At 43.6% G+C, this 72,089-nt stretch overlaps 2 protein-coding genes across 2 annotated transcripts in view; one reads left to right on the top strand and one right to left on the bottom strand.

Annotated features, from left to right (window-relative positions):
* MPHOSPH6 (M-phase phosphoprotein 6) overlaps nucleotides 1-4,366 on the top strand; it is a 14,496-nt gene extending 10,130 nt beyond the window's left edge. The window contains exons 4-5 of the mRNA XM_081118232.1: nucleotides 3,168-3,262; nucleotides 3,663-4,366. Of these exons, the coding sequence (XP_080974358.1) occupies nucleotides 3,168-3,262; nucleotides 3,663-3,795 (228 nt within the window). The 3' untranslated portion in view covers nucleotides 3,796-4,366. The remainder of the gene's footprint in view (nucleotides 1-3,167; nucleotides 3,263-3,662) is intronic.
* Nucleotides 4,367-33,139: 28,773 nt separating this feature from the next.
* HSD17B2 (hydroxysteroid 17-beta dehydrogenase 2) lies at nucleotides 33,140-67,743 on the bottom strand. Its single transcript, XM_081118988.1, has 5 exons — nucleotides 67,454-67,743; nucleotides 46,355-46,567; nucleotides 44,002-44,187; nucleotides 38,370-38,507; nucleotides 33,140-33,572 (listed from the first exon to the last, which is right to left on the bottom strand). The coding sequence occupies exons 1-5, from the start codon at nucleotides 67,719-67,721 to the stop codon at nucleotides 33,202-33,204; spliced, it is 1,176 nt and encodes a 391-aa protein (XP_080975114.1). The 5' UTR covers nucleotides 67,722-67,743; the 3' UTR covers nucleotides 33,140-33,201.
* Between the last annotated feature and the right edge of the window lie 4,346 nt (nucleotides 67,744-72,089).

Here is a 72,089-nt window from a genome sequence, read left to right as displayed (position 1 = left end):
TTAGATATTTATATGAAGTGGTCACCTTGGTAAATCTAGCAGTATCCATCTGACACCATACATAGTTGTTACAATATTATTGAATATGTTCTCTGCTGTATTTTACATCTCCGTGACTATTCTGTAATACCAATTTGTCAATCTTTTCACCTTTCACCTATCTCCCCATTCCCCCTGCCATCTGGCAACCATCAGTACGTTTTCTATATCTATGAGTTTATTTTGCTTGTTTGTTTATTTTGTTTTTTAGATTCCACTTATAAGTGAAATCCTCTAGCATTTGTCTTTCACTGCCTGACTTATTTCAGTCAGCACAATGCCCTCATGTTTTTGTAGATGGCAGGATTTCATTCATTTTTTTTTTTAATGGCTCGGTCCTATTTCTTTGTATATATGCACTACTTCTTTAGCCATCATTTACTGATGGACACTTAGGTTGCTACCACATCTTGGCTCTTGTAAATAATGCTGCAATGAATGTACAGATATGTATCTTTTCACATTAGTGTTTTCGGTTTCGTAGGATAAATACCCAGAAGTGGAATTACTGGGTCCTTCTTTGTCTCTTGTTGTAGCCTTTGTTTTAGTCTGTTTTCTCTGGTATAAGTAATGCTGCCCCAGCTTTTTTGTTTGTTTGTTTCCATTTTCATGAACTATCTTTTTCCATCCCTTTACTTTCAGTTTGTGTGTCTTTTGATCTGAAGGGAGTCTCTTATAGACAGCATATGTAAGGGTCTTGTTTTCTTATCCATTCAGCCATTTGGAGCATTTAATCCACTTGCATTTAACAGAATTATTGATAGATATGTATTTATTGCCATTTTATTATTTATGTTTTTTATCTTTTTCCTTCTTTTTCTTGTGATACTGGTTTTGTGGTGATAAACTCCTTTAGCTTTTTCTTGTCTGGGAAGCTCTTTTATCTGTCCTTTGATTCTAAATGATAGCTTTTCTGGGTAAAGTAATTTTGGTTGGAGGACCTTGCTTTTCATCACTTTGAATATTTCATGCCGGTCCCTTCTGGCCTGCAAAGTTTCTGTTGAGAAATCAGCTGACAGTCGTATGGGTGCTCCCTTGTAGGTATCTGACCGCTTTTCCCTTGCTGCTTTTAAGATTCTCTTTTGTCTTTAACCTTTGGCATTTTAATTATAATGTGTCTTGGTGTGGGCCTGTTTAGGTTCATCTTTTTTGGCACTTCCTAGACTTATGTGTCTGTTTCCTTCGCCAGGTAGGGGAAGTTTTCTGTGATTTTTTTCAAATGGGTTTTCAGTTCCTTGCTCGCTTTTCCTGGCACCCCCATGGTGCTAGTGTTGGCATGCTTGAGGTGTCCCAGAGGCTCCTTATCCTGTCCTCACTGTTTTATATTCCCTTCTTTTTGCTGTTCTAGTTGGGTGTTTTCTGCTTCCTTATCGTCCAAGTTGCTGACTTGATCCTCTGCTTCATCTACTCTGCTGTTGCTTCCCTGTAATGTATTCTTCATTTCAGTTAGGGCATTCTCCATTTTTGACTGGTTCTTTTTATGTTTTCTTTTTCCATTTTTATGTTTCCTATCCCTTTGTTGAAGTTGTCACTAAGTTCATCACTTCTCCAAAGTTCATTGATCATCCTTACAACCAGTGTTTTGAATTCCACACCTGGTAGATTGCTCGACTCCATTTTTGGGGTTTTGTTCTATTTGGGACATTTCTTTGTCTCTTCATTTTGGCTTCCTCCCTGTGTTTGTTTCTATATATTAAATAGATCTGCTACATCTCCTAGTATTGGTAGAGTGGCCTTATATGACAGGTGTCCTGTAGGGCCCAATGGGGCAGCCTCCCCAGTCACCCGAGCTGGGCACTATGCCCCCTGTGGGGGCTCTGTGCAGTCCTGTTGTAGTAGAGCCTTGATTGCTGTTGGCACGTCATTTGGAGGTATTTACCCCTTGGTTGATCAACTTCGAGGACTGGCCGAGACCACTGTGGAGGATGTGATGTGCAGGGATTGACTGCACAAAGCAGGTTGCACTTCAGCATGTCCCTGATGCCCACTGAGTTCGCCTCTTGAGTGTGTTCCTCATGGAGGTGGTTGAGTTGTAATCTGGTGTGATCTGAAAGCTGTCCACCAGGTTTGCTGGCTCTGGGGCCTCCCAGGAAGTACAGGACAAGGTCAGCAGCTTCCTGTGCCCTGCCTGGGGCCACAGCATGAACTACAGGCGTCTGCTACAGAGCTGGGCTTGGAGGAGCACAGGAGAGGCCAAGCTGTGAACCGTGGTCGGCTGCTGCTAGTGCCAGGCCACAGGTCATTTAGCAAGAAGTACAGGGCTGAGGCTGGATGCTACTTATTTGAGAGATTTTCTAAAAGTCCACAGCATAAGCCAAGACAGGCCATTTGTATGGAAAAGCCACTGGAAACGGCTTGTGTGGAGCCACAAGTTGGGTGGGGTAGAGTCTCAGAATCACCAGGGCAGGGAGAATAGTGTAAGCCTGGTTGATGGAGATTCAGATAGCATCCCCCGGCCAGCTCTGGGGGGAGGGCTCAGCAAAGGAACAATGGCCTATGCTAGCACTTCTGTCTGGGAGAAAGCTGCCCCTTCAGCCATCACGATGATGCCAGTCATTCATTTCCTCCCTGTGTGTCCCTGGAGCCTTTGGAGCTGCTGCCCCAGAGCTGGAGCTCAGGGCAAGTGAGTCCGAGTAAGTCTGTGTGCAGGTGCTTTAAGAGGAACACCTGGGACTCCAGCAGCAGCCCTCCGTCTTAGTCAGCCACAATCTCCAGTGGTTTTCACAGCCAGAAGTTAGGAGGACTGTTCTTCCCAGCACTGGAACCCTGGGACGGGGGGCCGGGTATGGGGCTGAGACCCTTCACTCCTCAGGAGATATCCCTCCTGATTTTTAACCACCACACGTTGGTATAGCAGTGTGTCTGCTTTAGGTATAAGTAACTAACAATAAGGTTTATGATCTAAAGTACAACTTAATTAATGACAAGTCTAACCTAGTGGGGCTTTGTCTTACTATGTTTTAAATTCAGAACTGCCTTGTGTTAGCACATTGTGGAATAAAGTATTACAGAAAAGTCCTTATAAATTTTGGCTAGTCTTCTGTTTCTCTACCTTCAAATACGTTTGATACCAGTTCTTTTCACAAGCCTTTTTCGGCCCTGATAGCCAGTGTCGGTATATTTTTCAGAAATTAATGCTTCAGATGAATGCTAAGAACAAAACAGAAGAAGTTGAAGATGAAACAGTGGAGCTTGATGTGTCAGATGAAGAAATGGCTAGAAGGTAACCATTACCCTGGGACAGTTTTGTAATCTGGGCCCAGCACTCATTGGCTCTCACATATGCGCTCCTCCTACCCCCTGGTCTACCACAGCGGGAAGTAGTTTCTGCTTTCTCCAGCACAGCCTGGGATGGGTTCATGCTATTGCAGGCTGGCAGTTGCTGTCTCATTTCCAGTGCTGCTTCCAATGCATATTTTGAATATACATTTCAATTCAGGGTAATAAAAAAACAAAACCCGGGGCAGTTTAGTCATTCTTAAAGAAGTTCATAAGTTTTTGAATCAGATGGTTTATTTTAATTATAGTTTTGATTTTTCTTATTCTTTGTTGCATTGTTGACAAGACTTGATTTCTACCTTTTTTATTTGAAATTAAACTTGTGCTATTTATCATCTTAACAGATATGAGACCTTGGTGGGGACAATTGGAAAAAAGTTTGCCAAAAAAAGAGACCGTGCCAATTATGAAGAAGATGAAAATGGAGACATCAAGCCAGTTAAAGTAAAGAAGACATTCTTAAAGCCCCAAGATTAAAGGGGACGCCTTACGATATTGCTCAGGGGTGCCTTGTGAGAGTTAACACATTTTGGAACTCATTCCAGTGGTTTCTCTGTAGTTAATGTGGTAATTTTATTTGTAAAGAAATGCATAATTTTGGGAACGTGCTGTTTTCGAAACAGAACTGTGATGGATGTTGTGCATCCTTTGTGTGATGGTACTCATCAGGAGTGGGGTTTTAGCCCTGGATCTCCAAATGTGCAAAGGTAATGTTTGCTTCCTAAAAGTTTTTTGACCCTAGATTTTATTTTAATGTATCTCTCTAGTCACTGACCTTAGATTGACTCATGAAGTAATACTAGTGTTTAAGTTGTCCTTATGTTTACATTTTTACTTTAAGTTATTAATAATGTCAAGTCATTTTGTACATTTTGGAATCAAATGTCATGAGAATTTATTATATGTAAATTCATCAATAACAAACATGCCTCTCCGACCTACAGTGTTTGCATGCTACCAAGTCAGTGTGTGGAATTGTGGGTTTTTTTGTTTAAAGCTTTTAATTAATTAAAAAAATAATGTTCTATAATAAACATGTTTTCATATACTTTTTCTGTTCTCTTATACTTTCAAATAATGATTTTAATCTAATTCAGTATTGGAATTTTAAAAAACCAGCCACTAATTTAGAATATGGTTGTATATTAGATTGAATCAGAAGTTGATTTCTATGGGTCAAAACCAACCATCAATTTCCTATAGTATAGCTCAGTAGAATTTACCACCCACCAGGTCACCTCCTAGTCTGAACCTTACTCTAAATAGTAAGTACAGAGGCCCATGGGATTTAGTGTATGTATATGTGTGTCTCTGTCTGTCTGGAGATATGTACCTACGACTTCATTTCATTTCATTCTGTTCCTCGCAACTAAATGAAGTGTATGTATGTATTTTCTCTCTCACTCTCTGAATCTCCTTAAGTTTTTTTTATATATATATTTTTATTGATTTTAGAGAGGAAGGGAGAATGATAGAGATAGAAACATCAATGAGAGAGAAACATGGATCGGCTGCCTCCTCCATGCCCCCTACTGTGTATCGAGCCCTCAACCCAGGCATGACCGGGAATCAAGCCAGTGACCTCTTGGTTCATGGGTGGACGCTCAAACACTGAGCCACTCTGGCCGGGCTGAATCTCCTTAAATTTTTATTGCTTTGTGACCTCAGCTCTCCACTGGGTTATGAAGAAAAAATCATGAATTTGAAGTTAATCTGGCTTTTTTTCATTGTGAAGGTGAGCACAGTGTGCCTTCCAGCTCTCTATATCCCAGGGCAGAAGCCAGAAATTCTCAATGCTTTCCCAGCACCATAATCCATTAATTTATGGAATGTCTCATTCACCTTCATTCTGTACAGTGTTACTTTTGATAGATGAACCCATTTCACAGTCAAAGAAGTGCAGCCATGGGCTTGTGCCTCTGGAACTCACTGACCTTAGCCCATACCCCACGTAAAGGAGCAGCTGGTATAATAAAATGGTGAAATAGTCTAAAGACTCTGTTATGGCCCTAGGTGGGGTACAAAACTCCATCTTACAAAATGTAATTTATGCTCTGAATTAGTGACCACTTAATGGGACTGTTGATCTCATTGTAGTCAGAAAATATGGTCTGGAATCAAGCAGAGGTAGAGAGAGGTTCCTCTCGCTGTTAGACCCAGTAACACTCACAAATGTTTCTCTTCCTCTCAATTTTGAGCTCTGGAAGTCTGAGTTAAGGGAGGTGTGTTCCCACTGGGGAACACAACAGTGTTCAGACAAATTGAAACAATCTGGTCATTTTGCCACTAAACCACTAGGCAAAGGAGTTTACTTTCCTGACTGGTGCAGGAGGGCAAACGGGCATTTGTGCTATTCCTGCACAGTGGGTGATGGACAGTGGTACGTGGAACCCAGCGGCATCTTGTAGCACTTCCATGTCCAGTGACAAACTTGAATGGAAAACTACAACCACCTCAAAAAGGCAGGAATGATTTGACCCACTAGGCCAGGGGTGGGGAATATCTGGCCCACGGGCTGTAAAGGGCCCGAGAAGAAATTATTTGGTCTGGCCCTGCCAACGCCTCGCCAAAGAGAAGCAGTTCCAGCCGTCACATAAGGAGTGAGTTAATTAATGTTTGACCAAAGATAGCAGGCTAATTTTTAAGTTGATAATTTTGTATGGCCGAAAATGGTTCCCCACCCCTGCTTTAGGCCATGAAGTTTTGGGTCACCTACGAGGTATAAACCCTGAGCATCAGATCCTGGCCGAGGGATGAGAAAACCTGAAATATAAAGACAGAGAATGAAGCTTACTAACTATAGCCTTGTGACCAATTAGTTACAAGTTACCGAGCAGTTACACATATTTTCTTCCTCAGGGGGGGAGGTGCTAATTTCTTTTCACATTGTTTATGGGATTTAGAGAGTTAACTTTGCTAATAAAGAGTTGTTTTTCTTGTGGGCAGACGAATCATGTTTAGAAGTGCATGCATGTGGATCATGAATGGCCTGAGGAGATGGACTGTCGTAGATGCCAACCTGTTTCTCAGAATCAAGCTCACCCTTCCGTACAGCGTTTGGTGCTGGGCTGTGACTTTGCCAGCTGGCTCCTTGCTGGAATTGGCCGATGCAGGCCCAGAGGGAGATGGCAAGTCCAGAGGAGGAAGGAGAAGCTTGGTCCTTTCTGTCCGCTTCCCCTTTACTTTCCCCAAAACCCCTCTTCACTCCAGCAGAGGATGGTGTTTCAGTAACGGCATTGATACCAACTACTCAGTGCTCCTTCCTCAGATTCTGCCCAGTACTCTGGCCCATAGGACACCCCCATTCAGCTCAGACACCCATTCATCTGCCAGGGGTCTTGGGTTTCAGCTCCCTGGGGCCTCTCCAGCCTTCTAAAATTGAACAATTTCAAGGCTCTTCCCTAAGAGTGGCAGCTTCCTTCTTGATACCTTAAATGTCCTCTTTTTCCTTTTTTAGATCTTTAATACCCAATTAACAATTCTTTATATTGGATTTTCTCTGTTGAAATAGGATGGCTTTTACTTCCTGACTAGATTTTGACTGTTACAGACTCATCCCAAAGCATCTGTGAAACTGTGGGTTTGGTGGGCTCGAAATGCTTCTTTTTCTAACCTGCATTCAAGTTTACTGCTATTCAAGTAAAAATGTTCAGCCATTTACAACTTCCCGGGAGTTTTCTCATGTAGCCAGCAGTTAGTATACCACATTTTGGGAGACACGGCCCCAGCACAGTAACACCCTTTGATTTGGACTGCTGTGCCATTCATGTTCATCTCCTCAGCTGTGAAGCTACTACTGTCCCCTGAGGTAGGAACTGTACCTTTTTCATTTGCCCATGCCCAGCAAGGAATGTGGCCCATATTAAAGCTTTTAGTAAATGTTTCTTCAGTGAACGAATGAATAATAGATGATTTTGAAACCAATTGGCCTACAAAGCCTATTTAACCCACAGTGCTGTGGAAATAAAGACCAACCAAATGAGAAAAAGACTATTCAATACATGCTACGTAGCAAGGGACTCAGCCACCATCATTTGTGCTTTGGCAGACTAAAAGGCAGACAGGAAAGGGAAAGCCCTATTGTGAAAAAAAAATAAAAATAAAACGGAAGGCTTCAGGTATGCCTTGACTGGAGGCTGTTGGCCTGGCGAAGCTGTAGGTGACCAACAGAATCAGAGTATACTCTGTGATTGGTTAGAGATGCTTATTTGACTCGAGTTGGTCCTAAGCTGGAAGCGGGGACAAAAATTAGGGAAGTTGTCAGGTATTAGTAAGTCCTTACCTTTGGGGCTGATTGTTACAGAAATTATTATTTAGCTTCGTAGGTTGTCACTGGAGATACCATCTGGCTTCCTGCAAGGCTGGCTCCCTGAGTTTAGTAGAGAGAAGGGATTGGTTTCTTGAGCAGGTTGCTGCAGGTTATGGGTCAAAGTTTTATTTTTACTTTTTTTTTTTTTAATCCTCACTTGAGGATATTTTTTCCATTGCTTTTCATAGAAAGTGGAAGGGAGAGAGAGAGGAAACAGATTTGAGAGAGACAGCGATTGGTTGCCTCCCACGCACACCCTGACAGGGGCCGGGGATCAAGCCTGCAGTCAGAGTCGAACCCGGGACCCTTCAGTCCATGGGCCAACGATCTAACCACTGAGCCAAACTGGCGAGGGCTAAAGTTATATTATTTTATAAATATATTTTTATTGATTTCGGAGAGAGGATGGGAGAGGGAGAGATAGAGATATCGATGAGAGTCATTGATTGGCTGCCTCCTGCACCCCCCCTGCTGGGGGTCGAGCCCGCAACCCCGGCCTGTGCCCTGACCAGGAATCGAACCACTATCTCCTGGATCCTAGGTCGATGCTCAACAGCTGAGCCATGCCGGCTGGGAAATATTACCTTTTTTATAAATGATGATACGGGTTAAATTCACATCAACAATCACTTTCTGACACAAGTGATTAATATCATAAATAGGATATTCTCAATATTAGTGATCCCATGTTAAAGATTATACAGGCAAATCTATGGTAACAAAAAAATCAGGAAGACAATTATTTGGTGAGTGCTCACTTGGAATATAACTATATGTCATCACAAATTTATTTAGATCATATTCTATAAAATATCCAATTTGAAAGCAAGGATTGTGCCTCAGCTTCTTTTTGTCTGGTTCCAGCCCCAAGGTGTTCACTCAGAGCACTGTAAAAAGTGGGTTAAAAAGTTTTTCTTATTTACCTAACCTCACATAACTTTTTTTGTAACTCTCTTCTGTGAATTTGTTTAATAAATATTGAACTCCTCAAAGATTTTGCATACTTCACTGTTTCGCAAGATAATTCTATCTGCGGGCATGTATTCACAAACTCAAAATCCTTCATTCATGAGCAGTGGGGTAGAATATTAGCGTTTCCTCCAGGAAGTCAGAATGAAATTCTTAGTTTGGGATGTACTTCTTCCTTCTGACTTAATCCAGGTATCTGATTCTGCTCTCCTTTGTCAAGTGGAAGATGCAAAGCATTTAAGGCTAATCCTTCCCAGAATTAACTCCAGGACCTGCTGCATCTGGTAAATCTGGCTGGGGAACTATCCAGGCAGAACATTAAAAGTGACAAATGGTTTTTACTGGCTGCCTGTGGTAAAATACAAACCAGACATAAAGACAAACTACTGAAAGAACAATTCAGTTTTGTAGCAGAATTTGGAGAAAATTGAGGGCCCAGGGTGGTCTTCATGGCAAGCAAAAGGTTCTCAAAGTAAGAAAATACAAAGATCAAGTCTGAAGTGTTGCCAACAAAATTTGATCTCGGTAAATTTTGAGGTAAATCCTCAAAGTCCGGGATGTTGCTATAAAACCATTTCCTCATTTTGAGATGTCAGAAAGATTGAAGGGGGTGCCCCCTGGGCCCCTTTTGTTACGTAAGAGAGATTCCAAGAATCTTAAGGGCACTGTCACTGAGTTTGTGGACAGTTGGTTATGCAACAATATGTAAGAAAAACACCAACTTCAAACACTTGCCAGTCCTATGTGTACGAGGCTTGGCATCTCCATGTTTGTTTCATTTGCATTTTTCTGGCTACTAGTGAGTTTGCGAAGCTCTTTGTGAACCCCTGTGAATCCCCTGTAAATTGATGACACTGTTTGAAAGAGGGGGAAAAGTTTCTCTGAATTAGCAAGAAGAAATCAGCTCTATGGGGTAAACTACAGTGCAGATATTGCTGGAGAGAAATTCCCAGGGAAGAAAATAATCCCAGAACACTGAGTTGGTGATCGGCCCATCCTTACACTGGACTAGTAATGTTGTAGCTGATTCGAGGAGACCTGTTCCACAGATTATGGCCTCTATCCCCTTGATGTCGGGAACGCTGGCATCTGGATTGTTAGAAATGACAATCCAAAGAGCCAAATGTACAATTCTGGGGTTGCTTCTATCATATCTAGCAAAGTGGCAGACGCCCTACTGGGTCAGAAGTCCTGCTGGTTGAAAGAGTGCTTATGTTGAGACAGTGACAGCTGGGTGAGAACAGAAGGTTTCGAAACATCCCCCAGCTCCCATGGGTTGGCAGCAAGCAATTTTCAAATAAGGAATTGGATGTTTCCAATTTTATACCTGGGAGCAGAAGAATTAAACAAACGCCTGAAGACTCTCTGCGTTTACTTCTCAAATGTGAAGAGGTAACAACTAAAGGCCAGTGAGTTCAGAGGTGCGGGGAAGCTAAGAAAGGCTCTCTCGTGAATGGGAATTATGCCCATTGGAAGCTGGCGGGCTTTCCTCCGTGAAGTGTTGTTAGAATTAGTACCGTCTTATTCCAAAAATTCTAATTCATATGAAATCAACTCAGTATAAAAATTCTAATATAAGCTCACTCTTCATTTCCTTGATGAAGGGTAAATAACATTCTTGAAAAAGAAAGGTGTAGGGGAGGAAAATGAAAAACTCTTTACTGAACTTCCCCAAAAAGGGGCCAAGGAAGAGATTAGCTACAAGTTGAAGGTTTTTAAAGTAACTCTTTTAAAAGGTCAGGACCACCTGGCCAGTGTGGCTCAGTTGGATGGAGCAGCATCCCTGTGTACAGAAGGGTGGTGGGCTCAATTCCTGGTCAGGGCACGTGCCCCGGTTGTGGGTTTGATTCCCAGTGGTGGGGGTTGGGGGGCAACCGGTCAATATTTCTCTTCTATTCCTCTCCCTTCCTCTCTTTCTAGAATCAGTGAAAATCTATCCTCGGGTGACGGTTAAAAAAATTACTAAATAACCCGGCCAAGCGTGGCTCAGCCGTTAAGCATCAACCTAGGATCCAGGAGATCACGGTTCGATTCCTGCTCAGGGCACATGCCCGGGTTGAGGGCTCGATCCCCAGCAGGGAGCGCGCAGGAGGCAGCCGATCAATGACTCTCTCATCATTGATGTTTCTATTTCTCTCCCTCTCCCTTCCTCTCTCTGAAATCGATAAAGGTATATATATATTTTTTTTTTTAATTAATAAATAAAAGGTTGGGACCAGATCTTCACCACATAGGTCTCTTTTATTTTGACACTGTTAACTGGTAAAATGAATTGTTGTTGTTAGTCAGCATTGAGGTATAATTTACATGTGATAAGATGCACCTATTTGAAGTCTACAGTTTGATGAATTTTGACAAATGCAGTCACCTGGGTAACCATTACCATGATCAAGACATGGAATGTTTCCATCTGTCCTAGAAATCCCCTCCTGCCTCTCTGTACTCAATTCCCAGCCACTGTCTAAGCCGATCACTGTTCTGTTTCTGTCCCGTTACCTTAGTTCTTCCTGTTCTAACATTTCATATAACTGAACTTTTACAATATTATATCTTGTTCCCAGGTTCTTTTGCTCAGCATAACGTTTTGAGATTCATCATGTTGTTGCATGTTTTGACAGTTCAGTCCTTCTGATTGCTGGCTAGCATTCCATACTGTGACTATACCCAAATCTATTTTATTCATTCATCTCTGGATGGTCTGTGGCTGTCTCCAGTTCTGTTCTTTCACAAATAAAGGTGTTATAGATAATTGTGTATAAGTCTTTGTGAAAATACATTTCCATTTATCTTGGATTAATACCTAGAAGTGCAATTGCTGGTTTTCACAGTGTTTGCTTTTTATAAGAAACAAACTGTTTTTCCAAAGTGAGTAGACCGTTTTACTCTTCAACATATGAGAGTTCCGTTGGCACCTCATCCTTATGAGCACCTGGTATTGCCCATTGCTTTGATGTCAGCTATTTTGTTTTGTTTTGTTTTTGTCCCAAATAACGCAGGTGGAAGATGTGCGCTTTTATGTAACTCCTTCTGTAGTGCTTCTTGGTTTTTTAATAATTTTTTAAAATATGTTTTTATTGATTTCAGAGAGAGGAAGGAAGAGGGAGAGAGAGAGAGAGAGAAATATCAGTGATGAGAGAGAATCACTGATCAGCTGCCTCCTGCACACCCCCTACTGGGGATCCAACCTGAAACCTGGGCATGTGCCCTGACTGGGAATCTAACTGTGACCTCCTGATTTATAGGTCGACGCTCAACCACTGAGCCACACTGACCTGGCTCCTTGGTTTTTAAAAATTATATTTCAAATTTAATTTAAATCTCAAGAGAGTCTGGACAGCTCCTCAGGGAACAAGTACAAAGCATTATGTACATTGATAAATTTAGTCAGCATAGGTGAAGGCAAAGGATTTCATCTGGGGCTTCTAACGGTAATCAAAATGCTCGTTTGCTCTTGAATTTGAAGTTCAATATCTTGACAGGAGATTAGAGAAGTTGGCCTTAGCAGAGTGGCTAGGAGGTAGGAACAGCTGGCTCCGGATGAAAGGCTTTGTGTTTTTCAGGGAACCAGAAACCAACTACAGGAAGACTGTCCTGAATCTGGGCTCATAATCTTTACAGCCAGCATAGCAGGCCAGGGAGAGTCCAAAGGGAATGGTAGGGACTGTGGCAAAGCAGAGAGAAGCAACCTCTATGCAGTTTCACAAGGGGGCAGAAAAGACTCAGACGAGTTTTTGAGAGAAACTCCAACTCTAAACCGGTAAATGCAAATTCCCCTGTTTTAAATGTTGGCAAATAATCCTAGATGTCTCAAACACTGGATAGAGCCAAGCCTGCAGATGTAATGTTTGCAACTTTTGTCCTAAATAGACCTGGTTCTGCGAAACAGTCACAGGGCACATTTCCCCTTCCCTGAGGGCACCCAGAATCACCTTCACCACCCTGACAGAGCCAGACCTGCCCTGTTTTGCAATCCATGCCCCCTTCTGACAAACAAAAATCGCATATTCACATATACCTTCCTACACACCCACACCCTTGAGCTGAGAATCATTGTATCTTCTGGGATTTGTTGAGCTTTGCTTTCTGACGTCTGTCTGATAAAAACTTTCGTTTTTGTGCTTGTTTTCCAAACATGAAACGATCATTTAAAAATGTGCAAGCATCTCAGATGGCTTTACTCTAGGTCTTGTGTGTGAGGCATGCTCAGTCCCCTCCCACGTGGGGGATGGGGGGGTCAGGGCTGCGATTCCAACCAAATTGGGGCATCCTGGCTGACACACCCTCACCCAACCCTAGTCCTCTCCAAGGCTCCCTGCACTCATTCCCTGGGGCAGCCAAAACCAAGTACCCAGACTGGGTGTGTAGCTGAAGCAACAGAAACTTGTCTACTCTCAGTTCTGGAGGAAGAAAGTTGTCTGTGAATGGGCAATTTTACTTATCCATTTGCAATCAATATGTCTTTTATTTCCCTTTCTTGCCATATTAATACTTGTTAGGACTTCCAGTTCAATGTTAAATGCAAGTGGTGAGAGTGAACATCCTTGCCTTATTTTCAGCCTTAGAAACCTTTCTTCTGAAATAGCCAGCACATGTCAGTAATGAGGGATAAAGCAGAGAACAAGTCTTTTCAGAAAGAAATTTCAAGGGGGAAAAAATCATCCCAGAATGTTGGGTCAGTTGCTACATTTGTGCTCAGAACTACAATAGCTCTGTGGTTGGTGTCCAGAGAGGAGCTGACCAACGGAGTATGGCCTTTCCCCCTTGATTATGGGGAAATTGACATCGAGGGTTTTTAGAAAGTATCACCAAAAAATTGCCAAATTTACAATTCTGAGGTTGCTTCTATTATCTTAACCAATGTGACATGGGCACCTGAGGGTCTCCTGCACTAAAATCAGAAGCCTAGTTGGTCCACAGTGAGTGAAAATCTACGCTGGTGGTAGAGGCAGAAACACCTGGGGTGCTAACCATGGCGATGACAAGAGGCTGGGACACACCCTCCAGCGCGCATTGACAGCAGATAGCAACTTTAAAGCCGAAGCTGAATCATTTCCATGTTTTAGACATGGCAGCTGGAGAGCAAAACTGAGAAAAACATGTAGTCGTATTTTTGTGTTTTTTAAAGAGTCATAAGATCCTTACTGATACTGAGGGAAACAAGAAGTTTTTTGAGTTTGATTTTTTGTTAATTCTCCCCAGAAGATATTTTTTCCATTGATTTTTTTTTTTTTTTTTTTTTAATCTCACCTGAGGTTATTTTTTTCCATTGCTTTTCGGAGAGTGGAAAGGAGAGAGAGGAGAGAGAGGGGGAGAGAGAGAGAGAAACATTGATGGGAGAGAGACACATCAATCGTTTGCCTCTCACACACATCCTGGGGCACTGGGATCGAATCTGCAACCCTGGTACATGCCCTCGGCTAGGATTCGAACCTGAGACCCTTTGGTGACCAGACCATTGCTCTGACCACTGAGCACACCAACCAGGGCTGAAGTCTTTATTTATTTATTTATTTATTTATTTATTTATTTATTTATTTATTTATTTATTAAATATATCTTTATTGATTTTAGAGAGAGGAAGGGAAAGGGAGAGAGAGAGAAACATCAATGATGAGAGAGAGTCATTGATCGTCTGCTTCCTGCACACCCCCGACTGGGGATAGCCCACAATCCGGGCATGTGCCCTGACCGGGAATCGAACCTCGATCGCCTGGATGCCTGGATCAATGCTCAACCTCCGAGCCACGCCATCCGGGCTGAAGTCTTTTTTAAAAGAGTCATAAGATCTTTACTGATTGAAGTATTTTCGTCAAAGGTGCATGATATTTTGGTACATAGTTTACCAAAATATTAAAATTTCATTAACTATAGATATGATATACACAGATTTAGATGATATAAATACATTTAATGTCATAACCTACTACTGATTACTCAGTGACCCATGAATTCTTTTAGAATGAAAAAAAATCATTGAAAGCCAATAGTGTAAATATAATTCAATCAGTCACAGATATTATATTTCAGTATATACTATTTCTGGGTACAAGTATATAATATTTCAGGGTCAAGTATTTTCCCAAACATTGCCTCTTAATCAGTTTGAAAATAAAAGAGAGTAACAGGAAAGGAAAAGAAAGATTTGTTGGATATTACCCAGACCCTTCGAGGCTGAGAACATTACCACATAGTTCTCTAGGAACTTCTAGATTGAGGATAGGGAGAGAATGTGGGTGGCTTGTAAAGCTAGTGCCTGCAAGCATATCACACAGAGAGGCCTGCTGAGTGTGACAGCTCAGCAGAAAACTATGGCTCTCGATCATCTACATGAAGTTTTTCAATAGCATCCTTGTACAAACATTTCACATTTGTCATAATAATATCAGCGGGACTTCTAGGACAAGATGGTGCTTATTTTTAAAAAGCTTTTGAATGATGTTACCAAATTGACATCCATTATGTTTTTATCAATATTATGCTTCAAGTCTGCTGTATGAATGTTTGATTTGGCTTACAAAAAAAAAAAAAATCCCTATTGCATTTTATATATTTATTTTTTAAGTTTCAAAGGGCATTGGTGCTTTGTTGGTGTAGGAATTGTGAATGGTTCTGAAATCACCCATGAAGTGGTTGCCTGTTCAGCCTGTATGTGAAACTTGCACATAAAACAAATTATAGCAGCCTTTTTAACTTCTCCTCATAGATAATCAGAGATCCAGAGGTGTGTGTTTTTAAGCATTAAATAGATTCCAGTGGTTTCAAATACAAAAGGAAACAATAATCATAAAGAGAAAAAACAACTTTGAGTATGAATTATGTAGGTCGGAACATACTGATTTAAAACTTAAAGTGTGAGAATTCGTACTGTCTTGATTCAAAAATTCTAATTTATTCTAAATTATTCTCAGTTCAAAGGATCTGATGGGGCCTAGCTTGCGCTTTATTTTCTTGCTGAAAAATAAACAGAAAAAATAAAGGACAAGGTAAGGAGGAAGGCGGGAAGAAAGGAAAAAAGAAGACAGGAAGGGAGAGAAGTTGAGGGGAGGGAGGGAGAAAATAAAGGCAATAAATAAGGCAATAAGAAGAGGGGGAAAGGGAGGAGGGGCCAGCGAGAGAAACAGAGAGGTCTCATTCCTTCTCTTCTCTCTGACACACAGAATCATAAGAAATACTATGAGGTTATTGTTGTGTGCTCCAAGGTTTGGGGCAGTTTGTTATCTGTTGAACTGGAAAATGAGCTCAGAGGGTCTACACTCTTAACTACCCCAACTAGGCTGCTTCAAGATCCTGTGGGATTTGCTTTGAAAAGAACAGCAGATCCTGCTGGAAATTGGGCCCAGGATGTGACTGTGAGAATAACATAGCCAGTCTTGACTCGGAACCTCAGTAAATCCCCTATGTCAAAGGTGGGCCCTGATAAGGAGGGACTGGGATGGGGACATCTGGGTGGCTGCACTCGAGAACATGCCGATTTTCAACGTAAAGTGTTAGAATTTATACTGTCTTTGTTTAGAATTGATTTTATACTAAATCACTCTTAGTTCAAAGAAACTAATGGAACCCAGCTAACTCTTTATTTTCTTGCTAAAGAAGAAACCGAAAAGTAACGAGAGGAGGAAATGCAGTGGTACCCCTGGACTCTCTGAACCTGCACAATTGATCTATTTATTTTTACTAGAACCATCTTTGTCTAGAATCTTCCCCTGCCTTATCCTGATTTCCTCACTCTCCTACAGGCTCCCCTTGCGAGCATCCCTAAGTAAATCACTTGCACTGGAACCCCATCTCAGGCTTGGTTTCCACAGAAACTGACTAATGCTCATGGACCCAAGAATGAAGGGATCAAAGAACAAGAGGAGAGTCCCCCCCACACACCCCACCCCATGCCACCACTCTAGAGACCCGTTTGGAGGATGTGTTCTTCCTGTCCTTCAGCTGTAGGCTTTCCTGGGCTAGAAGTTCTGGTTCTCAGGTAGAAGATTTCTAGTAGAGGACACAGTAAGTGTTCCACTAAGCCTGGGGTTACAGCTGCTGACCTTTCCAAGCTCAGCACGCTGTAGACCAGTAGGCAAAGGAAAGAGTTACTGTACCAGCAGGAGAAACTCACATGGATGATCCCATGAGAAGGGAAGGGTGCTGTTACATAGCCAGGGCAGAGAGGAGTATGTGTGGTACTCCAGGAACTCACTGGGGCTCCTGCTGGTACCTCCATGTCCAGGGAAAACAAGAAATGGAAATTTACATGAACCACCACCTAACAAGAGCTTGGTAACCAGAGTCTCACAATTTTCAGAGATGAAGCTCTGAGTTACCTCAATGGACAAGCAACCTGAACCACCAGAAGTGCTGCCGAGAAAGAGAGGAATCTAGGATTGGTGGAGAAAATAATGAATATTCATTGTATTATCAGACCCAACTGCAGCAGCAGGGCCTGTAACTTGTCTCACTAATCCTACTATTAAAAGTTTTCCTTTTTTTTTAATCCTCCCCCAAGGATATTTTTTTTCCATTGCTTTTCAGAGAGTGGAAGGGAGAGACAGACAGACAGACACATCAATTGGTTGCCTCCCAACCGGGCCAAGGAAGGTATCTTTGGCCGCAATCAAACCCCAGACTCCGGGCCAACGCTCTAACCACTGAACCAAACCGGCTATGGCATAAGTTTTCATTTTTGAAATTGTGACTGGCCACCACCTAGAAGAAGCACTGACAGGATGGAAGGAATTAATGTGGAGCACAGGTAGGTCTGAGCACTGTAAAGGGCAGATGACAGCAGATGCTATTGGTGCCCTGCCCATTTCCCTTAGGTCTTACCATTCAGTGCACTCCAGCCAACTTCCAACTGCCAGAATTCCCATCTGTGTGCCAAAGCCTCTTTCCAAATTTGAGTCTGAGCATTCTGCCTGGGCACAGCACACTGGAAGTGCCAGAGACTTAGCTTCTGGAATCAGCCCTCTACTAATCACTGATTAGAGTTGATATCAAAACACCCCATCGCTACTCAGGAGTGACTATTTGGAGTTGTGTGACACTATTTTGCAGAATTTTCCAGGAATTTAGTGCCAGTTGCTCTTAGTGCTGACTTGCTGGATAAGGCAGCTTATTGGCTGCTTTCTTTTCCCCTCACTCTCCTCCAAGAGTTTCCTTGCACCTCTAAAATAATCTGCTTGCTCCTGGATTTTCATCTCAGGGTCTGCTTCTGGGAAACTCAAATTCAGAGAGCAACTTGGAACCAGGCATTTAAACATTTTTTATGGGTAATGTGAAAATAGATAGGCAGATAAAAGAGAGGTAGACAGATGACTGATATAGATAGACAGATGACTGATAGAGAGATGATAAAAGAGAGGTAGACAGATGACTGATATAGATAGACAGATGACTGATAGAGAGATGATAGAGAGATGATAGAGAGATGATAAAAGATAGATAGATAGATAGATAGATAGATAGATAGATAGATAGATAGATGATAGATAGATAGATAGATAGATAGATAGATAGATAGATAGATAGATGATAGATAGATAGATAGAATCGTGGATGGATGGATGGATGGATGGATGGATGAATGGATGATGGATGGATAGATGGATAGTTAATACATAAATTCAAGAAAAGACTTATTGGAAAAGAGGAGGATCAGACACTTTTTTATCCTGAAAGTTTATATTGATTAAATTTATGTTTCATACTGAATGTTTAAAAATTACAAATTTCTTTTACTTTCTTTCCAAGATTTTTATTGTGGAAAATGTCAAACCTATGCAAAAGTAGGTAGAATAGTATAAATTCCCATGTGCCCATTTTCCAGCCTCCATTAATTATTTATTTATTTATTTATAGCCGTCTTGTTACATTTATACTTTCACCCACTTACCCCACTTTATGTTATTTTGAATCGAATCCCAAATATCATCCTATTTTATCTGAAAATATTTTAGTGTCTATGTCTGAAAGATAAGGGCCTTTAAAATAACTATTACCACATGTAAAGTAATTAACAATTTTTTAATATCATAAAATATCTGATCAGTGTTAAATTTTCCAATTATCTAATAAATGTCATTTTTTTTTTACACTTTGTTGTTTAAATTGAGATCCAAATAAGGTCTCTACCTTGTGACTGGTTGATATTTCTTTTAAGTCTCTTTTAATCTATAGGTTTCCTACTCCATCTCCCTCTTTTTCTTGCATTGCATTTGCTGAATAATTACTTAATAGATTTTAATTTAATGAAACACAGCTAAATCTAATGCAAATTACATTTTTGCTTCTTATGAGTCATGCAATTTTTTATTATTTTTTTAATCCTCACCTGCAGATATTTTTTCCATTGCTTTTCAGAAAGAGAGAGAGAGAGAAACATTGATGTGAGAGAGACATGTCGATTGGTTGCCTCCCACACATGCCCCGACCAGGGCTGAGGATAGAGCCTGCAACTGAGGTACGTGCCCTTGGCCAGAATCAAACCCAGGACCCTTCAGTCTGCAGACCAACGCTCTAACCACTGAGCAAAGCAGCCAGGGCGAGTTATGCAATTTATAACCCAGGGTTAAGCCAGTGCTTTGACATGATTTCTTTCCATCAGACCAATGTTGGAAACTTTTATTCATAATGCGGGAGGCATTCTCAAAATGTAAATGCTTGGAGGCTGTGGAAACTGACATATGTATATGAAAGTAAAATCAGGGGCTCCCAGAAGCTGGAGAAGTAAAGAGAATGGGAAAGCCAGCAATAAATGCCAAATTACTTTCCAAATCTGGAAATTGATCATGTCACTTCACATAAAATGTTTCTATGGTTTTCCATGACACTGAGAATAAACTCCAAATCCTGACCCTGACCCCATGTCATCTGGACTTGACTTTGCATCTTACCTTATGAGCTCTCCCTCTTCCTTAAGACACTACGATCACAGAGCCTTCTCTCCAAACCTTTCACCGCAGTAGGGCTTATGCAGGTGTTGTTTTCTCCGCCTGGGTCAGTCCTCAGGCCGATGCTCTAAATGTTCCTGATTTTAAATGTGTCTGCTCAATTTGGAGGGCTAAACAGATGCAGACTACTCCCCCAATTTAAAAACATATAGCCAAAGCTAAAAACAAGAGACAAAATGTCCCAGTGGCCACCGGGGGAACTTAGCCACAGTAATAAGCAGAAATCAAAACTGTGTAGCCTAGGAACATAAATGGTACAGCGCTTTGGAAGACAGTCTGGCAGTTTCCTACAAAATTAAACATACTTTTATCATATGATCCAGCAATCACGCTTCTTGGGATTTACCCAAAGGAACTGAAAACTTATGTCCACATAAAAACCTACACATGGATGTTTATAGCAGCTTTATTCACAATTACCAAAACTTGGAAGCAAGCAAGATGTTCTTTAGTAGGTGAATGGATAAATAAACTGTGGTGCATACAGACAATGGAATATTATTTAGCCCTAAAAAGAAATGAGCTGTTGAGCTATGAAAAGACATGGAGGAAACTTAAATGCATATTACTAAGATAAAGAAGCTAATCTGAAAAGACCACATACTGAATGAGTCCAATTATATGACATTCTGGAAAAGACAACACTATGGAGACGGTAGGTAGATCAGCGGTTTTCAGAGGTTGGGGAGTTGGGGGAGAGGGAAGAATAGATGGAACGGGATTTTTAGGGCAGTGAAAATACACTGTACAAACTGCAATGATGGCATTATACATTTGTCCAAACCCATGGAACGTACGAATCCAAGAGCGAACACAACGTAACCTGTGCAGGGACTGCTGGATACCCACATGGAAAAAAGTGAGCCTTGACCCCTAATCCCAGGAGTAGCGTGGGCTACACAGGTGTATTCATTTCTCAAAACTCACTGAGCCGTATGCTTAAGGTGTATGTGTGTGTTTGTGTGTGTTTGTGTGTGTATGGGGGGGGGGCGTGTATGGGTGTGCTGTACATAAAACAATACTCCGTTTTTTTACATCTCTATTAGAGATGATTATGTCTAATTCCTCCGCAACCCTTCTTCTCAGCATGCTACCTCCTCAGAGAGGCTCTCCATGACTACTCTAGGCCCGCAGCACCTTCAGCATTCTGGACTGGGCAGACTCCAACCTGAAAGAGGTACAATGTCACCCCACCAAGGTCCATCATCCTCTTGCCCTACGGCCGGCCTCCATCCCCTCTGCTCACTGGCCCTCCCCTATGTGTTTGCCCCATTCCCTCCCATCACCTCCAGCACCTTGCAGCACCCATTATTTCCTTGCTTCCCATTCCAATCTCCTTGTCTTCTTCCATTGCAAATGCTTGCCAGGATGCCTCCTGCAAGATATTGAGAACAGCAAGGTAACAGGTAATAGCAGCCATTCCTGGTTGTTAGTCTGACCTTTGGGACCCCAAATTTGCCCTGCCTTCTGGGTGTCCTATCAGAGTCTGTGTGCTTTATTCTGACGAATTGCTGCTCAGGATTCAAAATCATTCCTGGTGTCTCTAGGGCAGAAGGCCTTGCAGGAAGGTGGAATAAAAACTGGATTACTACGTTTTCTTCTCCAGTTTCTACTTGCTCATCTCTTGAGTCTAATGCTATCTCGGGTCTCACAGAATGCATTCTAAAGAGGGAATGCCGGAAACTGTCTTTGGAGAAACATAGAAGTTCAGCAAGGCCGGCATACGTGCTAGCACAGGTTGTGCATTTCACAATATACCCTGCTAAGGCAGATAAAGGGGCCTGAAATCCAGCCTTTGCTCCCTTTACCACACCATTCATCCTTGGGACTGTGTCTGTCTAGCAGGCAATTAGTAAAACTGCTTACTAATTTGCAAAAGGTACTATAGAAGCCAGCATCCACCCTGAAACTTAGCCCAGGAAAGACAGGAAGGGACACCGGCTTTGGCTGGATTCAGAATTCCTACAGCACTCAGGACCCTGAGGTCTTGGAAGGCAAGGGCAAAGCAGCCTTGTTTTACAGGCTTCTCTGAGTGGGTCTGAAAGAAGTCAGCCTAAAGACAAGCCAGTTTTCAATGAGGCCCGTTATGGATGATCATTGAGCTAAATGATTTACTAAAATCATCCATATCCCCTGCCCTGCGAGTTGCATACATTCGCTCAGCTTCAGCCAGAGATGGCACCTGAACACCCTGTGAGTTGAACACCCTGGAACGTCAAGCAGTTATTCAGGGGAGAGCTGTTAACCTTCTTACACCTCCTGGTCATAAGGCTTCCATCCTTTACTGGGTTCTTTTCAGAAGAGCCAGTGGTGGTCGGAACCCTGATGAAACAGCTAAAATCAGGAACCCCTTGGATAGGTGTATAGAGAACTCTCTGGACACTCAACCTTAATAGCACTGATCACATGTTTATATCAAACAACTTTGTTTATTTAGTTGCTGCATGTTAGTCTTCCCCATTATATTGCCAATTCCTAGGAGAGCAGGGATCCATCTGTTGTGTCCCTGGATGTGCCCCCAGTGCCAAGCACCATGGCTGGTACAATAAAAACCGGCTGAGTGGGAGGAGGAGTTGGTGGGTGAGAAATGAAAGAGAAAACCTAAAGTTTGGGTTTAACACAGGACTCTCTCCTTTGAACAGTGTGGGCTGGGTGGGCAAAGTGTCCAGCCATGACCCGGCTTAGCATTTGTACCTTCAGAGCAGATCCACGAAGGCAGAGTGGCCAAGTAATAACAGAGCAGAAACATTTGGGCTCCAGGCGGGATGTGCAGGATATATAACATATGAAATGCCTCCTCCTTTAAACTCTACTGCTTGTCTGGCATTGTATGGCTATACCTACTTATGTTTGGCTAGGACTTGCATGGAATATCTTCTTTTGTCTTCTTACTTTCAACCTTAGGATGTTTCTCTTGTTGACACTCTCTCACAATGTCTTTGTGGAGAATGACCTCAGAACTGAGGTAAGTCTTGGTGTATTCCTGCCCCTACACAGTGATTCATTCCCCTCTATCTAACATGAAGCAGAAGTCACAAGACGCCAAGACATAGAGATGTCACATGTTCCACTTTCCTTTTACTGCATGCAAATCACGATGGCAGGTGTTCACGGCTCAGCTTATAGCCTCTGCCTCCTTGTGCGATCCTTATGCTTTTCTTCAACTGCCTATTCGCAGCTGTCCTGGCAGGGAAAATGTTCTGTCCCCTCTTATCTTTTCACATAGGACAGAAGTGAAAGACCAAAGATGACGCTGAATTAGTGTTCTTTTACCTTATTGGTGAGCCATCTTTTCCTCAATTTTGCATAGAAATATAAATGTCAAGTGTAATTTTCAAGCAGGAAATTTTGTTGACGATTTGAAAGCTGTGCAATTATGAGAAATAACATTTCAACATAGGACATGGACACACTGCTTAAGACTTCTCTCTCACTGCAGATAGACATGCATTTATGAGAGGAAGCACATAGGCCTTAGCATAGCTCACTTAGGAAACCTGTATGGAGTAGAAGGCCTCCTAATCCTTTCAGGGGAGAGATTCTCCAGGGGCTTACAACAGACTTCACTAAAGCTTGGCACATAATGGATGCCTTGGAATGAATGAAGGATGATTGCTTCTCCTCCTGGGTCCTAATATTCCCATTTCTCTTGATTACAATAGGTCCATGTACTGGATGGAGGGACCATACACTCTACAAGGTCATTAGCAGCAGCACCCAACATAACTAAGAACAAATCTCTCATCCCCTTGCAAGCTCCTCACCTATTTAACATACAACCCTCTACACCCAATACAATCAAAACAACCCATCAGAATGAGATAAAGGGCTCTGAGGCCATGTGAGTTATTTGTGCAATACTGACTTGGAAGAGCAAGCAGACATCCACCTACAATGGAAAAGAGCTTTTTTGGGGGGGCCTCTCACTTTCTTTGACATCTTACTTTCCTTCAGTGAGAGATGTCTTTCCTCATGGCTAAGCCAGAGCTTTGACTGAGTCACTGGAATAGCCTCAGCCAGCCGTAGGAGACACTATCTAGAACTTCTAAACCAAGCCATGGTCATCATCGAGGGCTGGATGGCTAACCGGTTTCCTCCCTTGCACCAGTTCTCATTGGTAGCGGCTATATGCAGCACGGTGCAGAAAAACCATCTGAGGCCTGACCTAGGCATGGTGGAAAAAGATTTCTAATTGTTTAGAAATCTGTACCTTGGTTTTGTTATGAAAACATCATCTAAAACTTGGAAATAAGGTAAAAAGATATCTGTGGCCTTTTTAGTATCATGCCAGAGCATTGTCTAAAAGACCATCTCAGGACCACTTTACTCTAAGGAAATACGACTTTGCTCGGCTTACAACTTATATATTAACTAGCGGCCCAGTAGATATTAATTTGGAGAAAATGTATAGGGTACAAATTATTTTTGTCCAGTGGAGATGCATTCTGATCAGTAGACCCAAAGATTATGAGTTTGTTGCTCTGTAGAACCTTGATCAGTTTTGTATCTAATTTAGCAGTCTAATTCTACCATCCTTTGATTATTTTAAAAGCACTATATTTTATATATCAGTTTCTAAAATCCTCTTTGAAGCCAGCTTTGCCATCCCGCTGGTTCTCTCATTAGTGAGTTAAATAAAACTTTGATGCATTTCCATGAGATTTCCCAAAATTATTCCTTGACATGTGGAAGGAGGAGGGAGGTGGCGTGGAAGTCGTGTGTTTTGCATTCCTGGCCTGGATGGAGTCCGGAGAAAGAGAGGGGTTTGAGGATGTTGCCTACACGGGCTTGCATTCTGCAACTCATCCCAGGCCCTCCATCTGCCAGGGAGCCAGCTCTGTCAGTGGAGACGTTGGTATATGTTATTAGTGGCCTGCTCGGGCCACCCAATTCTCTAGTGATGAGAGAGGTCATGTTGCCTTTCAGCACCAGAGGAAAATTTAGTGACTTAATGAAATCCCACAAACATTATGTAAGGAAGTGATATATCACTTCAAGCTCAACTCAAAGAAGTCAGCTTGAATAAAACTTTATGTAGTCAAGATTCCTCCACATCCGAACATCTTTCCTAACACTCTGTTCTAGAGCCTATCCCGTCATTCCTACAGTACCCTATAATTCCAGCATGGAGTAATAATAACTAATGCTTATCCTGTGCCTACTATTTACCGGGTAAGTTCTAAGAACTTAATACTGTATAGCTTAAGTTATTTAATATGATAACCACTCTAGGAGAGGCACCGTTAATAATCATCCTCTCCATTTACAGATGAAGGTACTGAGGCACCAGGCACAGGTAACTTCCCCAGACCTCATAGCTCATCAATAGCAGAACTGAGATTTGAGCCCTGGAAGAATTCATCCTCTTAACCACTGCACGATTGTTCCTTTCACTAATTAGAAGTTAAACAAACTCAGCTTAAAAAGCTCAGTTCTTGGGATGATGGAAATGTTCTGGAAATGGAGAGTGGCGATGGTTGTACAACTTTGTGAGTGTACTTAATGCCATTGAATTGTACACTTAAAAATGGTTAAAATGGTAAATTTTGTGTTATGTATATTTTAATACAATTAAAATAAAATAAAAACTCTGTTCCACTGCATACTAGCCATGTGACTTTGGGCAAGTTAACTGCTAAAACTTTCTGGCTTCTTATCTAAAAATGGAAATGATGAGCCCTGGCTGGGTAGCTCAGTTGGTTAGAGCATCGTCCTGTTACACCAAGATTGAGGGTTCGATCCCGTCAGGGCACATACAAGAATTGACCAATGAATGCATAAATAAGTGGAACAACAAATCGATGTTTCTCTCCCTCCCTCTCTCTCTCTCTCTCCATCTCCCTTCCCCTCTCTCTCTAAAATCAATCAATAAATAAAATTTTAAAAATAAAAATGGAGATGATGATAGTACCTATGTCATGAGGCTGCTGTAAGGCTTGAATTAGTTAATCCAAGCAAATTGCTCAACAGAGTTTCTGGCAGCACATAAGAAGCCATAAATGCTTGTTAACTTAAATAAAAGGCAATAGGGGTGATTAGCAGGCAGAGTAAGAGGTACAAACTTTATTGTTTGTCCATGAAAGGCTCCCTGTGCTCTCATAGGAGGGAGGAGCATTAGCCAACCAGCAGTGAAAGTTCCCATTTGGGTCAAGATGCTCGTTAAGTCCTGGCTGCAAAGATTCAGGGCCATGTTGGCCTTCCCACCATCAGACCTCAACCTAGAAAGGACATACCAATATGACCTCGTCTCCACAGCAAATGCGCTCAGATACAAAGAAAAAGAAAACAATTATTATTCCTACATTTATGGGACCCTGGCTCAATGCCAGACATTATTACTAAACCCTTTGCACTATTGTCTTATCTCATGATCACACCTTCATGATATTAGCATGACCACTGCCCCTGTTTTTAGAGTAGAAAGAGAAAAAAAAAAACTTAAGGTGCAGAGAAGGTAAACAGCTTGCCTATGGTCACCCAATTGTTGAACAGCAGACTCAGAATTTGAACCCAAGACTAGGCATCTTAGTTCTAGCTGAAATAACAAAATACCACAGACTGGGTGATTTGAACAACCATTTATTTCTCACAGTGCTGGAGTTTGGGAAGTCCAAGATCAAGGTGCCGGGAGATCTGGTGTCTGGTAAGGGCCGGTGTCCTGGTTTGCAGATGGCCATCTTCTCGTATCTTCACTTGGCAGAGAGAAAGAAAGGCACACTCTCTACTTTCTCTTCTTATAGGGGCACTAATCTCATCACAGGGGTTCCACTCTCAAGAACGAATCACTTCCCTAAGGTGCCACCTCCTAATACCGCTACACTGGGGATTAAGATTTCAACACATGAATTTTGGGGGGACACATTCAGTCCATAACACTGTGTACCTCCAAAATGCCCATATTATGCCACCTTGCTGCTCTGCCACAAAGAGTGTGACATGTTTGGAGCAATCAATCAGAATTTAAAACACCAAAAAAACCCACAACACTGCAGGGGGAGAGGAGAGCAGTCCTTTGACCTTAAAGCAGAGAGAGATTAGTAGAGTCCCCTAGTTCTTTTTATAAGGCTCCCTGGGAAAGTATTTCCTTAAATGACCTTTTCCCTTTCATTTCTCTTAACCTGCCCAGGTCAAATCTTAGTCTCGCCCCTTAGAGTATAACCCACGGCCTTCACTCTGGGGGGATGTCACTTCAGGATCTGGGTTTTTGATGATGTTTATGTTTTCCAGTAGAAGTAAAAAAAAGAGAGATGGGCATCCAGGGCCTACCTGGGGCCCCATCTTACTGTGTCTCTATGGGTGGGGCAGAGAGCTCGACAGAGCAAAGAGGAGAGAGCTGCTGGGATGGTGCACAGGGGAAATGCATATGACATCCTCTTTGTAGAGGGTGCATCCTTCTTGGAGCCATTTACACTAAGGACCCATGAATATGTGGAGCTGTGTTTTGGGAGTGGGTTTGTGTGTGTTGTGATGATGATGATGTATATTAGAATGTTTGTGGTTGCAAGCAACAGAAACTGAGTTCTGACTGTCTTTGAACAAAATGGGACTTATTCGAAATATATATATATAATTCACATAATCAAGGCAAGGCTAGAAGATCAGGCTTGGAAAATTGGAGTGTTGGGACCAAATATCTCCAAAGGGCCAAGAGAGAGAAAACCCAACAACCACCATTTGTGGGAGACTGCCACCAGGACTCTTCATAGCCTTCAACTGACATTCCATATTCTAGGGAAGGTCATACATTGGTTTATGATGGCCAAATTTAGAGGCTAAGATGATGAAAGAGGCAGGATTTAGACATCTGGCTTCTGTAGTTGGAGGAAAATCATTGCTTTCCTCCAAGATCTCACACCTGGAGAATGACTTCCAAATAGGAAAGTAAATGGATAATGAACAGCGCCCTCCAAACACTGCCCCCCCCCCAAATTTAGCATTACAATGTTAGTGACATGTGTTGGCCTACCCTCCTTCTTCTGATTCTTCATTTCTGTTTTGCTAGTCACCATGGATACTCAAAATGAAAGTGTGAGTTTTGTGTTCATCAATGACAATTTCTTGCACAAATATTTGTCTTGCCTAAAAATCATACCCAGGCCAAAGGATGGCATGCTTCAAGTTAGGACCTTCTCTATATAGAATCAATTCATCTTGGATGGTCAGGAGAGAGAGAGCACAGGCCAATGCAAAAGAGAGAGGTTCCATTATATCCAGCAGTGAATCACTGCCTATTATCAAAATGGGAGGAAGAACAGAAAGTGAAGCTAAACAAAAATATCTCTGTGGTAAAATTCCCTGGGCAATTACCTGGTGGCCAGAATACCCTCATATGGATGGAATGACCTGAGAAGAACAAATAGCTTAGGACAAACGCCTTCATTGTGTTTCTTGATCTTCCCGTTTTTCATGGCTAGGATTCTCACCTTAGTCTTCTCCATATTTTGCAATGTGGTAAAAAAGTTTTTTGGCAATCCAGGACAAAATATTCCATCATGCTAGATGCAGTGTGCTATACACTGTCATCTTCACCTACCATGATTCCAAGAGTCTAGAATTGCCCGAGATCAGTTGATATCTCTGGCTTCAGCCCCTGGCTCAGTAAGGATTTTGTTTCACCTTGTTTCAGAAGAACCAAACTCACAGACTTTGGGGATAAAGCCCCCAAAGAAAGCTTAACTGAAAAAAATTGTTTTTCTATACGAGAGGGCTATTGAATAATATCACTCACACTAATACCCTTTTTTGTTTTAGTCTCATCTCTTCCTTTCTCCCCTAGGACATGGCTGCCTTGCCTATTTTTTTCTGTCAAGCGTTATTTTTCTCATTCTTTCCTGAACCCTTCCCTAGAGTGTATATTTGTCAGGAATAAATTAAATCACAAAAGCTAGAAACTCTACTTAAAATAGTTTAAAGGAAACACACAACTTGAAAGTCTATCCAAAGGGTAGATTTGTAGGTATAGCTAAGATCAAACGATATCATCAAACCGTGATTTTTCCTCATCATTCAGCTTCACTTTCCTCTATCACGGCTTCATTCTCAACCAGACTCTCCTTCTGGTGGGCTCTAGAAGCTTCAGTTTAACATGGTCGTAACCACAGAAACAGATACCTTTTCTCTCGGTGCCCATTAGTAATCCTCCCACCATTCCGAGGCACGATTGGGTCTTCTTGGGTCATTGCAGGCAAGAGCAGAGGTCGATTAGCCAGCCTGGATCGCATGCCCTCTCCTAAGGTGCGGGGGGGAGCCTTGAATGACAGTCTCACCCAAACCCCCTTCCCCCCTAAAAAAGGCTGGGCAGGCAAAAAAGTAAGCAACTTCAGACTACGAATATAATTTAAACCTTCAAATTAATTCCCAGTCCCTCTTTCTTCCCTTGGTTTCTTATTTCTTGATGTGTAATCCTGAGCTGAGTACCAAGCTGGGACTCAGAAATGCCCATCTAGTCCTGCCATGGCCCCCCGTACACCTGAGATCCCAGAGGGAAATACTGGCTTGCAAGATAAATTGGTAGAGAAACACTTTACTGTGAACCACTCCAGAGCAGGTGTCCAAGAATCCTAGGCCTCTGAGTGGACCACAGTGTGTGAGCTGGACTGGGGGCTGTTATCGGGCAGGAGATACCACCACCCCATTATGGAATCACTCTTCAGAATTACACCATCCAGGACGGCATTCTGAAACAGAGTCTTTGTCGCCAGTGTGATGAAACTGATGGAATTTCATGTTCCATTCTAATAAAATAGTCAAGGTTATTGATAGGCCTTTATCAGCTACCTATGTAATGAAAGAAATTATAGTTTCACTGGATGCTTTTCCTGATTTCTCCCTGTTATCCTGCGTCTGTTGTGAGGATGGCTCACTCTCTTGCTGCCAGAACTGGGGAAACACAGAAAAGGAAGAGATAAAAAGGAATGCGTGGGGTTTTGGATGGGATATGTGTGGCCAAGTATTAAACGCACCTTGCATTCTGCCTGGAGCAGAAGAGCAGGACTGGGGAGAATGAAATACTTTTTGCCAGAAGTCCTGTTGTTGAATCAGCTATTCACCATGCTTTCCCCCAAAAATTCAACAAATTGTAGGGGTATTGGGGGCTTCACTCTGCCATTAGCTCTTACTGGTTTCTAGACAAGGGGCATCAATTACTATACAGACATGGTCAGGGTATGGAGTTGTTTTGTCCATAATACCTGTCCTTTGTTTTCGGAAAATCTATAGGTATTAGGCTAAAAGTGAAATATACTTGAAGGCTTATTAATATTTCAGATAACTTGGTCTCTTCTGGTTTAAAACAGAATGTGCAGTGGAATTCAAGACCCATCCCCACCTTCCCTTTTCCTTGCCCTTTTCCTAGGGCCTGGTGTATTTTCCTGGCACCAGGGAAGTGGTGCAGTCTCGAGTCCACTGGCCTCCAGTTGGATTTCTCATCCTTACTTCGACCCCCAAGCTCAAGGCTGCCCAGCCGGGTGGCCTCTGTTATACTCTTCTCCCACCCACCCCACAGGCACCCTCACTGTTCATTCCCAAAATTTCCCCCTGCTTTTTCCAGGAGCCTCAACGACTTTTGCAGACCTCCCCACTCCAACGCAAACCCAAGGGAGCCATGATGCGAGTGACAGTGAGAGGCTATCAGCCTTTCTCTGGCTGATATAGGCCACCCTGTGATTTCTTTCCCTCCGAGGTAACCTGAAGACAGTGTGGAAGCACTCCTGCAGAAACGTCAGCAGCTTCTCTGAAACTGATTCTCATACCCATCTGAGTCTCCATTCAGCACCTTCTGCCCCATGCCTCAGAGTTTTCAACCTCTAGAGTCTAGAGGCTGCAGAACAGAAAGCAGGCCCCACATTCAGGTCTCAACTTGATGTCTCCAGCTCTCCCCTACTGTCCGCAGAGAGCTCCCCCCCTCCTGTGGCCCGACCACATATCCTGCAGCCTGCTTACTCTATGCCTTAGAGTCAAGGTCCTCAAACTTGCCTGTGCATCACCTGGAGGGCTCATAATGACACAAATTGCTGGACCCATCCCCAGAGGTTTTGATTCATTAGATGAGGTCAGTAGAATAATGGCCCCTGGTAGTGATAACAGCACACGAGTCCCCAGAACCTGTGAATGTGTAACCTCCCACAGCAGAAGGAATTTTGCTGATGTGATTAAATTAAGGATTTTTAAGACCGGGAGATTATCCTGGATTATCTGGGTGGGCCAACGTCATCAAGAGGGTTCTTATAAAAGGGAAGCAGGAGGGTCAAGTCAGAGAAAGAGATGTGAGGATGAAAGCAGATGTTGGAGTGGTGCAGACACAAGCAAAGGAGCACAGAGCCTTCAGAAGCTGGAAAAGACAAGAAATGAATTCTCCTCTGGAGCTTGCAGAGGAACAAGGTCTGCTGACAACTTGATTTTTATCCCAGTGAAACCCATTTAGGAATTTCGACCTCCAGAATTGTAAAATAACAAATGCATGTTGTTCTAACCTGCTGAATTCTTGGTAATGTGTTCCAGAAGCCATAGGAACCTGAAGTGCAATAGGGTTGGCTCCTGGGAACCTGCATGTCTAATAGGTCCAGGTGATTCTGATGCTGCAGGTGCAGGGACTACACCTCTTTTTTTTATTGATTCTAGCGAGAGGAAGGGAGAGAGAGAAAGGGAGAGAAAGAGAAATATCAATCGACTGCCTCCCACAAGCGCCCTGACCAGGGATTGAACCCACAACCTGGTTATGTGCCCTGACCGGAATTGAACTCCCCACCTTTTGGTGCATGGAACAACACTCCAACCAACTGAGCCACACCGACCAGGGACCACACTTTGAAAACCACTGGCTTATCGTAAAACACACAATCCTCAGTCCTCCTCCAAACTCGGGACCGCAGGTTATACAAACTCTTTGCCCTCTTGATGTCTGAACCCTACAATTGGAAGCGTTGGCCTTGACAACTCTTATCCCCAAAAGTGCTTCTTTTGGGTTTTTTTGTATTTTGGGGTTTTGTGTTTTTTTAATATATCTTTATTGATTTCAGAGAGGGGAAGGGAGAGGGAGAAAGAGAGAGAGAAACATCAATGATGAGAGAGTCATTGATCGGCTGCCTCCTGCATGCCCCCAACTGGGGATCGAGCCCCAACCCGGGCATGTGCCCTGACCAGGAATTGAACCGTGATCGCCTGGATCCTGGGTTGATGCTCGACCGCTGAGCCATGCCCGGCCGGGCAAAAGTGCTTATTTTGGAAATTGACACTTACCTTGATTCTTTTTTCTGTTTTGCCCTGAAGCAATGGTGGAGAACCACTGGCAGTTGGCATGACCAGCCATTAAAAATGTATTGTATTAGAGAACAGACTGACAGTTGTCAGAGAGAAAGGGGATTGGGGGAGCTGGATAAAAATGGTGAAGGGATTAAGAAGTACAAATTGGCTGTTACCAAACAGTCCTGGGGATGTAAAGTACAGCATAGGGAACACAGTCAATAATATCATAATAACTTTGTATGGGGCCAGGTGGGTACTCGGAACATCAGGGGGACAACTCTGTAAAATACATGATTTTCTAACCACTGTGCTGTATGTCTGAAACTAATACAGAATAATATTGAATGTAAACTGTAATTGAAAAATAAAATGTATGTATATATAATGTATTAATAATTTCCTAACTATTTATCTCACTATATTGTTATTTATTATTTTCTTTTGGAGAAAAATCTCAGAGCACTGTCCGTTTATCTACTTTCCCCAAATCTTCATGAGGTTGGAAAATAGAAAAAGAACCTGCACATTCCAGAAAGGAAATGGGACAGAAGGAGGTTTGCGGTGAGCAAGATGTCTGGACCTCTGCTTTCCCCGTATCAAGCTGCTATTTGTTCTAATTTCTTTTCTGCCCCCTCTGTTCACCAGCCACTCTCCTTTCGCCTACCCCAGGTGAATTTGGCAGCACCTATCTTAGTATCTGACATTGCTCCCTTCAGCCAGGCTTCTCCAGGTAATCATGCTGGATTTGCATTCTGGGATGCTGCAGATGGAGGTGACCTGGATGTTTACTGTGGACACCGAGCCAGCCAGTCACCCGTCCTGGGTCTGCCAATAGGCCTCTGGGGCTTTGATTGAGATGGGAGACCTCATCGTGTTATCTCCAGGGCTCTTGGTAGAGGAAGGGAGAGGAGGTGCACAGCGCACTGATTATATACAAGAAACCTAATATCTTGAGTGAAGCAGTTACTGTGGGATATCAGTGCACAGTGAGAAAGACTCATTTTGACTCTGGTCATTGCCATTTTTCTCCTCCCTTCTCCCCTTTTCTCTTCAATCTCTTTTCATTTCCTTCTCTTCCGGCAGAGAGTGGTGTCCAACCTGGATTTCAATTCTAGCTCTGCCTTTTGCTAGCTGTGTGACAATGAACTAAGAACTTAACCTCTCTGATCCTTCATTTTCTTACCTGCTAGCAGGGGTGAAGATACCTACCTCGGTTCTCTGATGAGAACTAGATGAGAGAATGTCTAAAATGTGTCTGGTGCAAAGTTGGCACTCAATGCTCTTCGTGGTGGTCATTTCTACCCCCCAGCCTTCTCACCAGTAGGCCCCATTCAACCAACAGAGTTCACAGGAAACGCAAGGTAGGAAAGAACAACTTTAATGGAAAACTCCAATTTCCCTTTCACTCCAAGATGAGAACGTTTCTCACTCATGTGCCTTCATGGTCTCATTCTTCCAGTGAGGCACCGTACGTATTCTAGGCATGACGTTATGAAAGCTATGAATCTTTTTGTTAAAATAATCAAATATGCCAGTCGGGCTAAAGGAAACTAAGCAGAACCACAGGTAAGCCCCTGGCCCCGGTGTGTAAAAGGTAAAGGGGCTCTTAGCTGAGATGGCGTGCCGGATGTCCTGGAGCACAGGGGACAGGTCAGAGCTCTGGTAATTGATCAGGTTGAAAAACTTCTTTTGCTCAAGGATGTATTCCTGGCCGTAGTCCTCCTGCACATCAGGGGTGAGGTGGTCCAGGATGTCTTTCTCCAGTTTGTCCCGCAGTTCACTCGTGCCTACAATATCTGGGGTGCCAGAGAAAAGGGAGGCTCAGATGCTGGGAGGACAGGACAGGCCAGGCTGACCCCTCACAGGGAAGCAGGCCCTTGTGACTTGGCTTCTGTTGAGACGGACTGGCATTCCCAAACACTTTTTCAAATATGTGCTCTATAGTGGCATTTATTATATTTTTTAAACAGAAAATTGCACAGATGACAGGGTTTTCACAAACTGAAAAGCCCATGTAACCAGCAACCAGATCAAGAAAAGTACAAACCATGCTCAAGCCCCCACCTCAGTCCCCTTCCCCGGGAGCCACTGCCCCGACGAACAGAAGAGAGCGATGTTGCCTGGGTTTGGACATTATATTAATGGAATCATACATGATGCTGAGAGGTCCATCCATGATATTTTATGGCCATAAATATGCTCTAAATTATTTATCCATTATATTGTGATGGGCGTTTGGGATGTTTTCAATTTGGAGCTCTTAGAAATCATGCTATCACGAACATTGCAGTACATATCTTTTCTTTTTTAAAAAAATTTATCTTTACTGTTGAAAATATTACAGATGTCCTCTTTTCTTCCCCCCATTGACCTCCTCAACCCTCCCCAGGCCTTCCCCGCACCACCATCAGTCCAGCATATAAATTCATTGGTTAATCTCTTCTTGTCCCCCCCCCCGAAATACATCCTTCTGTTGCATGCTTCAGTGTCTCTGGATCTGTTTTGTTCATTAGATTCCACATATAAGTGAGATCATGTAATACTTCTCTTTCTCTGACTGGCTTATTTCACTTAGCGTAACACCCTCCAGGTCCCTCCATGCTGTCTCAAAAGGTAAGAGATCTTTCCTTTTTAACAGCTGCATAGTATTCCTTGGGGTAAATGTGCCACAGCTTTTTTATCCACTCATCTACTGATGGACACTTGGGCTGTTTCCAGATTCCAGTACATATCTTTTCATGCTACTGTATACAATATAAAATATAATGTACACACCATAATATATGTTATATATAAAATATGTATCTACATAGTGTGAATAATAAGATGTATATGTTTTTAAAATTAATCTCCTTCAGAGGCAACCTACAGTTTTGTATGTCTTTTTACATTTCCTCCTTGTTCATACAAACATATATACACATACAAGGCTTCGGGTCAATTCTTTTTTTACCAGGAACAAACAAAAAACAAAAAGGATCATACTATACATCTTTTCCAGGGATCTGCTTTCATGTTTGTGTCCTTGCTTTTGCTTAGTAATAAATCAGAGACCTACCTTCTGGTCAATGGCTATAGACTAAAACCAGAGCAGCAGAATTTTCCATTGAACAGCTTTTAATCAACCACGTCTCGATCAAAGAACTTTCCAGTCTTTCCTAGGTGTCACCATTCTAGGTGACTCTTGCATATTATACCCTTTTGTATGTCAGCATTTATTTCTGTAGGTTACACTCCCCAAAATGTGGTTGCCTGGTCAAAAGACAGGTGCATTTAAAATTTTAATAGCTACTGCCAGATTTTTTCCAGAAAGGCTGCAGCAACTCATGCTATCTCCTGCAAAGTATGTGATTGCTCAGGAATTGCTGTGGGGATGAGCCTTTGTTTGTGAGCTTGGTTGACTCCCCATTATCAGGACTGTGGGGGAGCCTCGCTGTGCAATGTAAGTCAGTGAAATCCAATTATATTCATGGGAATGTAAACTGGGTTTCAATTGCTCATTTCTTTTCATGAAGGTGCATCCCATATTTAAAGAAATGATTACCCTGACAATTGTTCTGAAGATTTCTGAGTCATGAAAAACATGTTTGCATGAACTATTGCTCTTCCAACTACCTCCCCCCACCCCATTCTCTGCTTTCACAGGCTGGGGGATTCCTTTCCCTCTCCACTTCCTCTTTAAATACCTCATAGATTTTCTAACCACTCTTGTGGGTACTCTATCTAGATTCCCCAAAGCTCTCTTTATTGGTGTCAAAGCCACCAGTCCTTTGTCAACCTTCATCTGCCACTTTTGACGCACACACACCCATCTCGACACTTCGGGTTGCACACAATGAAATTGTTAAGACTATCTGGACTCAAAACCCATCTCTGCCTCAGATTGCCTCATATCAGCTCTGTGGCTTGCAAAATTCTTTAACCTCTCTGAGCCTCCATTTTCTCCCTATAAAATATGATTATTAAAATGACTGCTTCATAAGATTGAGAGTGTGCATGTCAAGTGCTTAAAACCTGCTAAGCATGCAATATGTTAGCTACTTTTATTACTAAAAAATCTGGTGTGTCTCCTTGACTGTCTTCAGAAGTTCTTTGCATCCCTGAAGGCTCTTATTCTTGCCCTTTCCCCACCCACCCCAAAGCATCATTCTCCAACTTGAGTCCTCAGCCCTTCACTGTCTAGCTTCCTGCCTAGACAGATAACCCATCTGAGGGTAATCAGGTATCAAAGAAAGAATCCAGCACTGCATCTAGGGATCTAGTTTCAAATTCCCACCTTCATGGTGTGCCAGAAACCCACACTGGATATATATTACCCACCTCACCTGGAGGATTATGTCAATTAAATCTACCCCTCAAACTGTGATGCAGACTAAGACATACATGGAAAGAGTGGGGCTATAAATTGGAACAGTATTTTAGAAAACAGTTTGGTATTATCCAGTAAATTTGGAGATAACTCATAGAAGAATTCTTCATAATTGTCCAAAAGTGACCCAAATATCCCATCAGCTGTAGAAAAATTTGGGCATATTCGCAGAATACTATACAGCAGTGAAAATAAATGAGCCACAGCTACAAATAACATAGATGAATTGTGGAAACAATGTTGAGTGAAAGAAGCCAGACACAATAGAATCCAAACATGTCAATTCCATTCAAAGTTCAAGAACCAGTAGAGGCAAACTCTATTGTTCGGGGATGCATGTATGGATATAACATTGTAAAGAAAAACAAATAAAATATTATTACAAAAAGTAAGAGAGTGGGCACGTTTTGGGGATGGGAGACGGCTATGACTGAAAGGATCATGTCAGGGCTTCTGGGTGCTGGAAATGTTTTATTTTTTTATCTGGATGTTAAAGACATGAGTTTTTATAATAATTTGTTAAACTGTGTGTGTATATATTCTCAATTTTAAAAAATGAGTAAGATAGACAATATCAGGGAAGAATACGTAGAACATGGCTAGTGTCTGAGAAGAGCAGCTCCCCCAAAATGTCAGCCATAACCATTTCAGTGAATCCTCAGAACTGTAGCTTAACTGGAGTGTTGCTCTCTGATCCAAATGGAGTCACATCTGTGTGTTAGAAGTTTCCTTTGACTGTGCCACCAAACTCTCAAGCCTCCTGCCAAGTTCAAAGTCAAATTCATCATTTAACCCTCACACTAGCTGTCAGTCAACTTTCTTCTCTCTGTGTCACTCATGTCTTCCATCCTAGTCTTCCAGTCTATCACATTTGGCATTACATTTGACCCAGTCACTTCTCCCCTCCACCCAGGGAGTCCCCAAGGTAGAAAACCCTCTCAAGACTTCATCTCCCCTTCATTCCTACAGCCCTGGTCTAGCCTCTCAACCTGGGTGGACCAGGTCCCTTTTTCTCAGTCTCCCTCCCAGAAGAGGCCTTTCATCCAGTCCTGTTCCTCCTGGTTAATATTCAAACTTGTAGGGTTTGTTCTTTAGGATGTTAGCAATCCCTCCCAGTTTATGGTCTTTTATTTGGCAGGCTTTCTTATATCTTTACTTCAATCATCAATTAAATGCTTGATGGACCAGAACTAAGCACTGAGCCATGGGGGTGGTCTGCAAAGCCACTGTAATCAAAACAGCCTGGTACTGGCACAAGAACAGGCGTATAGATCAATGGAACAGAACAGAGAACCTAGAAATCTACCCTAGCCATTATGGTCAATTAATATTTGACAAAGGAGGCAAGAGCATACAATGGAATAAAGACAGTCTCTTCAATAAATGGTTTTGGGATAACTGGACCGGTACATGCAAAAAAAATGAAACTACACCACCAATTTACACCATACACAAGAATAAACTCAACGTAGAGAAAAGACTTAAATGTAAGTCATGAAACCATAAAAATCCTAGAAGAAAATGTAGGCAGCAAAACATCAGATATCTCACACGGCATAATTTTCACTGATAGACCCACCCCCATGTTCATAGCAGAGTTATTTACAATAGCTAACATCTGAAAACAGCCCAAGTGTCCATCAGTAGATGAGTGGATTAAAAACTGTGGTATAGTTTTTAATGGAACACTATGCGGCTAAAAAAGAAGGGTCTCTTACCTTCGGGGACAGCACAGAGGAACCTGGAGAGCATTATGCTAAGCAAAATAAGCCCATCAGAGGAAGACAAGTATCACATGATCTCACTTATATGTGGAATCTAATGAACAAAATAAACTGACAGACAAAAAATATCCAGAGACACTGAAGCACACAACAGACTGACATAGTTCAGAGGGAGGGTGGGGAGAGAGATTAACCAGTGAATTTATATGCATATATGCATAGCCCATGGACAGACAATTGTGCGGGGAAGGCCACTGGAGGGGGTGGGAGCGGGGGGGAGGGGGTTCATGGGGGGGAAAGAGGGAACATCTGTAATATGTTCAATAATAAAAATAAATTTAAAACAAAGAGCCTCGCACTTGCCCCTCTGTATTTAAGAGGCCCACCCATCTCAACCCCTCTTTAGTTGACTCCTAAGGCATTCGGTTTGAGCAGAACAAAGGACCTTTAGCAGCCCTCCCAGGACAAACATTGCAAGGCTCCTGAGCTCTGACACCTACTTGTTTTGAAGCCTCCAGGCTGGATGGTAGAGACTTTAACTTCCCACTTGGAAAGCTCTTGTCGCATGACTGCTGAAAACATGGCCAGAGCCGCCTTGGATGAGCCGTAGGCTGCCATCTTTAAAAGTGGGACAACTCCTGTGGAAATCATGGGAGAAAAAGAAATCAAGTGTGATGTTTTCATTGTATCCCCCACTAAGTATGTATCTGCTGTAGGGCCGGGGCGGGAGCAGAAAGGGGGTCCAGGAAATCTGGGGCGATGATGGGTGTGTTCGCTATCTTGATTGTGTGGTGATGGTCTCCTGAGTACATACATATGTCTCAGTTTATCAAGTTGTATACTTTAAATGTGCGCAGTTTATTGGGTATCAATTATATCTCAATTTAAAAAAAAAAAAAAGTTGGTTGCAGCTTTGGCAGTCGTTTCTAAAGCTCTAGCTTTGTTACCAGATCCCGCTCCAGATGGGATCTGGACCAGGAGCTGGTCTGCCTAGGGCCCGTTGGTGGTGTGTAGGTTCTTGCCTTCGTGCAGGGAAGAACACAAGTCCAGGTGACTTTGAGAGTATATTTATTAAAGCTGGGGACAGTGAAACAAAGAAAAGGCCTTAAGGTAAAAGAAGGAACAGGAGAAAGTCGGAGAAAAGGGGGCCTTGGAGACAGATTCAGTGGGTTAGCCTGGGTTGAGCTGCCGTTGCCATTACTCCCTGGTTGCAAGTCTCATGGGGTCCCTTAGAGTTTAGGAGAAAAACAGCAAAGATCCGAGGTGTGGGTGTGCTCTAGCCAGAGTGCACTGTGGATCCTTTGTCTTGAGGCTTTTTTATCTTTCCTTGGCTGGTTGTAATCCTGGGGGAGGTCTCAGGGGAGGGTCTTCCCCCACGCACTTTTTTTTTCTTCTTTATTTGATTTTCCTTCACCATTTATCCCCTCTATACCCTCTTCCACTTCCACCCACCCCTCAGGGGAGGCTCTTAACAGAATATTCATTAGCTTTTCAGATGTGTCCCTCAATATGTTGATTCACCAAAATGTGTGTGTAAAGGGACCAGGATTATTTTCTGGTTAGTTTTATTTGTAAAGAACGCTGTTGAAGAGAGACCAGGACCGAGGCCTGTCTGTGGGTCAGCCCCAGGACAGTCTGGAATGTGTAAACCATTTACTCCTAAGTGTCCTCCATTAGGGAAGATAAAGCCTTGTGATTTATTAGCTGGCTATAAATAGTGCAAATTGTTTGGCCTTGTCTAATTATTTTGTCTATTTCCCTTATTCCGCTGGTCAAGGAATTTCCCTAGCTTCTTACTATCCTGCCTGGGCTTGTGCAAGGGGGCTTATCTTATCTTTTACAAATAAGCCAGGCCTTGATTTTTTGACCTCCCAGGCAAACTTCAAAAAGATGCAAATTTTTAGTTTTACTTACCAAAACATTAGGAGACCTTATGACTTTTGTACACCCAAAGGCCTCCATGGAAGCTAGGTAATTCTCCCTCCATAAGCATGTCTTAAAGGGAGTATTTTTAACCTTTTGTTTGGAAGTAATTATAGATTCACAGGAAGTTGCAAGGAAAATGTATTTGATAATGTTTACCCTTAGCCCAGCTTCCCGTAATGATAATGTCTTGCATAACTATAGTAGGATATCACAACCGTGTAACTGACATTGGTACAATAGAGTTTATTCAGTTTTCACCGATTATATCTGCACTCATTTATGTGTGTGTTTATAGTTCCGTACAATTTTTTGTTGTTGGTAATCCTCACCCAAAGATATTTTTCCCATTGATTTTTTTATGTTTTAGAGAGAGGGCAAGCGAGAGAGAGAAAGAGAGAGAGATTGGTTGCCTCCTGCACAAGCCCACCCATGTAGGCCTTTGGGTGTACAAAAGTTGCAGGGTGAACCTGCAACTCAGGTAGGTGCCCTTGATCAGGAATCGAACCTGCAACCCTTGGGTGCATGGGCTGACACTCTGACCACTGAGACACACTGGCCAGGGCATAGTTTGTGCAATTTTATCACATGTGTAGCTTCCTGTAACTACTAACAAAACTGTTATCACCACGAGGAATCCCCAAGATGCCCCTCTATAGCCACAGCCACCCCCACCGCCACCCCATTCCCAACTTCTGGCAACCACAAATCTGTTCTCTAGCTCTATAATTTTATTTCAAAAATGTTATATACATGGAATCATATAGTATGCAACCAGATGCTGTTGTTGAAATGTCATCAGTTAAGCCTCAGGCTTTTTCCTTTTAAGTGACAGGATCAAACCTCAAACTAGGTTAAACAAAAAAAAAGGGGGGGGGCATTTATTCACTCACCAACTGGCTTGGACCCAGTTTTAAGCTGGGATCATTGTAACTCTCCCCCACCTCCACCCAGTTTTCTTCCTCCTAACCCCCACCTCCAACTCTCTGCTCTCCTATTTGTTCCTCTGCTTTCCTTTGCTTACTTACTGTTGATGTGGCGGCAAAATGGTCCCTGAGGGTTATTTCACCATTATCGCACTTAGCCAGGAATAAATTTAAAAACCACCATCTAGATCAGGACTCTGGCCCTGCCAAGCGTGGCTCAGCGGTTGAGCAGCGACCTAGGATCCAAGCGATCGGGGTTCAAGTCCGGGTCAGGGCACATGCCCGGGTTGCAGGCTCGATCCCCAGTCGGGGGCGTGCAGGAGGCAGCCGATCAATGACTCTCTCATCATTGATGCCCCTCTCTCTCTCCCTCTCCTTTCCTCTCTCTGAAATCAATAAAGATATATATATTTTTTTAATTATATATCAGGACTCTGGCTCAGTTCAGGTCACATGCCCAACCCCAAGCCCCCACCCCAGTCTCCACGCCCAGGGGCTGAGGGTTGATGGCTGGCCAGGCTGTCTCTCTTCATCAGAAACACAGAACCATTGACCGGACAGCCTTCCTCCAAAGGCAAGGGGGTAGGATGAATGCAGGCGTACCTCGATGTATTGCGCTTCACAGATGGGCTGGGTTTTTTTTAAGATTTTAATTGATTTTTAGAGAGAGAGAAAAGGAGAGGAAGAGAGAGAGAAACAGGGATGTGAGAGTGAAACATCGAATGGCTGCCTCCCACACGCCCCCCTCTCAGGGGTGGTTTTGTTTTTTGATCCGCACCTGAGGATATGTTTTTATTGATTTTAGAGAGAGGAAGGGAGAGAGGGAGAGAAAGAAAGAAGAGAGAAACAGCGATGATTACCTCCCATATGTGCCCTGACCGGAAATCGAAAGCACAACAGTTTGGTGTTCAGGACAACCCTCCAGCTGAGCCACCCGGCCAGGGCAGTGTTCTGGGTTTTTGTATTATAGTCATCCTAGTGGGTGTGAAGTGTGATCTCATTGTAGTTTTGACTTCCTGCAGTTGTTTTTAAGTAGCCCTTCTGGTGATCATAATGCATCTGAAATTTGAGAAAGTTGCCCAGGGACAGTAGCATTTATTTAGGAACTAGTTATACAGGGTGTCCCCCAAAACTGTATGCACACTTTAACAGCTGAGAGCTCAATTTTGAAAATAAAATGTATTTTAATAAACACGGTCTTTACAGTGTGTGTATACATTTTGGGGGGGACACCCTTAAGAGGCAAACTGGCCAGAAAAAGCTTTTAGACCTCTGAAACGTAAAGGTATTTCAAGTGCCCTTTGTACAATCCAATTCCTCTCTTCCTTGGTTAAATATTTAGCTAACCGCTTTCCCAGGATTTGGGTTAAAGAGCCTTTGTATTTCTATGGTAAGGATGATGAACATGATTGCAGGAGATAAAATTATACCAGAGAAGGCATGGTCAAATCTAAAAGCAGCAGGATGGACGGTAACTCATTGGCACAATCAGGGGTAGGGATGCCAGCAGCTAGCAGGGTAAAAAGCCACCAATGCATATATAGCCAGCCTCTTCCCCATTGTCACGGTGGATGGCTTCTGAGTCTCCAGCTCACTACATGCCAGGTATGGCTGATGCCTAAACACGTGTCACTTCATCTCATCACACCACAACCCTAAAAAGAAGCAATTATTAGCCCCATGGTAAAATGAGGAAGCTGCAACTCAGGGGTTCGGGACTTTGTTCTATGTCACTCAGTTGCCAGTGGTAATGACAGGACCACGACCTGGGCAGTTTACCTCCACTCTGCTTAGCTGGCTTCCTCTCCTTTTTGAAACCTGATTCTACCTGTAGAGCTGCATGATATCTCTCTCATTTTTTCTGTTTCATGTTCCTTTCTTTAGGAATGGGAAATGTGGGAGAGAAAGAGGTATTCATAACGTGGTTGACTTTTTATGCATCTCCCAGAGAAGCATTTAAAGCAGCACTGTTTCCCCCCTACCCCAATCCTTATAAGAGTAAAGCAGGAATGTCAGAGTCAAGGAGAAACTGGAAGATAGAGGAAGGGGCCATGAGCCAAGGAATGCAGGAGGCTTCTAGAAGCTAGAAAAGTCAAGGTAATTGATTTTTCCTTTAGAGACTCTGGAAGGAATGCAGCCCCGTTGACACCTTGATTCTAGCCCAGTGAGACCTCCCACCTTCAGAACTGTAAGAGAAATTTGTATCATTTAGTCACTACATTTGTGGTTATTTGTCATAGCAACAATAGCAAAGTAATACACTTGGGTTGATGGTGCATCTATGCTTCCTCCTGCCTTTTAGCCTCACCCTACCCTCCCCAAAAAAGCAACTGTGGGGACTGACCTTAATACCCAGCATCGGCTGTCCATACTGAGGCTCACTCTACCCCAGGCCTTCCAAGTACTCATAGACAACATTTTTAAAAATTTGTTTTTATTGCTTTTAGAGAAAGAAAGGAAGGGAGAAAAAAGATCGAAACATTGATGAGAGAGAAACATCGACCAGCTGCCTCCTGCATGCCCCCTACTGGGGATCGAACCCACAACCCAGGCATTTGCCCTGACTGGGAATCGAACCAGTGAACTCTTGGTTCATGGGCCGACTCTCAAACACTGAGCCACACCAGCCTGCCTAGATAACATCTGTTATCACACTTACATGATGTCACACACAAGAGCATTGTTTATGAAAGGGAGATTATTAAACTCTTGGCTCAAGTTGTTGACTATCTGTTCTTTGACAGAGAGAGAAATGAGTCATCAAATGTCTCACTCTGGCCCAGTTATCGAGATTGCAAAATGAAGGGAATGGTCTTATGGGAAACACCAGTAGGCAGCCAACTGAGAAATGGGGCTCTGACAGAGCCAACAGAATGAAGACATTTGCCTACTCATCTTACAGGAAACAAAAGAGTATGCCAACTGAGTTCAGGGAGTGTTGAAAACAGGTTACCTGTAATGCTGACACTAACTATATGCAGGATTTTCTGTCCAGATCTAGGAAGCTTGTTCATTGGCAGTCACACTGTGAAAATATGCAACAACCCTAAATTCCCAGTAATGAATAGATGAGTTAGAAGGTATGTTAGAGTTTATGTAAAAAGATTCTAAAGGATATAAAGGTTTCATGGTATTAAGATCAACAGTAAACACGCAATTTGACAATTGTTGACCCAGCCCTGCAGCAGTGTGTCCTGCTTTCTTGTTCAGCCCCCAAAGAATGCAGCAAGCCATGTCTTATGTCACGGGCACTGCACAACCTTGTGGGGAAAGGTCAACTCACCTCCAATGCTGCTGATGTTCACCAGCCTCCCCTTCGATTTCCTAAGAAGAGGCAAAAATGCCTTCGTGACTTCCACAGCCCCGAAGAAGTTCACATCCATGCATCGTTTGTAGTGGGCCATAGGAATGAGCTCCCCATCAGTGGGTAAGCCAAGGATCCCAGCATTGTTGACCACAGCCCACAGTCCTGAGAACAGAAAGGAACAGCGTTGAGGTAGGTCCAGACTAGAGAGCGGGACGATTTTTAACACTTCAAGTTCTGGAGTCAAAAGGGCCCCTTTGAGATTTAGGATCTAGGCAGATCACTTACACTCTGGAACCTTAGTCTCCTTGAATACCTACAACCACCTACCTTGAGGGGTTGTGAAATATCAAGCAATATTTTGGGGAGGCATTTTCTTTTGCTCCAAGGAACTTTCCTACATCCATGCAGCTAGATAAGAGTCTTCCTCATGCTTCTCCCTCCAAGGGGTGTGTACAGACAGTATGATATCTTTAGGACAATGCAGGATGACATAAGAGCCTGTCTGCCCTTTTCCTTACATGAGAAGACCTAGTCCCAAGAAACAGAAAAACTAGAGCACAAGAGCTGAGAAGATTGCAGAGACCCCGAGCTCTATTCTTTTCCCCAACCAGCCTGATTCCCTTGATAAGAATCACCAGAAGGGATTATTCAAACACATTGCTGGGCCCCCCTCCAGAGAATCTGATTTGAGATATCTGGAGTAGGGCCTGAGAATCTGCATTTCCAACAAGCTCCCAGGCGATGCTGATGCTGGCCTGGACCACACTTAGAGAACCACTGCCCACAACTAGTTGTTTTCAACCTTGACTGCACATTAGGCTCACTTGGGAGTCTTTTTAAAGCTCCAATTCCCAGGCCATATCCCAACCAATTAGATCAGGACTCTGGGATGGGGGAGAAAGGAGACCTTCGCATTAATTTTACAATTTCTCAGGTGATTCCAATACAGAAGCTTGGGAACCATTGCCATAAATAGTAGGAAAGAAGTAACAGAAAAACTCTAGAAGTTTTGGGAGTGAGGGATCTGAAGCAGAGGTAAGTGACCCAGGTCCCCTTTGTCTGAGAGAAACAAAGGTAACAAGGACTCAGGGTATGTTTAGCAGAATCTCTGAGTTCCCCAGGACCTCAGCATCATTTAGAACAGAGGCTCTCAAGGTGTGGTCCAGAACCAGCAGCATCCTCATCAACTGGGAGCTTATTAGAAATGCCAACCTGGAACCCCACCTCAGACCTGCTGGATCCGAAACTGGCATCAGAAATCATTGAAGCTTGGCACCTGATACACCCCGCCCTCCAGGCAATTCTGCTGCACACTCAAGTGTGAAAACCTGTATTATGAACAGGAGAGGAATGAGCCTCGGGGTGGGTGAGCACAGAAATAGCAGGAGACACTGCCCCTAACAGCGCCCTTCTGATAGCCTCCAGGAGGTAGGTGCGTGAGGACTGGATGGAGCATCGGACATCTCCACAGAGTCCAGCATGAAGCACTGACAATCCAAAATGAAATGTCCCATTCCCAGGAATGTACATGCTGCTACCCCAGGGAAATGAGACAAAGCAGAAAATGACAGAAATGGGTTTTGCCACATGTCAGAAAGATGGCTCAAAATAGGAATTGAGCTGAGTTAGAGAAAATAAAGTCACATGTGTTGCACACCCGAGTTGGTGACATTGACACACAATAATGTTGGGAGCATCCAGAGAGAGGGTCCCTGGCACGTAGTAAGAGCTCAACAGCTATTAGGATGGTGAGGGCTGATGAGACGGCCTCTACTAGCATCTCTCACTCAGTGATGGTTTTAACTCACTCAAACACTGCCGAGAAGTTAAGAGCTTGTTGTTGAGGATAATCCTGATTAGCTGGGCCAGACCAGTGAGAGCCAGTGCTGGACTGAGGGCGAAGAAGTGAAAACAGGGCAGCCGCTTTGCAAAGAGCTTGGCCATGAAGGAAGACAGGGCAAGTGGCTAAGAAAGGACAGTGATTACGAAGCTTTTTTTTTTTTTTTTAAGTCTAATACACTTTACTATTAGTGGGAGAAATGAAATGAGGAGGGGGTGGGAGGCAATTATTAATGGGAGAGCAACTGAGCAGATGTTGGAGGGAACAGGATAAAGGATTTTGTGAAGACGGACCATGCTGACTCATATCTAGCATGCTCGCGTCTACCAGAGGCCGAGGCAGGTGGCAGGTGCTTCGTGCAAGTGTCTTCAGATATGGCCAGCAGCCAGAATGGACTAGAGGGCAGCAGTCATTAGAGGCTGGAACCTGTGTTGGGCATTGGCAAGGAGGTGGAGGGCAATGCAGGGCGTGGGTGGCGGAAGACAGTACCTCTGTTCTGCACCTTCTGCACCACTTTGCTGTAGGCCTCTTTTATCTGCTGTGAGTTGGTGACATCCAGCTGGAGCACGGAGAAGCGCTTGGAGCAAGTCCTTCGCAATTCCTCTGCTCCTGATCCATTTTCATTCAGAACTCCGGCAAACACGGTGAAGCCCAGCTGGTCCAGATACTTGGACAAAGCATGGCCAATCCCAGTATCACCACCTGCAAGCGGTCAAGGCAAGACAAAGGGGACAGGAGAAATTATTTAATAAGGAAATACCACGTGCTATTTATAGTCCATGTTCTCTGGACAGAGTGGGTCTTGAGGGAGTTTCTTTATTCGCTAAGCGGGAAATGGGCAGAGAAGCCAAAACAGACAGTTTTTCTGTACAAAAAAGGGGAAATGAGGGAGAATTTGGGGTAGGAGAAATGCTGATGGGAGGGCATGGCCAGGAGTGGCTGGTGGGGAGGGAACAAAACTTCTCTTTACTAAATCTGGATTTGTTAAAATGTTTGTTATACATTTTAAACATCCTTTAACTGGTTACTTCTAGGTCCTGGAACCAGAAGGATTTCAGCTCAGTACGTATCCTAGAAGGTCATCACAGCTATTCTAATTACAGTGATGAGCCAGCCAAGGACCACGGCTCTGCTTTCTGTCAGTAGCCCCATCTTTCCCAGACCCTGTCCGTAAAGCTCCTCTAAGTCCCCACTTTGTCAATTCTGTCTTCAACCAATAGCAGCTTAAAGCAGAGCCTCTTAGCAAGTGTGCATCTTCAGAGGTACCAAGGCCCTTTCTCATAGCGGAATTTCACTTCTGATAGTGGAATGGACAAACACAAATTGAGGACCTACTATATATCAATAAGAGGACACAGCCTGAATATGTGTTTTGCGTGGTCCATACAGTGCATTTTGTAACAAATTTAAACTAATACTTCAAATAGGATGATTTCACCTGAAAATTCAGGTCAATTATTTTTTCTTGATTAACCAGGAGATGGGCCAACTCTGGACCTACATTCCTACATGGAACCCATGGGCTGAAGCTGGGGATCCCAATGGCTGCCCCTTATGTGGGCCATTCTCTCAGAACAAAACTCATCGTTCCATTGTTTGCACGCATATTTCATTGCCAGCATTCCTCACTAATATGACCTACCCTACCCTGTAGCCTTTGAGCCCAAGATCCTTGGCATACTGTCCCATTTGCACTTGTCCACTGGGTCAAAAGTTGTTTACCTGTAAAGCTGTGGGAAACTAAGGAGAAAGGGACTTTCCACTCCTTTGTTTAAGACTTAAGCAATCCATCGATTGGCAGCTCTCATGTCGACACTGCCTGTCCACTATAAAACAGATTAAGGTATGATAAAATAGTAGATAAATAAAATACAACTCTAGTACACTTAAGGCCATACAAGTGCCATACGAGATTCAGCTCCTAATTCAGGAAGAGCAAATCCTTGACAATGTACCACTCACACCCCATCTCCCTTGCCTGTGGCAATCTAAAAGAATAGTAACTGTTGGGTAGTGAGGCCTTGGAAAATAGCTAGATCTTTCATTTCAATTTTTTAATAGAAATAAATACCTTTTTCCTGGAACATAACCTTTATGAGTGATTCTTCTATATTACTGTTATTCCTAAATTAAGATAGGCAACTGAGATGCTGAGATATTAAATATTTGTTCAAGGCTACACAGCTGGGATATGCTGGAGTCTGCTCTCAAAACTAGATGTGCTCTTTCCAAAGCGTGTTTCTTTTTTTTACTGCTATGATTCAAGCACCTGGACAGGACAAAAGGGGATACACAAAGTAGGGACACCAATGATGGGAGCTCTCTGGTGGAGAGGGGTCCCCATTCCTGGTGCCAGCTCCCTTCGCAGAGGATGAACTCCTATAATCCTCCAAACAGCACAAACTACTTACAACTGCTCTTCCAGAAGGAGACATGCAATGGATTTGTTCTCAGTGGTGCACGAGGAAGTCACTCCTAGCCTTGCTGTAAGATAAGCAACCAATCAAAGCAGCCCTGCTGGGATTGAACAGTGGCTGGATTCCCAGATCACGGTACAGTTCTGATGGCTCTCCTGAATTCCGCCTGCTGCCACCCTACACTCAAGCAGAATTCATCACCATTCATCTCAATTGCTTCACCTTCTGGAATTCTTTATTCTTCTAGATGGCATCCCTCCTTCCAGTTACCCAGGACCAACGCCTTCTCTCCCAATCCTCACCACCATTCAGTATCCACTCTTTGCATCCCAAGATTTTGACATCTAGCTCTATATCTCCTTTTCTGAACCTCATGGCATAAAAATGCAGCTCAACTCAGCTCAGCCTGCCATCAGATTGCCACCATGTTGGGGATATACATTCTCAGGGGCAGCGGAAAATGACATCATAATTGTCCAAAATTTCATATTACACCTGTTAAGAGTATTCCAGTTAAGAAACACTGGAAATGACTCTCAATACTAACATCCTGAAATTGATGCTGATGGGGATGATTTGCCGCCAGCTGAGATGACCAGAATTTCAGAAATCCTCAGCCAAGGCCAGAGGTGTGTTAAGTATCCAGATAAGCATGGAAAAACTCCCTTTTGGTAGAACTTAAGAGACTCGGCCAAGACTTCCCAGCCCCATCTCTGATATGGGTGTCTTTGCAGAAACTCAGGGAATACTTTTTAAAAATCAGTGCCCAACCCCACCCTCAGAGAGTCTTGTTTGGTTGATCTGTATGGAGGCAAGCACTGGCAACAGCTTCTAAAGCTCTCCAGATGATTCCAACGTTTGGCCAGTGTTGAGAAACACTGATCTAAGACAGGGATCTCAACCAGGTGCGACTTTGATCACTGGGATATTTGGCAATATTTGGAGATATTGTTGGTTGTCACAACTCTCTTTACCAACTTCTAACAGCGTGGGTCAGTTGTGCCTGATTTTCACTTTAAATAAACAAAATCACACATTAGCGCTTTTTGAGGCTGGATCCTTTCCATCACTCTCCCGTGTTTTCACGTGTTTGGTTGGTGGTATTTTGTTAAAGGTTTCACCCATGTATTTTACAAGAAGGTTTACAAGCAAAGTAACACTTGCAAAAACATGTTAAGCAACTACATGAAAAAGAGAACACTACTATATAAAACGTAAATTTACTTAAGATTAACAAAACACAAAGACTGGAAAACCTCCCAGAGATGTGGTTAAATTGCCTCATTATTCTAAGGTGACTTAGTTCTTCCTCCCTACCATTATCTGTAGCTTCATCTACAAAGGGCTGCCTTAATAATGTCTCCATGGATTTTATCATGGGAAAGGTGGTTGCTGGCTGACAGGATGTCATTCTTGCCAACACACAGCCAAACACTCCCCCGGTTGTTTCTAACATAGAATGGTGCAAGACACTACCTGTCCAATTTGACCAAAGTACTTCCCAGAAACCCGAGGGAGCTCTGATTTACAGAAGTTCTCTATTCTCTGTTTCATTAATAATCACCGCCTAGTGATTGTTAATCTGACCCAGTTTCCTTTAACAGGAAAGGCAAACGCTTGACACTCCAGTCACCACACACTTCTGGTGCCACCCAGAACATTGATCAGTCAAAACACTCCCTCCCTTAGAACCGACCCGCCCCAACAAGAGACGGCACAAGAGAGGAAACCATCCCACTCACATACAAAACACTGTTATCTTCTGATTGGATCCAGGCTCCCACTGGATTGTTTTCTAGTTAGATTCAGGCTTCTAATTTCTACTCAACCCTTACAATATCATTCCCCTACTCATAAACCGACTCTGGCTCCCCCTGTCTGAGAGGTTAATGGGTGAAGTGCCCCACCTGGGTTTCAACAATCTCTAGAATCTGTTCACACCCAACCAAGCCCGACTTCGTGGCCTGCTTTACATTCCAGTTGGGCTGACTTCTTCATTATCTCACACATGTCCTGCCTTTTCCATCCTGTGGACCCCTGCCTATTCTTCTAATGCTCATATATGTATCCATTAATTTATTCTTTCACAACTATCTATTAAGCAACCACTATGTACTAGGCACTCCTCTCAGTCATGGTGGTACCATCCGAGGCCCTGTCCCATGGAGCTTACATTGTAGAGCGAGATGGGACACGTTCAAAGAAAAGTCAAACAAACGCACACAGTGTCAAGTGGTGATGAGTGCTGGGAGGCAGAATAGTGACAGGGGGTGTCCTTTATGGAGGTCAGGGACGGCAACTCCGAGCGGGGAGCAGCTGAATAGATATCCCAGGGAAGGCTGCACCAGGCACAGAGGAGAGCAGACGCAAAGGCTCCCAGACAGGGACATGATTGTTAGAGGAAGAACCAGGAGGCCATTTCGGCCAGAGCAGAGTGAGTGAGGAAGGAAACAGTAGGAGGCAAACCGGAGCAGTAGTTCAAGGCTAGTTCATGTGGGGCCTTTAAGCCAGCGGTTCTCCCAGGGAACATCTGACAAGGTCTGGAGACACTTTGGTGGTCACATGTTGGGCGGTGGTACTGGCATCTAGTGTGTAGAGTCTAAAAATGCTGCTTAACATCCTACAAGGCACGGGACAGCCCCCACAAGGAAGTGCCTGGTCCCAATGTCAACAGTGGCAAGGTTGGGAAACCCTGCTTTAAACCATAGTGAACACTGTGGCTTTTATTCTAAGTGCGATGAGATGTCATTAGAAGGTTTTGAACACAGGATTGACATGAACTGACTTAGCTTTTAAAGGGTTCACTTTAGATACTGTGTAGTAAGTCATAATTTGAACAATAAGAGGCATATAAAAGGCCACCTTTTATTGAGCTTGTATTATAGTAGAGACTCTGTACTAAACACCTTACCTAAGATATCTTGCTATTTTTCTTCATTGTTTCTACCACTACCGACACTGTATTGTGTATTGGTCTATTAATTTCTAAATATTTGTCTCCCTCACTTGGATGTAAACTCAATGAGGACAAAATCCCTGCTTTGTTTCCTGTTGAATCTCCAGCACCTAGGACAGTACCTGGCGTACACTAGGTACTCTGTATTTGTTGAATAAATAAATGGGTCCTAGAGTCAACATGTTTATCCCCATTTCACAGACAAGAGGACTGAGTTTCATTATTTGTTGTCTGACTTGATTACGAGCAAATCTGCATTTCGTGGCCACTCCCAGGAGGACAATCCCCAAGCTCGATGACAGTCCTCAGAAAGGAAAGTTCCCAGTGGGTAATATTCTAGGTGAGTTATCTAAGTAGCTATTGCTACACTTGGTTAATTTTTGACATCTGTATCTACTTATTCGTTCGACAAGTGTTTACTGAGCTCATACTATGTGGCAGGCCCTGTGCTAGGTTCTTAGGATATACTGGTGAGGAAGATAGATGTGCTCCCCATCTGACTCAGTCAGTTCAGGCTGCCATAACAAAATGTCACAAACTGGAAGGCTTGAATAACAGAACCCCATTCTCCCACACTTCTGGAGACCAGAAATCGGAGACCAGGGCGCCAGCATTGCTGGGTTCTGCTGAGAGTATCTTATTGCCCTATAGGAAGAGAGCTCATGCAGGCCTTCTCACGGTGTCCTCGTGTGGCAGAGGGAAGGAGAGAGATAGCTCTCGGGTATCTCTTCATGCAAGGACATTGAGCCCATCAGGAGGGCCTCACCCTCGTGGCCTCATCTAACCCTAACCATCTTCCAAAGGCCCCATCTCCAAATACCATCAATCTTGGGGAGTTAGGGCTTCAACCTATGAATCTGGAAGGAACACAATTTAGTCCATAGCAGTGTCCTCACAAAGTTTACCATCCAGTGTGAGGTACAGGCAATACATGCATGATATAAAAAAGAAAGGCTTATGGATTATGGTATAAGTTCTACCAAGGAACTAAAATGAGTGCTCTGATGAACAACTGAGGTGGAAGGCAGGGATCTGCCTTGAGGAGCCAAATTATGGACTACTCCTCTAAAGAAGAAACATGAGCAAATCATCAAAAATTTAGTACCATGAAAAATGCTTCATGAATAACTTTTATACTGATTATATGTTGAAATGATAATTTTTTTGGCATATTGTATTAAATATATTAGTCAAATTAAATTTACCTGTTTTGTTTTTACTTTTTAAAATGTGACCACTAGCAGAATTTAAATTATTTATGTGGCTCACATTATATATTGGACAGCACTGCTGTTTACTAGTTCCCCCCCACTAAAGACACTAATGGGGAAGGAGAAAGGGTAACACCCCAAAGAGATGAAAGAGGGGAGTTGAAAAGCAACATGTCTGTAGATGGGAAGTCAAGTTGGCAGAAATGACTAAGTGGCATTTTAAGAACAGGGCAGTCTGCTAATGGTTACAGGTTTCTTTTGGGGGTGATCAAAATTTGGAATTAGATAGTGGTGACAGTTGCATAACCTTATGAATATACTAAAAACAACTGAATTGTATCCTTTAAAGGGTGAGTTTCATGGTTCAAGAAGTATAGTTCAATGAAAAGTAATATATGAAAATGAACAGGGCAGTCTGAAACCTAGTGTCTGCTATAACAGGAGACCCTTGAACATTTTCTGGAAAGCTTGCTGCTTTCAGCTGATCTGTATGTGTAGTTTTTAGGGGCAAGGGAAAGTTGAGGGTGAGTAACTAGGAGAAAGGAAGTCTTATATGTTTTGATTCAAAATAGATGGACAACAAGAGTTCACCTTCGCCAGAAATCAGAGCCAAGGCGACCTGGAGAAAGATGAGCTTGGGAGTTCACAAACCTGTTGCAGAGGGCATGGATGGACCTCTCACAGGGTATATAATAGGGACTCGAGCAGAAAGTGTCTTGACCTAATGGGCAGGGTGCCTCTCCTCTGACATCTGAATCATTTTGATTATCAGGAACAACTGATTAATTAAATCAGAATGTGAACGTCTATCTATGGTCATGTGGTCTAGGTAGAGCCTCCCTTGCATATTGCAAAGGGGATACCCTGCCCATCAGGCCTTCTCTATGTCTAGCCTTGTGTCGGTTCCCCAGCAGCAACCTGAGATGAAGCTTCCTCTCCAGGGGCAACAGCACACAAGGTCCTTTCCTCTGTGCACAGGCTCAGAGTTGACTTAGGACATCTTTAGAAACCAGCACCAACCAAGGTATCTCTTTCATTAATTCACTCAGCTTCTCTCTGCCCCATACTGGGCTGGGTGCTGGGGGCAGAGAGCTCTTTGTTATAACTATTTTGGAGTCATGAAGTCTCCCTTTTCTGGTAAAGGAGGAAGATGGGAGCATTTTTGCCCACACTTGGTTCCATAGGGCTAAGAGACATTTGAACAATGTCGTCATCAAATTCGTTATTTGCCAAGCCCAGAGGGGAAGGAGGAAAAAGTGAGGTAAGAGGACACTGGCCGTACTTCCTTGTTTTCTGCAAAAAGCCAGAGTACCCACCTGAATGTGGGCCCACCACAGGTTGGCAGGAGCACAGCGTCCCCGGTCCCATGACCCACCAAGGAGGGACCTGGGATTGGTCATGTTTTCCCAGGGACCAGCCCATGAGAATCATCTCAGCCAACTAGCCTTGGTGTTGTCATTAAAGTACAGATACAACTCGGTCACACTGCACAGAGGTCATCGGCTGAGCATCTACGATTTGCTTGGCACCAAATGAGGATCTGAGAGTCCAGTGTTGATTTCTGTCCTTGGTGATGAGCTCTGATGGAGGAGACCTGCACCAGGTGTCAAGGCACGAGAAGTTGTATCACAATCACCTGGGGTCCAGGAGAGAGCAGGGAGGACTACACAGCTAATCACACACTCAAGGATGGTATCTCCATTTTGCAGGTGACAAAACTAGGCCCTGAGAAGTTAACTAAGCTGTCCCAGGTCACAGAGAGCTAGAGAGCCAGAACTCACTGACCTCAAAGTGCATGCTCTTTCTGCTCTGCCAGATCACTCCTCACCCTGGAGGACAGCACTGCATGCCCCACAGTCCCCGCTTGCTCATTCGTACATGGATGCATTTGTTCAGTGCATGTTCACTGAGTACCTACTGCACGCCAGCAGCCATGTCAGATGCTGGTAATACAGAACTGAGTGAAGTAGTTCAAGTAGTCTATGGGGCAGGGAGGCCACAGATGCTTGCTAGATAAATAAATGTATATTTAATTTCAAGAGAAGAAACATGCTATGAAAGTAACAAATGAGATATGGAGACTGAGACTGATAGCTAGAGACTTGACCCCTGGACACCAGGGAACACCTGCTCAAGAAGGTAATATTTAAGCCCGTAGTGTTTCAACTGGCCAGTGATGTTGCCACCACAGGCTATTTGGCAATGTGTGGACATTTTTGGGTTATCACACCTGGGCAGGGGCGATGCTATCAGCAAGTAAACCCAAGATCTGGGAGTGGGCACCTAAGCATCAATATGTTTTGAAAGGTCCTCAGGTGACTCTAATGCACAGTCATGGTTGACATCCACCAGATTCAAGGTGTGCCCAAGGTAGAGGCCTCTGTGTGCGTGGCAGCCCGCCGCGGGCTAAGAAGCCTCGCCTTTGCGCATCACCAACGGAACTCTCTAGTTCCTGTCTAGTTAACGTTCTGTCTCGGCTTTCAGGGGTTGGCTGAATTCTGTCAAAACAACAAACTATTCATAGTTCTTGTGTTACCCGCAGTTCCAGGCCTTTTGTTCTGAAACTCACTTGTTTATAACAGTTTCAGTCTCCTGGTAGAGCCCCAGGGCTGCTCTGTCTCTCCCATCCCTTAGGGGATAGAATATTTGCAGTTTCCTTTGTGAACTTTGTTTCCAAACAACTCCCAGCACCCATCTGCCGCTATGTACTCAAAGCGGAAGAAAAATACATTCAGACTTGTCTGTTCTTTAAGATCCAGCTCAGTTCCCATTTCCTTTTATTATTATTAGGCACTCATCCCATGACTGACTTTGTAACTGGCACTTGGGGATACCGTGATCAATGAGAATGATATGGCCCCTGAGCTAGGGAGCTCAAACTCTAGGACAGGGTGTCTCAACCTCAGCACTATTGACATTTGAGATGAGGTAATTCTTTATTTGAGGGGCTGTCCTGTGCATTGTAGGGTGTTTAGCAGCATCCGTGGCTTCTATGCACCAGATGCTAGCAGCCTGTTTCTGTGCCCCCCAATGATGACACCCAAAAATATCCTCAACCCTGGCCAGTGTGGCTCACTCAGTTGGTTGGAGCGTCATTCTGTGCACTAAGGGGTGGCTGGTTTGATTCCTGGTCAGGGCACATACCCAGGTTTTGGGTCCCATCCCTGGCCCAGGGAAACATGTAGGAGGTAACTGATCAATGTCTCTCTCTCTCTCTCAAATATATATATATAGCTCAAATATATATATCGTCATACATTGCTAAAACGTCCCCTGAGAGGCAAAATTGCTCCCAGTCAAGAACCATTGCTTTCAGAGGAACAAATACTCATAAGGGAGATAAAGGTGAGGAAAGGGGTGTAAAAAGAGAGATCTAACTTAACTTGGCAGGAACAAAGGAACGAGAGCTCCTAATGGAGGCTGCCTGTTGCAGCCCAGAGAATAGCTGGTCCTCTTTCCACCATCACGCTCTCTCTGGTCGTTGTAATGCCTTTTGTCTTCTCCAGTATCTCACAGCCGCATTCACCGAGTGTGTACTGTTCAGCCAGATGCAGCGTTAAGCATTTGGCATATGTCTTATTTCATTTCATTCTCATAACTACCCTAGAACCATAACTGGCACCCCAAACCGCTGAAGATTTGCTATATAAGTAAGTTGCCTTTTAAACCAGTAGCTTTGCGTAGTAGGCGTGTAAAGTAACTGGAACGAAAGCTTTGACTTTTTCGTTACCCCTTGAACAATAGCCTCTTACTTCATCAATTACCACACTTTTGGCGCTGTCAGTGTCTTCACCTCAGCTGTCGCCGTCTGGTTTGTATTGCTCATACCAAGACGGCACACAATATGAAATCTGAGTCAACATCTCAAAGGCATGTGTAGAAACTTAAAATGGTCCAGAGGACACTGAGCAGAATGACAAAAGCTCTGGAAACCAGGCCATGGGAGGAATGAGACTATTTAGTTCAAAGCAAATTTGGCTGTAATATGATGCCGTCTTTACATTTTTCAAGGGCTGTCACGCAAAAGGGTGCTTTCATTAGATTAGGCGGCTTCCAAGGGCAGAATTAATGCAGTGATGATTGTCCAGGGAGGCCTATTTTGGCCCAATAGAAGGAAGTTACTTACAACTATTAACATTGTAGAAAAGTGGAATGATTTCCCTGAAGAGGTAGTGAGCTTTCCATCATTGGGGTTATTCAAACCCCACTAGATGAAATGGATAATCCCAGGAATGGTATTCAGGCACTGGGAGATGGTTGGTTGAAATAAAGTTCATCTATGACTATGTAAACCCCAAAGTGGCAGAATGAGTTGTTCTTTTCCCCTCATCCCCAATATTACAACTGATCTGTACCAAGTGGAAGGGACCAGTTGAGACCCCCTGCATGTGGCCAGGCCCCACCTGGGGAACAGGATGCTGTGAAACTCCAGCCCCTGCACCGTTGTCCCTACAGCCATGTTCTCCTAAGATGACTTACTGGTTTATCTCTGTGTGAACACAAACTTCTTGTGACTTATTCTAGAAGCTTCTCTCAAATTTTAAGTGGGAAAAGGTGAGGGTGTTGAGCGGGAGAATTCTGAGGAAGAAACTGAGGAAGGGCTTGTTACAATCATGCTCACGCCCCTTCTCTTGCTAGAATTGGGGGGGCTCTTTCAGCAGCCTCATCATTTGACTCTCTGGCCACCACCCTCATGCTGCTGTGTTTGGCTAAGAATGAAAGGTACCATCTACAGATGGCCCTTTATGTGTGTTATGTCATTCCATCCAGGTAACTATCCCAGTGAGATCAAATTATGATTATCTCCATTTTCCAGAGAAGGAAACTGAGGTTCAGACAGGTTAACTAGCTTTCCCTAGGTCAGAAAGCTAGCAAGTGGCAAGTGACATGGCAGGAGCTAGTAGCCAGATCAGTCATTGTCCTAACTGTGTGGTCTTAACCCCCGGACCCTCCTTCCCACCCTGAATGACAGTAGCCAGACCTACATTTAGATGCACACACGTTGTAATTTTGTTTCTAGAAAGGAACATAGCTTTGGTTTTATTTCTAATCCCCTCCTTGATGCCCACGTTTGTTTTGGCTCTGAAGGTCACAAGAACCCAGGAGATGTGAATCTTTAGAAAACAGGTTTCATTGAAACCCAGATCTTTTACCAGTGTTTCAGGTGACCTACCAGAGCCTTTGACCCATAAAAGTGGAATTTAGGTTCTATTCAATCTAAGACCACGTTGGGCACCGTCTCAAATTAAATTGTATCTGGCCCAGTCCCTGGACCTTGAGTCCTCTGTACACAAAGGGCATTCAACACAATGTTCCTAATGGCTTTTGTTCTTGACTTTTAGAATTGTTTTCCAGTGGACACATCTCTTTTCAATGCCCTGTTTATGGCATGAAGTTCATGGCAGTTGGCAAGTCTGAACACAGGGGAAGGATCTCATGATGTGGGCTGGTGGGCAAGGGGTATTGGGGAGCACCAGAGTGGTACATGAGGCGAATCCTAGGTTAAAGAGGAGATGCCGCTTTGTGATGGTAGTGGATGGGATGGAGCCCCAGGGGTCCCGGGGTCATCCAAGCCAGACATGTTCCCCATTCCGCTCCATCTCTGCGCTAGACTTCCTCATGATCCCTGTCCAGCTTGCCCTCATCGGCACCTGGATTTACTCTCCTTCCCAGTCATCTGTTTATCTCCACTTGGTTCAGAACAATAGAACCATCTACCTATTAACCTGATGTCTGTGGCCTTGCTCAAAACCTCTGCTTATGCCGTGTCCTACCACACACACATATATGGATACCCTATGACCTAATCTGATCCCCAACCCTGAGGGCCCAGCATTGAACCCTAAAATTGGGAAGGCAGGGGATGGGGTGAAGGAGCAGCATCTAGAAAAAGTTCGTCTTGAGGAGCATGACCAGGGGACTCCAAAATCCATGGGCTTCAGATACTGATGTAAACAAGCGGACATGGAAGTTTTAGCCAGAGGGGTGTAGACAAGAATAATCTTGGATCATTTTTTTGAGATTAGAACTTGTTTGTACCAGGGCCCCTTCTGAAAACCTCAGGTTTTACCTCCTCGGCAGATCTTGATCTGTCTTAAGGATAGTAATATTTTCTTAGTACACTGCCTGGATAGCATACAACTTTTGAAAGTGTCCAGAACTTTCCTGGGAACTTGGGGAGTATGAAGGAAGCACATAGCAGGGCCTCTATTGTCGGGGACCTTTGCACACAAGAAGTTTGGACTTTATACAGTTGAGGGACTCTAGCAGGATTTCACAAACAAGGGAGTGTGGGTTGGTTAGCTTTATATTTTAGAATGACATTCATCTGGCTACAGAGTGAAGGTGAAGAAATGAAAGGCAAGGATAACAACCAAGACACTATTACGATAGTCCATACAAGAAACAAGGACACTTTGAACAAAGGGAGTAGCTTTGGGAATAAAAAAGAGGGGAGACATTCGAGGGGTAGCGAAAGGTCATCGAGTTATGAATCAACGACTGGCTGGGCGAGGCAATGAGAGAGGAGGAAAGGTCAAGAAGGGCGCTCAAGTTCGTGATCTGGGCCAACTGAACGGGGGATTCAAAGACGGCTGTGACATTTCTGACTCGCGCAGGTGGGGCGAATGGCGTTGGTGCCGCCAACAGAGTCTAGAGGCCTGGAATTCAGGGGAAAGTTGGGGAGCGCAGCCTGGTACCTGTGCACCCTGGGACATTCGGGGGGCAATGGGCGTGTGGTCCAGAGTTCAGGAGGCAAATCTGGGCAAAGCATTAGAGGCTGATGGCAGGAGGCAGGAGATGCGGTACCTGGAAATAAGAGCACTGCTCAAGAGTGTGAGAAATATAAACATATCTTAAGGGAAAACGCAGAGAAGGGGGGGGCAGGGGGGAGAAAGGGGGATGCTGGCATCAGAAGGGTAGACAATAGAAGATGAACCTATGAAGAAATCAGGAATAAAGGGTAAAAAGAACCTCTAAAACAGTGGCTGCTGTAAGGAAGTGGGAGGAGGGATGGGAAAGAATGGAATAGATGGAACTGAGGGAAAGGTGAGAACTGGAGAAGTTAAGAAAAAAAGGGATTAGGAGAAAGGATGGTAAGTTTGTTTTAGAAATGCCAAATTTAAAGCTTCAGCCTAAAATCCCGGAAATATGAGGAGGTCAAGAGCTTGTCAGGTACACAAAACTACAGATTTGCTGGGCCTCACATAGAGCCACGGATACCACAGGAGCAGGAGGGCCTTAAGTGGCAGAGGCTGTGGCAAGATGAGAGGGCCAAGGACCAGCCACAGGGGCCACCTTGGGGGAAAGGGGGGGAAGAAGAACCCGGAGACTCGAGGGACAGAGAAGGGGGAGAAAAATGTGGAAATGCAACCTCCTGGAAGGCCAAGGAGGCCGTGTCAGGAAGGAAAGTGTCGTCAGCAGTGCTGGAGCAGAAGTCAAACTCCGGTGACTAGGAGGGCGCCAATGACCCTCGGGAGAGCAGCTTCAGCAGCCCGCTGGGGACAGAGGATGCTCCGTTTGTGCCACATCCTGCTTAAGCAGAAGCACACTTAGAACCAAGTCATCACAAAGCCCTGTGAGGAACAATGGGCCTCGGCTACTCAGCCAAGTCACTCTGCCCTTTCTACCCAGGTGACTCCAGCAAAAAGAACCAGCAGAAACAAGTACCCAAGGAAGTGGGCAGATTTGGACAGTGACCACATTTTTTCTAGCCAATGACCACAAAAAGGGGAGGACATGTCTCCTGCTTGGTTCGTTTACTCAGGGCTCATGCATTCATTCACACTGTACTGGGTCTAATGCGCTCAGAGCCTGAGAGGAGGGACACGGTCCCGGCCTTCAGTTTTTAATATATAGGATGGAGGGTGGGGGGTGTTTTCGTTCCATGAGAATTTTCTCCAACCAAAAAACTGAAACTCATAGACACAGACAAGAGTATGGTGGTTACCAGAGGGAAGGGGGTGGGTAGAGGGGTAGTAAAAGGTAAAAGGGGCCAAATATATAATGAAGGAACACGATTTGACTTTGGGTGGTGGGCACACAAGGCAATATACAAATCATGTATCATAGAAATGTACGCTTGAAACCTATATAATCATATTAAGCAATATCACCCCCAATAAGTTTAATTAAAAAAAAACACACAAGTAGCCGGCCAGGCGTGGCTCAGCGGTTGAGCATCGACCTAGGATCCAGGCGATTGGGGTTCGATTCCCGGTCAGGGTACATGCCCGGGCTGCGGGCTCGATCAATGACTTCTCATCATTGATGTTTCTATCTCTCTCTCCCTCTCCTTTCCTCTCTCTGAAATCAATAAAGATATATTAAAAAAAAACAACAACAAAACACATCTAGAATGCCTGATAAAATCACCATTCCAACTTTTATAAAATTACCCAGGTTAACAATACCTTTTAATGCTTCTCTGTAGAGGGTTAATTAAGGTAAAGCTTAAATGCTAAAAGAAGATAACTACTCTATTAAAAAAAATTCTGATAGACTGACTGGATTATAGTCTCACCGCAGACTGCACTGATTCTTTATTATGTACGTCAAGGTTCTCTTCCCTTGCAACATTAACCATCACTTTGTTGCTTGTGTCTCTCCAGTCTTCCTCTCCAAACTAACCAAGTCTGTTTCTCTATTCACCTGCCCATGACTTTCCACCTGCACTGTCCCCTCACTGCCTGCACACTCGAACCTGAGGTCAAACTCACCATAGGGCTCATCTCAAACCATCACCACCCTTTCAAACCTCCCAATCCCTGTCCATGGTACCATCTCATCTCCTCGCACCGGCATCTCTGCATCCGATCGATTGCCGAGTTCTGTGACAGCAAAGTCTTGTGCACATAATACAGGGTGGGGCAGAAGTGGGTTGACAATGGGTTGTTCATATGGAAAATAATAGAATAATTAATAAATAATAATACAAGAATAAACTGTTTTGCATACTCACAACTGTAAACCTACTTTTGCTTTACCTTGTATATGTTCAACGTGGACTTGCCCATTGAATGGACACATTTTATATCCTGGGCACCTTTCTAGGCTCCTAGTAACCATGGCTATAACACTAATAATGACAGTGGTTAAGAGTATGCCTTTGGGTTGCAGATGGGTCTGATCTGGGCTTAGTCTCATCTCTGCTATTCAGTAGCTTAGTAACTTTGAACACATAGTTGCCTCATGTATAAGAATACAACTTATTAGGGTTGTGAGAATCAAACATAAAATGTCTGTAAGTCTCTGAGCACAGAGATATTATTTCTCTTAGTTCCGTAGTCCACTGTCAATGTTCATCCATTTCAACAATCTAGCATTAAATCCAAAGTACACCAGATGCCAAGCTGATGCCAACAGTATTCGATTTTAGAAACTTAATTGGACTATTTAATAAGTTCCAGCAGGGGTCACCGCCCACCTAGGACCCACTGTTTGCAACATAAAATAAGGACCCTCCCGTAAAACAGATCCCTCTTTCCCTCCCTGATCCATCCTCCACTGCACCCAGTTTTGAACATTTCAATTAAAAATTATCCAACTCAACTAGTTTGAATGAGTGCTAGCGGTGTGCGTAGGAGCTGCTTGACCAATTAGCCTGGAAGACCTTTTTTCCCTCTAAAAAGCTACTTTTTAATTCCTAAGGAGGCCCCTCCTTTGTCAAGCTTTCCCCAGCTCCCCCACAGGAGCTATGCCCACCCTTGCGCTCCACCGCACTTTGGGAATCCTCCTGGAGGCCCTCTGTACCCCATCGCTCGGCTATAGCCAGTAGAGGAAGAGGCAGAGGCCCCGGTTCCAAGGTCAAGGAAATCTAGGAACGTTGATGCCGTCATTTGACAACGTAACAATTGCATGGTCTTCCATTTCCTTCCCCCATTGTTTCTGGACAATACAGGGCACAGACCGAGGACTCAAAAAAAAAATAGCTGCTGAATGAATACATGAATGTTTCTTCTCCTGATCTCTCTGTCAGCCTTTTCTTTTTTGTTCCCTGTTGGCCTCCCTAACACCATTTTTCTACCTTTCCTCTCATCACCCCAATACAGAAAATCACCTCTCTCTCTCTCTGCTCCTCCATCATTCTCTTCTTCCTTCCTGCCTCTCTGTCTCTCCTCCACTAATGAGAGAGAGAGAGAGAATTATCATTTCTGGTTTACAGAGGAGAAAACAAAAGTTCAAAAGTCCAAATCTGGGTGCCAAAGATAGTGTGCTTCACACCCAGCCCCAGGCCCTGCGACTTTGTCCGAGGGCTGCCCCAGGATGCTGGAGCTCACAGCGCCAGTGGCCAAGGAGAGCCAGAAGTGCCTGCAGTTTAAGCCTCCCCTCATCACCACCACCCCTTAACTAATGATTGACAGGTGTGAGGATATAAAAACTATAGTTCCCTGACCCACAATGGGGACCGCTCTCAGGTGTCCCGTCCCCCCCCGTCCCCCCCCCCCCCACCACTGTTTCCAGATCTGCCCCAGGGATTAAGCCAACTGACCCTCAGTGGACTTCCCTTGATGCTGCACCCCGTGGGGCCTCCTCCTTTTCCTGTGCATCTTCCCCACTCCAGGACCAATATTCTTTGGAAAACTTCCTAACAAATCCCTTTCATGCTATAGGGGTTCAGAACAGGCTTCCCCCAAGATGCCTCCCCACTTTGGAATGTGGATTATTTTGAGCTGAAGGCAGTCAAGATTCTGCAGGCTCACGAGAAACGTTTACCTCTCCCTTAAAGAATTTAAATGAGGGGCCTTGCCCATAATAAGGGTTGTTACCAAAAATAACTTTTTATGACCCATCTACAGGACAGGGAAAACTACTAATTACCGAGCAGCTACTATTCTTATCGTCCAGCAATGACCTTCCTCCCCTTGGAAGCCTCCAAGGCATCCTACCTTATCCCTAGCTCAAAATGTTATATATTCTTTGTTTTAACTTTCTGTCCCTGAACCTCCTATGTATGTGGGGCTCCCCTATGTACACATGTACCTAAATCCGGTTATTTTCTCATATAAATCTGGCTCATGTAGATTTGATTATTAGACCAGCCAAAAGAACATTGAAGGGTAGAGGAGGGTTTCTGCCTTCTGCACAATGCAAATGCTCATCTCAAGTGCTGCCCTTAAGGAGCCCAGCCTCAGGCAAGCCCGTCAGACTTCAAAGTCTTTTCCACGGTATGGTGCCTGAGATGCTATTGTAATCATGTGGGCCTGCTTCTCACTCATTTTAAAAATTAAATGGCCCCTGGAGCTTCAGGTACCTTGAAGACAAACACGTGTTCCAGTGCTCTGTGCTTGCTTTTTTCTTCTCTGTGCTATGATTGTACGTTTCTGAGACAAAAGACCTTTGACTCCCTCAGCAAAATGAAATAAGCGACTCAAAGAAAAAAAGTTAGTGTTTCAAACTTGTCCTTGTAACTGTCCTACACCTGGGTCCATAGTTAAATGGACTTTATTCTTTTAATGTGATCCCTTTTAAAAATAATAAGCCAGTCAGAGAAACACAGGACCATAGGATATCACTTATATGTAGAATCTAATGAACAAAATAAACTAACAAATAAAATAGGAACAGACTCATAGATACAGAGAACAGACTGACGGCTGTCAGAGGGGAGGGGTGTTGGGGGAGTTGGGGGGCTGGGTGAAAAAAGGTGAAGGGATTAAGCAAAAAAAAAAAAACCTCATAGTCGCAGAAAACAGAATGGTGACTACCAGAGGGAAGGAGGGGTGGGGGGACATAGAAGAGAGTGAAGGGGGGATAAATGGTGATGGAGGGAGACTTGACTTGGGATGGTGACCACACAATACAGTATACAGATGATGTATCATAGAATTGTACATGTGAAACCTATATAATTTTATTAACCAATGTCACCCCAATACATTCAATAAAAACTTCTTTAAAAAAGAAGTGTGTCTGTATATACACACACAGACATATTATTGCATACGCAATATCACTACATTAGAGAAATTTTAGGGAAAACATCTAGGGGAAAAAACACCCAAATACCCTGATCTAATCATTTACAAACTTTTTCCTTCCAGTGTTTTTTTGTTGTTTTTTAAATTCATGCGTCATGGTTGTAGCCTTGCTCGAACAACTGGATCTCCTGTATGTTTTCCTTCAGTTCAGTTTTCTATGGTGTAACACATTCCTGTGGTTTTCTTTTTTTTTAACTCCTCACCTGAGGATATTTTTTCCATTGCTTTTCAGAGAGAGAGGAAGAGGGAGAGAGAGAAACATCGACATGAGGGAGACACATTGATTGGATGCCTCCCAAACGTGCCCCTACCCGTCTGGGGATCTTGAGCCTGCAACCGAGCTACATGCCCTTGGCCAGAATCGAACCCAAGACCCTTCAGTCCGTGGGCCAACGCTCTAACCACTGAGCCAAATGGTCCAGGGCTGTGGCTGTAATTTTTAAAGGTTACCCATTGTTCTACCCAGAAGATATATTATAATTTGTCACCATTTTGATTGCTTTTGATATTTCTCAACTGCAAATAAGATCGTACTGAACAACTTTGTGAATATGCCATTTTGTTTGGCATCTACCCTTTTTACATATTTCAGGTTATTTCTTTAAAAGAAATTTTCATTTCAAATAAAGGAATAATATTTATCAAATAAAGGAATAATAGTTATGTACATTGCCACATTTCTCCCAGTCCACCCACTTACTAAAATGTTTACCAATTTATAACAGAAGCCATCCTGAAACAAAGGTTATTCCAAATTATTATGACTTCTTTTTTTAATGAGTTCTGGGCTAACTAAATAAATTCATTTTAAATGTCTCCATTTAGTACAGAGGTCTTGAAACCTTTAGAATTATATTGAACTTATGGCATTCCTCATGACAAAGAACCTGAAAGGGACATTTCGGTCACCCTAAAACATGTGCTTCCTTTATTAATCCTCAGCTTTCTAATTACTAAACATTTCATTGAGGGATTAGTCACTGGGCTTGAGTTACCTAATTGAATCAGTCATTTTGCATACCACTGAACACAAGTCAGGACGTTTCAATGGCTGATCTAGGTTAACTGACTTGAGTGTGTGTTTTGTGGGCATTTCTGTTTGCTTATGTCTGCAAAAGCAGAGGATGAAGTATGTTGACAAGATAATCGAGCAGAGAGAGTTCTTGTTTCCTCTGTTACCTAGAAGTTTGCCTGAGTATACCTAAAGTTTAGTATTCTTATTTATTAGCTTCAGAAGTGCTGCTCCCTGAAACTGATTTCCCAGGAATGTTTGGACCTCCAGGACATCATGTCCCATTAGTGTCAACCACAGCACTGCTATTTTATTTTTTTTTAATATGGTTAATTGCTGTCTTCTTTCACACAAGTGGAAAAGTACAAAAAATAAATTCAACCTGGAATTATTCTGAAGACCTGGGCACTTGCTACAACACAGAGAACAGAAGGATTGACTGTTATTATAGCTTCCCCCCCCGGAGCCTATCCAGTGAGTTCTGGTGAAAAAGTAGAAAACCTAGCCAGTCTTCTAGATGCATGGTTCCAGGTGATACCAGACATTCCTGTATCGGGATAGGGAACATCCAGCCCGAGGGCCATATACGGCCCATGAAATCATTTGGTCTGGCCCTGCCAAGGCAACCGCAGGTAGGACTGGAAATTCAAGAAATCTAGGAGCTTTTTTTCATAGCTAATTTTTAAGTTGATAATTTTGTAGGCCCTCAAATGATGTTATAAATATCCACGTGGCCCTTAGCAGAGAAAAGGTTCCCCACCCCAGGTGCGTATAGATAAACATCCCATGGATTGACTGAGTCTTCTACCTTTGAATTGTCTGGGATGTTTTGTGTTGTTTATTTTGTTTTCTTTTGTCTTTGAAGAAGCTTGTTTTCCACAGCACTTCGAAACTACAACAAGCCCCAACTTGCATTTCATTTTAAGAGAGACTTTCATCATTGGATTAAAGTCAAAGGCAAAATAGACAAACCACTTTAGAGTCTATTTCCCTGTGAATTAAGAAAACCTCTATTTGCTTCCATCCACACTGTTTGCCTTCACCCCCAGCAGGTGTAGCCACAGGGTGTGGGGTGTTGACATCCCGGCAAATGATTCTGTAGTTAATGATCTTTCTTGGCAGGATCTTTTCTGGGTTAGGATAATGCTGGGCAATCCTACTTAGAGCCCTATTCAAGCTCAATCTTCTCAACCAAACAAACCAGTTTTACAAACCATAGGAATTTAATTTGGCCTCACTCTTGCAGGAGAAAGAGAAAGACAAAAGGAGGAAAAAAGCTGGCAGCTCAGCCTACAAGCAACTGCCTTCTGGACACACTGCCAGCTTCATCCAATTAAGAAGCATTAGAAGTCTAATGACAAATATGAAGACCAAGGTTCAGATGAGGCAAGGTTCTTGACAGCAGCCAGGCAAACTGCAATGTTTCCAGCCCTGGTGAGTCTCTTCAATAGCGGGGTGGGCAAAAGTGGGTTTACAGTTGTCTGTATAGAAGAATACGTGCAGGCTCTGAATATGACAGTAACTTTAGAACACAAAAGAATGTCATGATGCTACTGTAAACCTACTTTTGCCCTCCCCTGTATTTAAAAAGCACAGCCAAGCACAAAGAGAGCCTGACTCCGTGAGCTTTCTTGCATAGCTAGGGAGCAAGAGCCAAAGTCTAGAACCCAGCCAAACATTAATCTCAGAGCAAAATTCCCTTTAAGCCTAAAGAAACCTAGGGGATTTCCTGGATACAATGAAACACGTGAAATACCCCAGGTTTGCATATTAATATTTATCCTGGGAAATTAACAAAAGTATGGCTTAGATGCACTTCACCTTCCAGGCCCCTCCCGAGTACACCTCCGGAGGAAAGCAGACCAAACCGATGTAGCGAGAACCACTTGGGGCTACGCTTTCCTTTACTCCGCACCAAGCGTGTTAGTTTTAAACCAAATCTGAAGAAGCCCCACTAAGGCAAAGCAAGTGCCAGATCCTGCCCTGGATGAGAATCGCAGTGTTGTCCGCTTACCTGTGATTAGCACAGCCTTTTGGTCCACAGGTAGCAACTCTTGGCCAGATAAGTGAATATACAAGAGGACACAGGACAGAGAGAAGAGTATTAAGGCCCAGAAGAGAGGCAGGCTGAGCAGGCAAGCCCCTCCCCAGAGGCCCCCCAGGCAGGCCACTTTTTTCCCCACCGGCCCTGGGCTCTTATTGAGTTTGCAAAGGACTAGTCCTCCCAGGGCCGCCGTGACAGCCAGGCAGAGCCAAGCTGCCTCTGAGGAGAAAGGGCTCATTCTCAGAGGCTCTGCTGCACCTTTCTGCGCTCAGGACAAGTGGGGAAAGGCAGGCTGGAGGCAGCCTGGATTATATGAACGGAGAGCCAAGAAGGGAGGAGGGGAAAAGCCCGGACGCACGCTGAATGATCCTGCAGTAATCATATTCATACAGGCACGTATTTCCTAGTGGATAATGTAAACCGGCGTGCACTTTGATATAAATGCCAGGGCACTTCCTATTTGACTGCTCCCCCCACGCCCACTGCCTGCATGACATGCACACTTTCTCACCCGTAACAAACATAACAAACACAAATTCATTTTTTAATGACATCTGGAGAGATAACTAGTTGGATAATTATTGACAAAATTCATTCTGAACGGTGAATTACAAAACCTCTAGCTCCCAGAAAAATACACTTCTTCAGGAGCCTGTGGAGTGTCTGTTTGTCCAGTCCTATTCCTGACTCGTGTGTGTGTGGGGGGGGGGGGGGGATGGAGGGAAGGAGGGAAAGAGATGGGGGGAAGGAGGCAGAGAGAGAGGGAGGGAGAGAGAATGAATCCAGGCCACCAGTGAAGTTCAGAAGACCCACCTTGGAGAGGGAGGCATCACTAATTTCGTCCATGTTCACAGGGTCCCTGCCATCTCCCACCTGAGTCAGGCTGAAGGGTGGATGGAGAGGGAATAAAAACTAGAAGAGTTTCGTGGCGGATGAAAAGTGCTTTGGTCTTGCCAGAGGGGAGATGTGCCTGGGCGAGACAGTAACAATGATAACACAACTAATAAAGGCCCAGACACACCTATGGGTACTTATTTGTGCCAGGGTCATATTTAGCTACTTATCCATTCATTCTCTCTATTGAGACCCTAGTCTCTGCCATGCTCTGTTCCAGACACTGGCACTCAACAGTCAATATGCTCTGTCTCTTTGAATATCCTTATGACGGTAGGTTTTATTATTGCAGTGATTTTTCAGGTCAGAACACAGAGGCACAGAGAGGTTAAGAGAGCTGCCTGAGCTCACACAACATTGCAGTCAAGCAGCCTTGTATCAGATCTGTATGCTCGTCCCCTCTACTCTGTCTTGCCTCTTAGGCAAAAAAAAAAAAAAAAAAGGACAGTCAGTATGGAATGTACTAGTGCTTCCCTTCCTTAGCTTACCTTGAGCCTTGGGAAACACTTCAAGGTGGAAATTATTACACCCACTTTGCAAAGAGGGAAACGGAGGCTGGGAGAGGGTAGCTGTGGATCTGGCCCCAAGCTCGTGACTTGCTGGGTGGAAAGCCGGCGCGGGAAGCTGGGACACCTTACTGACCACCAGCAACGATGCTGACTTCCCCAAGAGGGCGCCAAAGCACCTGGGCTTGTGGCGAGCCGAGTGTGCGTCAGGCGCCAGGATTCCCACAGACGCTGGGCATTGGCACATCTGGAGAGACAAGGAAAGTTCTCACTCTGAGGTCAGATTATTTGTATTCAAATCCAACTTTAGCTCTGCTGAGAGAGGGCATGTGGTAGAATAACTGCAAACAATAAAAGCCACAGGAGCTGTCAAGAGAGTAAGATACCCACCCTTGCCCCCCCCCCAAAAAAAACACCGAATTTATAGCTTAAAACCAGCAGAGAACAGCTCAGTTCAATATGGCACCTAATTTCACCTAATGGAAACCCCCTAGCCTCATTGTACACCGGTTATAATACATTAGCCTGCTAGAAGACACACTCTGCGCTGCTGCGACCAGTAGTGGAAAACCCAGATAAGGACACAGCAGAGCTGATGAGCCCTGGCCTGTGCGACTCAGTTGGTGGGGCATCCTCCTGGGCACCGAAAGGTTGCTGGTTCGATCCCCAGTCAGGACACATTCAGATGCTTCTCTCTCTCCCTCTCCCTTCCTCTCTCTCTAAAAATCAATAAAAATACATATACATTAAAAATGTCTGATGAAGCTCCTCTGAGAAATCTCCACCCCTTTCAGGAGAAGATCCTGAGTATCCCTCCCCTTCATTGAATCCCCTACCTCCCAGCCCCCCGCCCATTGAATATACCTCAAAAAGGAAGCAAATTCTGCTAAAGGGGGGGCTGCTCTGTCCGTGGAGTAGCTCATTCTCTGTCTTGACGTTTCACTAATAAACTCACTTTCACTTTAAACCCTGTGCTGGCTTGAATTTTAATTCTTTCCTGTGCGAAGCCACGCATGAGCTTTAAGGCCTCCCGGAACTGGATGTGAATCCTGACTCTGCCACTTACTAGCAGTGAAGCACTGGGCAAGCTACCTGCCCGTCCTGAGACTCAGTTTCCTTCTCTCCGTAAAGGAAGCCCCGCTCCCTTGTGTTGTTTTTAAAGTGAATGATGTAATTCTCGCATTGTGCCTGGCAATGAAGGGAAGATGCCCACTTTGCTCGCTGTTAGGAGTCCTCGCTGCCTTAAGAAGGCCAAGGCCCTTTTCTCCTGGGCAGATGGAGAGGCTCTTGCCAGCTTTCTTCTCACTCATTTATTTCTTCATTCAGTTCGTCACACACCCCTTCCCCTTGTCATCCTTCAGCTATCTGCTTAAATGTCACGTCCTCAGCACCCAACCCGAATATCTTCTTTCCCCACACCTTATTTATTCATTTCCTTCTCTGCACTTAGCTCAACTTGTAATTCTGTACTTTCTTCATTTTTAGGATTTTTCTATCTCCCCTACTAGACCATGAACTTCTTGAGGGCAAGAATTATATCTGTTTTGCTGTTATTTGCTCTGCACAAAAATGCCTAGCCTAGCGCCTGGCGCATTGCATGTATTTAATATTTGTTGAATGAAGACCCCCAGTTCCTGACCTCGGGGAGCTGAAGAAGGAGCTGCCACGGGAACAGTGACTAGTGGGACTGGATGGTGGAGGAAAGGAAGGCTTTTTACCAACTGGGAACACAAACGGAGTTGCAGAATTCCCAGGTGAGATTTAGCCCCATATGTCTACATTCTTTTGATTGAAGACTTCAAGGTCCTAGTCCACTTAAGAGCTGTTCTGCCTCCAAATGAACACTCCTCCACATGACTGAGCTGAATCGTGTCTCTTTTTGGTCCCTGTGATTTTGCCCTAGAGCTGTCCTTGAGGCAATCCTCGTTTCGCCAGCGTCCCATTTCTGCAAGCTTGTTCTTAGCTTTCCAATTAGATCAGCTCATTCTTGCTCATGATGCCAGTGGGTCAATGTGACGCTTCCTTCGTTTTTGAAGGTAACTTCTGAAGACAAAATATCTTACCCAAAACAGAGACATTCCCAACCTGGCCAAAAAAAAAAAAAAATAGCTGACAATCCCACAATGTAGATTTTCCTTAGAATCAGTGGCTCTTGAGTTTAGAAGGGAATCTGAAGTAACTTCCCATCTAAAAAGGGGTTTCTCTCTGTAACATCCCTGCCAAGTGGTCATCTTGACCTTCCAGTTCAGGATAGCTTGGCATATTAGAAAGCTCTGCCCTAAAAAAACCTCGATTGTGGCATTTGGCCTTCCTGTCCCACCTGGAGTCACGCAGACCACATCTAGTCCCTATTTCTTTCAGACATTTGAAGATTGTTATTATGTCTTGCCTTCTCTAGGCTGATGGTCCTAGATTCTCTGAATTGCCCCATATATACGGTAAAATATGGTTTATCTGGTTCTAAGTGCCTGAAACGGTCACATTTTTAAGACTTCAAACATTTTAAAAATTATGTTGTTGCAGTAACTTGAGAATGTGTTGTTATGGTGAGTGTAGCATGGTGATGGCATAATTCGCCAAGTAGAGAATGACCATGTGCTGATGTCAAGGTGACCCAAACTTTAAGATATGGACAGGGTGGTACAGGTCATAACAGATAATCTCAGGGATATCGGGGTGGTCTTTCTGGTAACACAAGTTTTGTTGCGGTTTTCAAGATTCGGAGTGATGACTAATGTTTTAAATGTTAAATTGTAATTGTGAAAATATTATATATGTCATTCTCTATATCATAGAGTGGGGGCTGGTGAGGGGAACCAGGAGAAAACAGCCAGAAGTTAGGGTTGGATCAGTCATTTTACTGTCATTGAAATGTTGTGGGGTAAATATGTCTAAACTCTACAATTATCAGGTGGAGTCAGATTCCAGACAGGATCTCATTTATTGTACATAGGGTTTCAAGAATCTTTGGTGTAGATTAAAAAGGGGTTCTACAAAAAGTCACCTCACAGGGTGACCTGATCATAGATTCCTGACTGGGCAGGTCTCCGCGGATAGTCACTCCTCAGGCACATAAGTAAAAGATTTACCTTCACCTTAAGCAAGCCCTGTCCATTGTTTTTGTGCATCTAGGTTAACACACCTTTGAAATATGAGATCCCATAATCTTGTTAACTATCCTGTAATCCAATGCCCACCTTACTTTT

The sequence above is a fragment of the Miniopterus schreibersii genome (assembly GCF_964146895.1).
Source record: "Miniopterus schreibersii genome assembly, chromosome: 18".
Taxonomy (NCBI): Eukaryota; Metazoa; Chordata; class Mammalia; order Chiroptera; family Miniopteridae; genus Miniopterus; species Miniopterus schreibersii.
The sequence above is the reverse complement of the archived record's forward strand: the minus strand, read 5'-3'. Positions and strand labels throughout refer to the sequence as shown.

Coding starts and splice junctions, on each gene's coding strand:
- HSD17B2 (XM_081118988.1), bottom strand. CDS start 67,721: ATGAGCCCTTTCTCCTCAGAGGCAGCTTGGCTCTGCCTGGCTGTCACG. Junction 46,568..67,453: donor AAAGGCTGTGCTAATCACAG/GTAAGCGGACAA, acceptor GACCGCTTGCAG/GTGGTGATACTGGGATTGGC. Junction 38,508..44,001: donor GAACATCAGCAGCATTGGAG/GTGAGTTGACCT, acceptor TGATTTCCACAG/GAGTTGTCCCACTTTTAAAG.